We start from the raw sequence: 72,089 nt of genomic DNA, 5'->3' as shown, positions 1-72,089 counted from the left end.
CCCTTTTGGCAGCATTCAACCCTCTCAGTAGGTTGTATTTTCAGAAGAGGAGATCAAGATGAGAACTTGAGAATTTACTTCTGTTAAGCAAGCTACTTTTGCCAGTATCTCATTTGATTCATATTCTTTGTAGCACATATTTTTATTCTTGTTTGAGCTGGCTGTTGCATTTCTTTAGACAGCAGCATTCATCCTTTTGAATATAGATTTCTACAAAGGTTGCATTTGAGCTGATCACCCTGTTCTCTCTTTACAGTCACGGAGAGCAAGATAACCCACAGGCTGTCAGATGGAGTTAGGGATCATCACTTCCAACCTCAGATATCAAATGAATTGCACATCAACAGCGCCTGTTTCTCAATGTTGACTCTGAGGAATGTTGAGGAATCTCAGCTCCAGAGCTGGCTATGGTCAATCCTAATTTGCAAAGTAAATTTTATCCAGTTTCTATTTGGCATAGCCCTGCTAAAGTCTATGAGTCAGTTTAGCACTCTGAAATCCATCAGTGAAACATAAGTACAGTCCAGCAGAGAATTAATTACTGTAATCCCCTGAATAAAATGTGGATGTGAGACAGAAAATAGTAAGCAGAAAACTAATTGTGGTAGAAATATCACATTTTATTGGAACATGTAACTATGACCAGTGTTCAAATTGAGATTATTCATTTGTGTTGTTATATGTGCCTTGTTTGTATTCATCTGTCATCCAATTAAATTAATCTTTAGATAGATGGTTTTAAGGCCATCCACTCTTAGACCAGCTGAAATCTCTGATTTCTCAAATTTAATGACAATTAGGAGTAAGTCATATGCCATAATCACTGTAGGCCCATCAGTTTACTCAATAAACACAAAAATCAAGAGCTACTATTATCATTATCACTTGTGAAAGAAATCTGTCACTACTGAAAAATTATATTAAAATTCATGGTTGATTCTGGATTTTTACAGTACAAATTCTACCATTCCTCTTCCTTATTTCTAAACTAAAACAGTTCTTTGAACAGTAATTGGATTTGCATTTTGAAGACTGTTCTTTCTTCTCAGTAGTGTTCACAAAGTTAGAAATACTTACCCCAACAGAAATTATAATAGGTCCTTTGATTAGCCACCAATAAGGAGAGTCTTGATTAATATCCCAGCATCTGAGAAAATACTAATAAGTTTAGAAAAGACATGTACGTAATCACTGCACTCAAGACCCCACATAACAGTGCCAGTGAAATTCTCAATAGATCTACTTTTTATGGAGGTGTAGGTATACTGCAAGTACTCAGATATGTGTCTGCTTCATACAAGACATGGTTTCTTATAGATTATCCTGTGCTCTTCAAAAAGATACAGAGCTATCATGAAGCATTAAAAGATAGCCAAGAATGTGATAGTTCCAACAAAACACTTGAACAGATGACAGATATAAATATACAGATTTGTTCTTCAAAGACATGTATTTAAAACGTGAAATATTTTGTCTGAACATCAAGGTTCAGAAATTCCAAATGTATTTTGTATAGAAGCTCCAAAAAAACTGCTTTATCATCCTCCTTATCTGATTGGAATCTCTTTTTCTCTTGCAGCCAAATTAAATATATCAACTTCCTGGGAAGGATGCCCTACACAATTACAATGCTGCTGCCAGATTATACTTTAGTAGATGGTGTAATCCCCATTCACCATGTCTATGGGGGAATGGAAACTCAGAACTCCACCACAGGCACTTATCTAAACTGTGATGTAGATAAAGGCCAATAATGTACTGATATTATTTTCCCATATCCATGACTCGAGCCTTCACATTTACCACTGATTTTAAAATATAACTCATCTGGTAATGTAGCAAGCAGTGACTTACGCTGTGTCTTCAAAGTAGAACTTTGCTAATATCCAAATAAAGGTGAAAAGTGTTGGAAAACCTGTCAGACAATTAAACAAAAAACTTTGTTTTTTGGTTTCATCAACTGGTTTCATCAGTTAGTCAAAATCATGTCCGTTGGAACCCTGCTGAGATGCTACTTCTCAGCCATTTTTGGAATTGGAATTATTCTTTGTGGGTCTCTAAATCTCATGGAATGAAATAAGATATAGCACTGACTATTTGGTGATCATGCATCAATGTGAAGATGTAGAGGGATACAGATGCTACTTGCACATAGCATAGTGATGCCAGGGAGGTCTGAGCCTGCAACTTCTTACCTACACGAACACATTTCACATATGTTCTTACCTTGCATGCAGATAGCACATTAAAACCTCAATTAAAACCTATTTCTTTCATAGGGACTTCAATGCTATACTTCTGAAAAGCTCGATTGCTCCTCACTTATGTGTGTGTAAAAATAAAAGCAAACTCAGCAGTTCAGTTTGATTTTCATTATTGACTTCAGTTAGGCAGGCTCAATTACATTTTGTTTGGTTATTTTTTTTAATCAGATGAATAAAGCTTTTTGTAACATCTTGCCTTTCATTAATCTTATGAAAAATCCTTACTTACCCCAACCAAAGAGAACCAGCCACCAGAAATATCTCCTTCCATGAGAGAGGGATGAGAGTAGTAGACAGTTAAGGTAAAGAGCCTCCACCAGCAGCCATATGAAATTGGTCATCATGAAGTAGTGACAGAAAACAACTGAGATCTTGCATTCAGTCTACAGGTAAAAAAAGTCATAATTATGATGTGACGTGGATATGTAAATTATATTTGCAGAAGTGTGGGATCTACAAAGCCTAAGGGTCTAAAGACCTACAAATGTCAAGTGTACTATGGCAGGTCTTAACAGCCCTTACAGTCTGTACTGTATTTTACTTTCTGTCACTGTGCTATAAATATACTTGGGTCTCCCAAGCATGGGATGTGTCCAAGCACATGGACTCCTTTCAATGTAGCTTATACAAGTAGACGGAAATGCTCAGTAGCCCTTGGAAATAAGTATGTTCAAAGACCCTTCAATTTCTCTGTTATCCCCAGTTTTAAATTTTGTGTGGCTAATAAGCTAATTAAGCTCTGTTTGAAAGCAACCTTGCTGCCAATGTTTGTCACTGGTTCAAAGCTAAATTGGTTGTCCAGTATCCTGCATATACAAAGCTTCGGTCAGAACACAAAATCCAAATTTTCCAGAAAAAAGATGTTATGAGATGCTCAAGATATCTTTGATTTTAGTCTGTAGGTCGTAGAAGAGTAACAGAATAATGACACTACTCTTTTCTACAGCACACCCTAGACCTGATTCAGTAGGATCAAAGATTGGCGAATTCAGGACAAGGACAGAATACCCACCCTTATGGAAGTAGAACACCAGAGCACGGTGCCTGAGGGTACTAATTAGTGTTTACCACCAGAAATAATAATAACAAATAAACAAATAAAAGTCAAAAGGAGAAATGGATAGTAAGTCCATACATAGATGGCATGAAAAAATTATCAAGCACCACAGTATCTTGCTTTCCACGTGCTTACTGTAGAGAAGCTGCAATGGTCAATGTCTTCCTCTTGGAAAAGGACAGAATCCTTAATGAAAATGGCAATAGCCTTTAAGATGAAGGTAAAAAAGAGCTGTATGTGGATATAATTTCTGGGGCAGCGTAGCCTCCTGGAAGAAAAGAAAAAAAGTCCTACTAAAGAAGGGTCTTCACTGACATCACTTTGATTACTACCATACCATTCCCAAGAACAGACATGCAGAGATACTCTTGACTAATTAGACAGTTGAACCTCAGTGAAGAGGGTAATGATTATTTAGCAAAGTTTCCTGCATAGCAAAATACTGTGGTTGAGTTAAATTGCATTAAATCTCTGTGTGAATTGCCTTTCCAAGAATTAAAGAATACTTCTTTAGCTCACCAAAAACTAACCATATGAATGAAATTAATGCAGACAATTGCTCTAAAACAATTTGGCACACCTATTTTAAATTCTCACACTGAGCCAATAGAGGTTATTTTTTCTTGTTGTTACTAAATACAGACTTTAAAAGCTGAATTCCCTTCAGATCCATTAATCTCAGTATCACCTACTCTTAAAGATCAGTTAGCGTGTGCAGAATTTTACTACCAAACAGAAATGCCAACCCCATTGTTGGCACTTCACTATAACTCTTTCCTCCCTGTTTCTAAGTCTCTTTCTGTCAATTGTTTCTTTCTTCCCCATTATTTGACTTGGTTTGTTTTCTCAGGGTCAGAATGGATGTCAATACACGTAATTGTTGACGTTCAGACATAGACTAGGAAGCAGAAGAGGTCAAGAAACTTTTCCCAGAGAAAGCTGATTCTCAGAGAAAAGTAAGAGGTAATAAATCTCTACTTTATTGTTTTATTTTGTTATCTTATTTTTCACTCTGCACAAACACGAGAAGTAAGCAAAGATTTGTAAAATAAATCCTATATGGTAGAAAGCATCAAATCTACACTGAATGAGAATACAAGCAATAATTTTTACCCCAAATACTCTAAAACGCATGTTAAAGTATCTAATGTATGGGCTTTCAGTGGGAAAGAAGTGTTACCAAATGTGTTAAATTCAGTCTGAACTTCATAGGAATGTTGTTTGTTCTAAATGTTTCAATTGTGATCTATGAAGTGCCACAGGAACACTGGCTCAGAATTGAGTTCTTTATTTTCCTTGACATAAAATCCGCTGGGCTCATACATACCTTACCAAAGTCTATCTTCATTGCAACTAAAGTAAGCAAACTTATCTTTTGGTTATTATTATCTGAATTACTGACTATTCCTAGCAGACAGTCAGTGATTATTTCCCAGTTCAAATTCTTCTTATTTCTTTGTCTCCCCGATAATCTTTATTTTCTAATCTGAATTTAATATTACTAAACCAGTTTTGTCTGAAAGTCTTAAATTTAATTTTTCTGAGTTACTGTTTCTATTACTTCCCTTTGTCTAATCATGTTGTATATAGACTAAGACACAAAGAACTGTTAATTGAATCAAATTAGAGGATTCACATACCTGAATGCCATAAGAACTGTCGCAGCAATAATGAGTGAGGTAATAGACACACTGTATCCTATAGTATAGATGATCTTTATCGTAGAAAAATAGGATTGCTGTAATAGAACAGAATGATTTGTCACATAAATTGAAGCCAGATGACAGCTGCTGTTCTGATTCTTGCAGTTTTGCTTTATTCGATTCTTCCAATCTGTTCAGAGCCCTGACAGCCTTTTTACCCTAATTCCACAGGAAATTTCAACTGAAATCCATCACTACTGTTTCTTTTATGAAGACCCTTTTTATGGGTATGTGAACATCGCACAGTTTGATAAAGAACTATTTATTAAGTTGGTTTCAAACCCATTCATAAGCCCTGAAAAGACAAAGTGAATGCTTTCAGCTTTTCCTTGTGGTTTCTTCACTTTCCTTTGCTCTATCTCCTTACTTATAATTTTATCATCTATTCCCTTTTCCATTAAAATAAATAAATATATATATAAATTAAAAGTATTATTTTTCTTTTCCTGGGGATGTTTTCTTTCCTTTTCTTTCTTGCTTCCATGTTCAACTTTTTCTCAGAGTGTCAATCAAAATCCATTTCAACCTCAATGGCAACTCTTATCAGACACAGTCTCTGAGGGAGCATTATCAGCTGTCATGCACAGAAACAGAAATCAGAATGAAGAAGCTTCAAGCTGTAGATCTTTCCCTTTTATCTCTTGTCTCTGCCTCTTGGGCCCCCATACAATATTCTTACATCCTAACAACCACGCAGCCGTGCAGTATAACTACCTACAGTTCAAGGTGAAAGATGGCATGTATTTGTTTTGAGCCCTGAGTTTCACCAAAGACATTATAAGCACGCTACTGGGTATGGCTAATTTCATTTATGTTGTGAGCACTTCCTGATACCATAGTAGAATCCAGTTGGCTGGACTTCTATTATTGGTCAGAGCACACTAGGTGCACCTTGCTTTTGTCTTTCAGTTTAGTATTTATTATCCATAGACAAGCACATCAGACTTTCTGAGACCACCTCTCAATGACAACACAGGGGCAATCAGAGGAAGCTTACACTTGATCTTGACCAAAAAGCTGACGTAGATCCACCATGGAGTTGTTAGCTTAGCCTTACACAAAATAGTTTTGTGTGTTCATTTTTAGATAGGAAAAGTTAAATGATCTGGAAACTGCACAAAGTGGCCTTTAATGGGTGGTGGTCTGGAAGGCGCTCCTCCACAAGAAGTGTATGAAAGCTGTGTTGGGCCTGCATTACTTGGCATCTTCCACTTATCAGCCATGGACAAGAAACTCAGCAAGTAACAATCCGAGCCTTAAGTAGATAAACATACAGAGCGGGACTTCACGTAGAGGTAAGTGAGTCAGTACTAAAAAAGAAAGATCTGGGGACTCATTAAGATTGTTTATTTTACACAAGAAATAGCAAGAAAAGAAAGAAAAGGATAGGATTTTTGTGCAAGTGATTTTTATAGAGAGCAGCAGGTACTGTGCCTCAGAGGCTGGGAAGGAAGTCTGAGTTTATCAACATGACAGCAATCAGCATGAAAAGTAATGGGAAGATGAGAGAAATATCTCAATGACAACATAAACTAAATATATGCAGTATTTTTTTAATCTTCATTTGGCACTATATTATTTTTCTTCTGCAGATAAATTCTAAATATCACTGAGTGTGTAAATCTAGCTGAAGCAATGTGTCATACACAGATATAAACTATGAAACATATTTTGTTTTTACTTCCTTGTTGATCTGAATATTTTATGTTACTCAGGGTGAGAAACCCTTTGCTCATCCTGTGCTTAGACATTGCTGAGTTCAGAGTAGTGGTGCTCTAGCAGTGTACTTGCTGTACTGGTGCTGCGATACCACCAAACCATCTTGCTGCTTGGTCTTATTGAAATTGCCCTAATGTATATCATATGAATATTTTGGAAGAGAATCTTAAGTGTTATATCTGTAAGTAAGTTCAACAGAACAGTGTGATTGCATGGAATTTGCAGCTGGGTTTCTTAATATTGCTCTCTTATAGCTGAAAAATAAAGTGTAGTTCCTCAAAATAAGTGTCCAGAGTAAAATTGGAATCATATTCCTTACTTGGTAAGATACTTCAGCTTCAGCTGAGTTTCCTTCCCCAGTGATCTTCAGGAATAGAAAGGAATCCTGTAACGTCACCACATCACTCACATATGTTTATTTAATTCAACTTACTTCTTCAAGTGGAATCCCATCTTCAACTGGGCAAGCAATATGATAGGAAGGGAATGGCTCTGACCAGCCTTTCTTTGTGCAGTTTCTTCTTACTATCCCAACTGAAAGAAAATCACTTATTTTTACCAGTGAAGAGCCACATAACACAGAAAATAAAAACCAGGAGATGTCTTTCTAGTGTGAAAGTTGTACTAAGAGAAGACAACCATGGCCATTGTTATCTCACATTGCTGACAGAACCGTACATCCAGGTAGTCAGGTACAAAAGTTTTTTTTTCTGGAGATAAACAGAAGAAAGTGAGAGAATCAGGGAGTCAGAAGTAGAGGTGAAATGGTAAGGAAGAAATCATAGGAGGGTCAAGAAAGCCCACTGAAGAAGACTGGGAGGCACTGCTACATCAGGCTTCTTCCTCATTCATTTCTCACCCCTCTAATGTACCCTTCCTTGCTCTCACCTTCCTTGGGGCTTACTTTTCTCTGGAGATCAGACACTGGAATAAGCAGTTTGTTCTGTGAGTATAGCACATTTCCATAAAAAGATTTCTGAGTCAGATGAAGGATAAGTGAGAGAATCCCAGAAGAGGAAATGAAAGTATGCAGATGAAAGGGACTTTCTTTATCCCCTGTTCATAGCTAGCAAGTGCTGAATGAGGCTTAGGTTGGGGTTTGAAGACTTTTTTTCTTGTGGAACTGCCAAATCTACATATTTCCTGGATGATCATTTCCTCCTTATGGGATTGCAGGTTGCTTCTGGCCAGCTTTATCCAGAGAGTAAGCATTAACAAAGGCATTAACTTGCATGGCCTTGTGTTTACCCCAGTACAATGCATATGCTATTTTAATGACTAGATACTGCTTTGTATTGCCAACCTTGGTCTTAAGAAACAATCAAATAATTAGTTCCTCAGGCTTACATTTCATCCCAAATTAATCAGAGCATAGATCTCACAAATATTCATGCTTAAGTTCTGACCTAGATGAGTCCTCTACTAGCTCTGTCCAAAATTTACTCAGCAAGATGATCTTGAATCCTGTGGAAACCAATGCAAATCACTTGACTGATTTTAGTGTTCTTTGGATCAGGATCTTATCACAGACTATGGGTTTACATGTGGCTGTATATCACGCATAGGATGTGAGATATCTGCTCAGCACCCTCCAATCTGATTGGAACTTTTGCAGTGATGCTCTGTTCTGAGTACAGGGGTAGTGCTTTGTCTTCATCATTCATTTTCAGATATGCTTGTCCCAGGCATGCAGCCCAATAATACTTATACAACCAAAATAATATATCACCTGGCTCTTCCATGAAGTGAAAGAGGAGGTTTGGGCAAGGTAAGGCAAGAGTCTCTCCAGCATCTGCCTCTGGCCAGCACAGTAATTTGTCCCAGGTTTTCTTGCAACCTCAGACAGAAAGTGAAATACGTTTTTAAGCATGGTTACATCTGAGCAAAATGGAAGATTTTTTTTCTAACTTCAACCCTCTGCCCCTCACATTTCTTATAAAAATTGTTTAAGTTTAGTTTTTGTTCTATAGTGAGAGATAAACAGATCAAGGCAAACATCTACTCTGCTTTAATTAGACCCATGAAGCAACAAACGCAAATTAGGAAAAGGGAGGGTGAGTTCTGCTGGAGGACAGACCAGATCATCTCAAGAGGCTGCGCCGTTGTTAAAGACCAGCATCTCTAGCGTGATACCATGACAGCACTCAGCTAGGGGAAGGAGAAGGACAAAGAAATTTCCATTAGACTGTCCATGTTTGAATGTGAACAAAATATTAAAGAAGAAAAATTGAATGTATGGAAGTAGATGGAAGAGGAGTTGAGCAGTGCCCAGGGATGTGGGACAGTGAATAAAACACTCAAGCATGCATTGACAGTGACTGACTCCTGATTCTGGTAGGGTGTTTATTCTCTATCATTCAATTCATCCTTCTCTAATGGATACCTGACGTTACATTCCCATGCTCCTCTGAGTTCTCCAGGCATTCAGCCTCCTTTTTCTTCAGCTCTTCTATAAAATCACATTCTGGATGGACATTCCCAGCAACCTACAGAAAGAGGAGTTTCAGCTGATTAGGAAGAAAGTTTTAGGAAGGATCTGACAAGACACAACTCATTTGCTGCCTGACTTTAGCCCCTACAAAATCTGGATCCAGGGAGACAGGCCACAGATATGATCAGGGAGCTGGAGCACTTTTCCTATGAAGACAGGATGAGGGAGCTGGGCTTGTTCAGCCTGGAATAGAAAAGGCTGAAGTATTACATCCAGTATTATAGGGGGAGATTATAAGCAGGTGGGAAATCAACTTTGATTTGATGATGTCTCAGCCTGACATCAGCCCAATATGGTCCCCATGGAACCATTTAATCAGTCTGAGCCATGCTTGATCCTGATTTCCCTCACTCATTTTGATACTGACCTCCACAGACTGGTTGTCTCCCCCAGTCTCCCCTGCCTCCATGCTGGAGATGGTGGGTTGGGTTCTGGCTCACAAAACCCACCCTTGTGTGCCAGGTTATCATTTATAAAGTAAATACAGCATAGAAAAAGTGTAAGTGATTTTCTTGTGCTCTTATTTGCATGTACTAAGGATACGGGTATTTCCCCCAAATCCTTTTTGAAGGGTAGAAATCAAAGGAATCATGTAAAAGGAGTGAAACTTTTTTTAAGAAGATCAGAGCTAATATTTCAGGTTGTCCTCCAGAAATCTCTTTGCTGATGTGGAAAACTGAAACTGCAAATAAACGCTGATGTGTTCCAAATAGAAGATAAATTTACAGCTGCTGCGTCCATTAGTTTCTGCATGGAAGTTGTGGCTTCACATAACCATGGAAAATCATGCAAATCTTGGTTGCCAGAAGACCTCGGCTGAAAGTTATGTTAGTGTGACAAAAAAAAAAAACCAAAAAACCCCAAACAGAAAACTAAACACAACAGCAAATCAACAAAAACTTCTTCCAGATCATACTCTAAAGAGAAATGCACGCAGAGCAAAAAAAAAAAGAAGACATTGATTTTAGTTATTCTAGGCGTTTTCATAATATTGTGCAAAGTTTGCCCATTAAATATTGCTTTTCCTCTGTTTTTACACATCAGGATGGCTCAGTATCTCCATTCTTCTCACATTACAGTAAAGATCACGCAAGTGATGACAGCAAAAGAAGCTTTGGTTTATAGAAGGTGAGAGCCAGCCTCTTAAACATTCAAAACCCCTCCAAAAGTTGACTTCATTTCTTCCAAGAAAAGCATGTTATTAGTTTGTGCAAACAATGAAAAGAGGTGGTTGTATGTCAAAACTATTTTGTAGGCAAAATAACAATTGTTTGCCCATCCTCTGTTACAATAAGATATGTAAATGCACAATATGGGATTTATATTATTCACTTACATGTAAACATATGAGTTTTATTCAGTGCATAATCCCAATAACATCACAGCTGTCATGACTATGTAGAAGAAAATGCTATTTCTCTAGTATAAATGGAGAACATTCTTACAGAGACCTTCAGTGATTTTACTGACTATTAACCTGGATCCTGATATTCCACACAGGAGCAATTACAATCTTCAGAACACAGGGAAGCAGAGACCGTCACATGGGCAACACAAATGAAAGCATAACTTCATGTGAATAAAAATATTTGCAGTCATTTTGCAGTGCTTTTTTTTCTCTATATACATGAAAAAAGAACTGCTGTGCCACTCCTCGAGGAACAATAAATCAGGGAAGATGTTTTGTGGGTTCTGATTCTCAAGGGAGAGCAAATGGTGCAGCAGAAGGGTAGCAAAAAGAAGATGCTGGAAACATCATCTCAAAAAAAAAGAAAATATTCTTCCCCCACTTTTCATACTTTTTCTGCTGTGTGTGTGATTCTAAATGCAGGTTTCCTAATCACTGCCAGAAGCAGAATATAAGCAAAACCTCTAAGCTGTCTAATGTCGTTGGATATTTCTAACTCCACCATAAGTATCTCTTCTTATTCAACTCATCTATTACCTTAGGTATCTGAGCTGCTCACGTTAAATAATATTAATACTACCAAAAAGGCAAATGAAACGAGAACTAATAAAGCTGCATATTCTGAAAATCAAGAAAACTGTCAAGGCTCATCTGATGTGACAGCTCTCCCCTATTTTCTTGTTACCATCTTTCAAAGCCTACACACAAAAAGGAGGATTCTGCCAACGATGTTTCTCCTCAGCAAGTGGTAAGAAAGCACCCAAAACACTGATACACAGATCCTACAAATTGAGTCCTTTCTGATGCTGCTCACACTTTTCATAGCTTCTTGCCTTGTTTAACTGCAATTTAAAACAAATAAAAAGAACAAAAATAACTGAACAACACTCATTCAAAGAAGTACAGTTGTATCCAATCTGCTTCAAGGAAAAAACAAGCAATTATTAAAAAACACTGAAGGAAAAGTTAATTTCATGCAATTACTCACAAGCACCGCAAGAGTCAGTGTGTACAGGACGCAGTGGTATAACGTGCTAGGATTCATGTTCCAAAGCAAAGTCAGACTTTAATACTTTTATCTTCCTTAGCATCTTTCACCTTCCTTTTGACTTACCTTTCTCCCATCAGTTGCTGATCTGAAGCATTTATCCCTTTGCACAGAAGTGACGTAGCAGCATGGTGAAGTGGGAATTAAATATTAACAACTCCCTAAGCTGCATTGAACCTGCTTTCCACATTTTAACTTCTCGGTATACACAAGGATTGGATGGATGGATCGAGTGACTGTTCCCAAAATTATCAGAAGATCAGCACCTCCTGGAGAGATGCCACTTAATCTCTCCACAACACAAAATAACTTTAGGAGGGAGTACTTTTCAAGTCATTTTGCCTTGCCCAAATTGGGCCAGCTTTCACAGGGCTGTTGAAAATAAAATTAGACCTCTGTTTCTACCACCATTTATTGTCCAGTTCCAGAGGATGAAGCTCTAGATTTACGGGTGTATAACACCCATCCGTGTTTTTATCATAGTCAAATTCCTTTATTATCTTTAGACTTCATTTCAGAAACTACATAATCTGGAGAACTAAAATATTCCCCTGTGGAGGGCTAGCATAGAAAAAGCAAACTAAACAAAAAATAATAAAGAACTCAGCCCATCGTGTTAAATTCAATTTTTCAGCTGGCAAGTTTATGAAAAAGAGTTGGTAAGAGAACTTAAAACTGCAGTCTTAATTTGTCATGGTACATGATTTTAAAATAACCTCTGGTAGCAGTATGCAGTTCCCACCAATATTTTGCTGATTACCTCAAATTAGCATTTGAGGAGGTACATTGCCTGGTTGTATGACTCTTCAGTAATAAGGCTATAACAAGGAGCTGTAATGCCTTACTTAAATTTAATGTCATTATATTCCCTGAAAATCCTGTAAAACCAATGGCAGTTGCTGTCATCACAGCTCATGCCAGTAGAGGCCTCTCCTTTCTTCTTCACATCCCCTCTTATCTTTTCTTTGTAGAGATTCCAGAGCAGCCATCAGGCTTCTTGTAACATGCTAACGCCATTAAGAATAATTGTCTTCACATTCAAGTGATGTCACAAATGGTCTTGGAGTATTGTGGCCTACAGCCACTTCAACCAGTGTTCGAATAAGACTCATAAGCAGTCCTGTTTCGTGTGAGTTATGCCTCAACATTACACAGGGATGCACTATTTTGGCTCAAGTCTTAGAAAAAGAATCGGTTGCCTACGAGTAACTTTTGGTGTATCAGGAATTTCCATTTCAGCCACAACATCTGTGGTGTTTATTCAGTGCCGTTGAAGTCATGCCTTAAAAAAAAACCCACAGAAGACATTGCTTACCACTTTCCAAAGTACCAAAGTACATAGGAAGCCCAATGGAAAACATCTGTGATGGTGTCCATTTTGCAGGGGCAGGGAGCATTGATACAGTGGGGTCTCGCTCTGACATCCACCACACTGAAACACTCACAGCCACAGTCCATTTTGAAAACCTGACTTTTCCGAATTATCAACGTTATTTTGCCAATCTGCAGCACAGACATTCCATTAAAATGAGTTCCTTCCTACTGTCGCTGTTCTGTGCAAATTCCCAGCTGTTTGTGATTAAGGAGAAGGATACATCTAAAAGAAATGGACTTACATGTCTTCTTTTCCATTAAAAATGACTGTTTTGTCATTGGAAAAAAAAAAAAAAAAAAAGAAAGGAAAAAAAAAATAAATAAAAAACAACAAAGTTTCCTCAGTAACTTACAGAACTTTGAGCTTCTTCATTTTACTGTAAAAGCACATCTGAAGGACTGGTACACCACAGGCACAGACAGAAGTTATCACTTCCAGCCTACTCTGCCCAAGCTTTTTCACTCTTGAATATCACCGCCCCTGCAAGCCCACTCCCACACTTCTCCTGTGCAGAGAAAACTGCTTGAAGCTTCAGTAATTACTCCATTTTCCCCCCACTTATTTTTCTGACGTCCATGATCAGTGTATTCCTGGGCACACCGTGCTTCTCTGTCAAGCTCTTTTGAGAGGTGGCAGATTGCCTTTGGGACAGCAGAGCTGGGGTGGAGATATTGAATGTGTGGTGAATTAAATATGCTTCTCCCCATGGGATCTTCAAAGGTGAAAGTCTGATATTTTCACAGCTCTCCCTAGGATTCTCTTTACAGAATGGCATTAGGCCAGTTTGTTCTACCAGCTTGCTTAGCTTGTAAGCTGCCAACGGCTTTCATAGCAGCTTGTAGCCTCCTCCCAACACTCCTACCTGTTTCTACACTTTTCTCCCTACACATACAGCAGCATCCCCCAATGATTGAAAAACATTTTCCCCACCATTTCTTTCTCTCTCTCTCTCATCTCTATTACAGTGACCTCACTTTCACAGAATATCAGCTCAAAGAAGGTAAAAAGTGGCTGCTTGTTTTATTCAAAACATTGTGTCTATGACTAAAATGGCAAGGAGGACCCAGGGAACTGCAGGCTGGTGAGGTTCACCTCTGTGCCTGGGAAGATCACGGGACAGAGCTTCCTAGAAGATGTGTTAACGTGTATAAAAGGGGATTATAAACAGGAGGGGAATCAACTTTTTACAAGGATAGACAGTGATAGGGCAAAGGGAATTGGTTTTAAGATCAAGGAGGAAAAGTTTAGATTAGATGTCAGGGGAAGTTCTTCACAGAGAGAGTGGTGAAGCTGTCCAGAGAGGCTGTGGATGTTTCATCAATGGAGGTGTTGGATGGACCAGGATGGACCAGGTTGGATGGGGCCCTGGGCAGCCTGGTCCAGTACCAGATCTGCAAGTTGGTGGCCCTGCCTGTGGCAGAGATGTTGGAACTCGATGATCTCTGTGGTCTCTTCTAACCCAAGCCACTCTATGATTCTATGATATGATTCAAACATAAACCACCAGAATACAGCCTAAAGTACATGAAGATTTTTAAAAGAATTAATAACATCTAATTGTCTCATGCCACTGGAAGAGTGGAGGAAACCCTAATAAGCATACAATAAATGAATATGCCAAGACCTTAAATTTTTCCTAAAAAAGACAATAATTGCAGCTTTTTTACTGACATTTACAAAATGAGGAGCTTCCAAAACTAGACATAAACAATTGAAGTTAAATAGACAAGAGTTCTGGGAAGACATTGCTACAGCTGCATATTTCCCATGGCTCACACCCCAAAAAAAGGTACTGGAATTCAGCACTGAGAAAAAAGCTAGAGTAAGCATTTTGCCCTGAACTTGTGGATCCTATCACCATGGCCAAAAGTAAGTGGAAATGGAGTCTGGACTGTTTTTGTGGTCTACCAGGATTAGACCCATGGGGAGATACCATCATGATGAAGTTTGTAATACTGAATTCAAATCTACTGCAGAATAAATTGGAAATTTCAGTCTCTACAGTTGTCTTTCCGCAGGCTTTTATTGCCATGACAATTCTTTCAAACTATTGAAATATAGAGGGAAGGTGTGGGAGGAGGGGAGGGGGGGGAAAGTTGGGTCTAAGTCGTTTAACCACAGCTCCAAGAATAGGCAATTTTGTTGTGCAGACGTGACAGATGAATGTTTAGTTTTTTAACAAAGAAAAAAAAAAAAAAAAGAAAGAAGAAAAGAAATGCTTGAAACAGGGCAACTTTAAACAATCCAGAGCTTCAAAAGCTTTTAGAAACAGGGCCTTGAATTAGCATTTAAATAGTGAAGATAAAAAATGTCCAAAGAGAAAATGACAGAGGAGTTATTTTTTTCTCTTCTAAACAGTGCATGAAAGGATGATCATTGTACTTGCACCATCACAGCAAACAAGTGGATTTTAATAAAACCCCCTATGTGAAATGTAGACCATTAGTTTGCAACCATGTTACATAAACTTTTTAAGCTTTCATATAGCAGGAGTTGATACCAGCGTGTTTGATTGATTTTCTCACATGGCGGTAAGGCTATGGCACAGATACTTGACCACAGTGCTAACTTCAGCACTTCTTCCTTTTTGACTTTCTTTGGGCTGCTTACTCCCTGCCAGAGCCATCTGTGGGCAGAGTAGGCAACCAGCAAGACAAAAATGCTTGCCCCCAGAAGAATCAATTTCCTTGTTCAACTCCCCAAGTCTTGTTAATGCTGTCAGTGTAACCAAGGAGGAAGCCCTTGGAAAAGGAGACAGGGCCAGTTTTAGCAGAGATGATGTTGCTGAAACAAACCTGAATCCACGTCTTGAAGCTACCTAGGGCATGCAGGTGATGCTTTCCCACTTGAGTATTGCCATTTGAGTGCTGTAGTTAAAAAAATGCCTTATGGCAAAATAAAAATAAAATAAAATAACTTTTAAAAGCTAAGATAAACCAATAGTTTCTGCATGCAGAAATAAACTCCTGCACATGACCTGTGTGAATGATCAAAATAGACTACTTACCTCTTTAAGTGGCAACCCACTGCTGAAAAGCTGTAGGTTGAAGTAGATGCATCACATAAATTTATTGACTTTTCTTTATGTTAAATCAGTGATATTCATCTTGATTTTCTTATTTACATGTTAAAAATTTCCCTTCCATATGCCTGTTTAGAAAAGTTGAGGCTGAAATGCAGTGATGGGGCTGTTAGTTTATATGCTGCCAGTTAATCTAAAGAGTCTTCATCAGTACAAATCCATTTTATAAACCTTATATGACATCAGATACTTCTAAAAATATCCAGGCATGGAAAAATTTTCTATATTTTTTTGATTGAGCCAATAGATATTTTGGAGGAATGTAAGATTCTCTTTCATAGAATGGTCAAAATGGAAAGGAAATTAAAAACAGAACAACAAGAAGCTGAAAAGAATACCGAAATAACTTTTTTTGTTACTGTTACCAAAAATCCTTGAGTAAAGTTATAAAATAAATCTATAGAACTGTAGGTTGCTGCAGCGTTTGAGGCACGGACTCAGATGTGAACGATCCAAATCGTTTATTACAAGTTCTCACATCCCTTATATACCTTCACAAGTTGTTATTTTCTAACTTTCCCATCCGCCCTTACAACTTTCCCAAACATCTTACATGTCAACAAAGCATTCTACAAAACACTTTTCAACTGTCCATGCAGGGACGTATCCAATCAGAGTTGTGAGACCCTTCTTCTCCTTGCAGAGATGTCCTTGGTTCTCATGCTGTTTATCTTGCTCCACAGCTGCTGCTCTGAACAGCTTTTCTTGTATTCCCACAGTTTTCTTAAGGATAAGTAAGATAAAAGATAACATGTAGATCCACCACGGTAGGTTTACACTGGATTTTGAGATGGGAATAACATTTTCTAGAAACAGCTTTGAATAATCATTTAATTGACTTGTCCGTTGATTAACAATTGTTTAATGTCCACCACTGACTGTTCTTTGCACCACACAAATTAGACAAATATATATAATATAGATTATCATATTCATACCAGTTGGAATTAATCTAGAAAACAGAGGATTTAAGGAGAGGCCAGGAAACTACAGCATCAGAGGGAAAGGGCAGAAGAAAGTAATTGTTTTGTCTGAAAAAGAGAAGGGGACACATGATGACTCCTGTTTCATAAGAAGTCCTTTGAAAATGCAACAGGAATAATTTTGTCCATGTTCAACAGGACAAAAAGACTCCCTAAATCTTCTAGAGGATTTTCAGGTAAAATTCTGAAGGTAAAATCAATAAATCCATGCATTTACCACCTTAAGAATGAATGGACTCTCCACCGTTGAAGATCTTTTGAAAAGAATCAGATAAACATCCATGGGAATGATGAGTGAGGAGGCCTTGAGGTTATCTTGAAGTCTCTTTGAGCCATGTTACCCTGTGTTTTGAAGGACTTCCAGCAGTGCCAACAAAATTCTCTTCAGGGGTGGGTAAATGGCCTTTGAAACAAATAAGAACCACAGAGGATTCAGGGGCTATAAGTTTATAAATTCATTTGTGGTTAATATTTCCTCTTCCATGCCAAAATTTTCTTTTTTTTTTTTTTTTTTTTTCCTTTCCCTACAGGAAACAAATTAAAACCTGGCATTAGTTACCATGCCACTGAGGTGAACTTCAGTATGAACTTCATCGTGCAAAGGTTACAACTCTTGCAAAATCACAAACTGTGTTAATTGTAGTGAGGACCAAGACAGAAGATGGTGCTGTTCTTAGGGAAATCCTCCTTTTTGGTGATGGTAACATGAGCTTTCTATGTTAACGCATGTAAGTTAATGATTCCTTATATACAGTACCAGTCAAAAATGTGGAAAAGAACACAATAAGACAATTTCCCATAGATTCAAGATAGATTCAGTAAAAATTTTATGACATTAAGCTTTTTGGGCTGATGTTAATACCAGAGAATAGCAGAAGTGTATGTAGCAAAAGCTGTGCTGACTTCTGAATTCTGAAGTCTAATAAACAATAGACAGTTATTGGTACAGTCACTTTCAATACAGGGAATTGTTTACAGCAGCAGGATGTTAATAATTAACTAAAATATCACAGAGAAGCATTCATTAGTTGTCTTTAATTTTCAGTGAATAGGCCAGTAGTGAGTTATGATTCTCCTCACTACACTCTATAAACTAGTGTTGTTATGGTCGGACTCTAAGCAAAAAAATAACAGAGATGAAGGAAGCATTAAGCAAGTAGATAGCTTCGTCATTACTAACTGCTAATCACCATTAATGATTTTTATTCCCCTCATCCAGGAAGCAATTTTGTCCATTAAAGACACACTGAAAAGTGTAACCTGAAGTATGACTCATTCTTTAATAAAGCAATATTTAATACTTTTGAGCCTATTTTTATCTTGGGAACTATGAATATGAAAAGGATTTAGGATCTCAGTATTCTGTCTTGCTTTCTGTCCTGCTCATTAACAAACCTTATTCTCTTTCTTGTTAACACACAGTATTTCTGTCTCATGATCTAGGCAGAACAATTGTGTGGTTGGACCTCTGCCCGTTAGAGATGGATAGCATTTTTTTTTTCTTTCAAATGATGAATTGCCTCCTTACATATTGAAAAGGTCTCTATGGACTTCTGTGCGAATGCTAACATCTGGGGCAGGATTCAGTTACCTGAACACATGCGGCTGTTGATATCTTAGATGTTCTGATTCATCCTATTTACCTTCCAGCTGGTCAGGAATAGTACAGGTGTTCCTAGATGCACTGGTGTGAGTGTCTTCAGTAACCTGGGGTTGCTCAAATGGCAATAAATATCATGTTAGGACAAGAAACAAGTGGCAATAAATATCGTGTTAGGACAAGTAAATAGTGCACCTTGGCCAGAAATTTCATCTCCTGCATATGCATATTTAGATGGAAAAAATAAGGTGCCTTATAAGGTGGATCTTGCCCCCTAATCTATGTCTAACTATAACATATTTTTTTCTAAAAGAAAGTGAATCTCCTCCAGAAGACGTGTCAAAGATGGGGTGAGTTTCTTTATCTGTTCTTCTCGTTATTTGATTTAGGGTCTTGGAAATTCTTACTCATATTTATACAGTATCTACCAGAATGGGAGCTCAAATTAGAAGAGAAACCAGCTCCTATTGCATCCCAGTAGTTCAAGCAGCAAAAGCCAAGTGGTGGTCATGGTGTTGACTATTCAGTTTTAGCACCAGCATAAGATAAGTAAAGTATTCACCATGGTGGTCCTAGGACCACAGATTAGCTCCAAGTCTGTGATTATTCTGCAGATGGCTGAAAGCTTTAAAATGTTTGGTCAAAAAGTAAGGGTTCTGGTTGCATTGGTTACAGTCGTAATGAGAAGAGCAAGAAACATATTATTATTTTGATTCCACAGTAGTAACTGAGGAATTACACAACGTGGTAATTCAGGAATGTCTAAAGAGAAAAGGGAACCATAATTAACTACCCTACCTTGCAACGCAGTCCCTTATTTGAGGAAATGACATAATAACATGGAAGCAATCTCTCCTATAAACCTAAGTACTATTGAAATAGTTCACATCTCAGACAATTTGTTCACCTTAGAGAAGTACTGGCATCGTACCTTTTGAAGGAAAAAAACATGAAATATGTACGGATGAAAGTATTAATGAGTGTTTCAGTGGGCTAAACCATGACGATCGTTAGACATATATATAAGTTTTGGGGGAGAATATATGCTGTGACTTTTTTTTCCAACCAGTCATCTGATTCAACATCTCTTCATTTATAGGTCCAAACTTTCTTTCTAGAAAGCTTGGGATTTGGTTTTAAGTTTGAATCCTAAAGCCATCTTTGGGGTTCAAGAGAAAAACAAAAGATGAAATCAGCCCAATAAGCCAAAACCTCTAAAATAGCAACTCTAACCTCTGTTTATATATGTATTTCTTTATGTCTTTGTGATAAAGCTACCTTTCGTCATGGCAGCTGGTGTGGTGCTATATTTTGGATTTAGAAGGAAGATGATGTTGATAGCACAATGATGTTTTAAATCCCTAGAGTTTAGCTGCAGTGTTGTCTTGTCGGCAGATCCAGAGAGACCTTTTCTAATAGTTCTGAGCAGTGTTGAACAGAGCTCGTGGGTGAGACCTCAGCACATTGCAGTGATTTGTGTTTCTCTGGAAATGCCAGGGTGACTTCACATTTCTTCCAAATATTTCAATAGCTTTCAAGGTTCTGCATTTGTTCACTCAGTCCTGACTGAAACCAGGAGAGTTTCTTAGTTTATTTCTACAACCGTAGGACTGTCACATCAGAGAGTGCAGGATATCTGTAGGCTAATTACTATATTCTCTGCGTAGAGCAATAGTCACTGACAACACTTCATTTTTTAACCAGGACTTTACACAATCTCAGGGGTTTTCTATGTGTGAAATTCTTTTTATTTTTCCTACAATTTCTCTATTTCTCACTCTTGAGCACTGTAGCAAAAAAAAAAAAAAATCAGAACATGTCAACATTGTTCTCTTTGCTCACACCTCAGATGCTGTGAATGCTCTCAGATGTGTTCATGCTTTCTGGTCAAAAGCCCTGAGTAAGAATTATTATATCTGTACTTGCTATACAGAAGGGAAGAGATAACTATCAAACTACTGACACTCATGAAACCAGCTCATGAAGCTTATCAAGAAGCTTGACAAGTTTTGACCCTTGTGACTTTCCAATAAAACTGTCACAATTGCCCAAGAAAACACCTAAGTAAAGCTCTACAAAGAGAAGTTGTCCCACAGCTGATGAATATCTTTGAAGTAGCACATTTCTGTAACAACACTGCACAACCTCATCCACCTAGATATTATATTTGCCATATTTTGATATCTTTCAGTGGGGGATAAATAGGATATAAACAGTAAGAACCTTTTGTTGTACAGTATCTCACAGGCACAGAGCATAACAACAACAAAAATACCCACCAGGTTTCTCTTGGAATACCCAAATGCAAATATCAGTTTAGTAGCGTCAGCTACAGTAACTAAGGTAGCTATTTTAACCCCTCTTTTCTAACCTTACGATGACAGTGATTTAATTCTTGTATGAGAGATGCCTGTTAAACTCCAATGATTTGCACCGACAGTGATTCACATCTCCCCTTGACAGCCAACTCCACAGCCTTCTAGTTCTGATCCTTTTCCTAAAATTTGATGTAATGCCTCCCTGTTGTCTTGTAAACCCATAATGACAACAGGGAATAACTGATGCTTGCCTCTTTGGTAACATTTCTTTTAACCACTCTCAGTTAATCATGGTCTCCCTTTGTCTCCAGAACCACACACCCAGTTCTTTAAACTTTCTCTCTGAAGTTTTCTTTGCACATCTTCTTCATTCCAATAGCTTCCTCTGAGCTTTTTCTAAAAGTAATTTGTGATATTTGTGATATCTGTGATATTTCCTTCTCTTTTTTTTCTCTTTAAAAAATTCTTTTTTTTTTCTTTTTTTTTTCTCTATACCAGAGCCAGGAAAAAGCAGCTCTGTTGGGTCACTCACTCTGGAGACTTCTTTTGAATGCCTTGTCAAACATTGTTCCTCCATTAGCACCTACTTGTGACCAGAGAGGCTATGAAGCTCCATCTGATGATGGCACAGAGTAAGAAACAACTTGGCGCATTTTACACACTATTTCAGAATGTAATCTCAGCTACAGCTCAGCCCAGGAGACACAGAGGAGTTCATGCAAGTGTTCAAGCTGCTCTGCAGGTCAGTGCCTTCATTCCTATTGAGCTTGAATCTGACTTGCTGAGGTGTCTCAAAAACTATAGAGGAAGTAAAGCAAGGTACTTTTATTGTTGTTTATTCTAACATTCCACAGTAGCTCTTCCAGCAGGGATTTAGGTTATATTTTTAACTCCACCTGGATGAAAAGATCATGTTTGGGGAGGACCTGTGTTCTTCTATCTTCCACTTCTGAGAATTTGTTTCACTTTGTCCCTAACACATTTGAATTACTACTCAGTCATACCTTTAAATGTTGACTACAGCTGACTGGTGCCTGGTGCTTCTCTGCGGCTTCCTGCCCTCTCTGCTTGCTGAAGTCACCAATTCTGTAGAACGTTGGGGTTTCCAGGTCACTGAACTATCTAGAAATATTTAACATCATTGTCCAAAAGAAAGTGATTCCGCTATTATGTTCTCCTATCTGACCAGAAGTTTGCAGGAAGTTGGGCAGAATGCATTGTCTTGATTTTGTGGCTTTCCGAGCTTTGTTCCTCATAGAGACAAAAGGAGTCAGTAGAGAATGACTGAGCCCCACTATCAGGAATGGGCAGTGTGACCAACTGACCTTGGAAACAGCAAGTCATAAAACTTCTCGTTTGTTCTCTGGTCGGATGGGGGAAGTGTAGTAATATCCCTCTCTGATTCTCTTCTTGCTCTGTTAGGACACCCACATACCAGCAAACACTTGGTCCATACAAGGGGGGGTGCGGCAGAAACTTGTACAGGAAGAAATAAACTGCATACAAAGCAAAGTTGTAACCTTATCGAAGAAGCCTTGTCGGAGGCAGGAAACCATTTATAACTACAGTCCGCTGCTGGAAAGTCCATGTTGTCAGCTGTAAGTAAGGCAGCACTTGTGGCAGCAGTGATTCTCCTCTGGCAGGTTCCATGAGAATGAGCAAGGAGAGTCAAGCTGCAATTAACATGCAGGCAGGGAGGAACCTGGTTTAAGAGAAAGAGTAGATCCTTGCACCTAGGATGGAATGACCTCATGCATCAATACAGGTTGGGGAATGAGCTTCTGGAGAGGAGCTCTGCGGAGAAGGACCTAAGGGTCCCAGTGTACAACAGGTTGACCATGAGTCACCACTGTGCCCTTGTGGCCAAGAAGGCCAACAGGACCTGAGGTGTATTAAAAAGAGCATGGGCAGCAGGTCAAGGGAGATGATCCTCTCCCTGTACTCTGCCCTGGTGAGGCCACATTTTGACTGCTGTGTCCAGTTCTGGGCTCACAGTTCAAAAAAGGCAGGGACCCCCTAGAAGGATTCCAGTGGAGAAACACAAAGATGATTAAGGACCTGGAGCATCTCTCAAATGAGGAAAGGCTGAGTGACTTGGGTCTGTTTAGACTGGAGAAAAGAAGACTGAAGGGAGACCTGATCAATGTTTATAAATATCTGAAGGGACGTGGGAGGAAAATGGATGAGGCCAGGCTCTTCTCTGCGGTTTGTAGCAATGGGACAATGAGTAATGGCCTAAAACTTGAACATGAGAAGTTCCATACAAATATGCAGAAGGATTTCTTTAAGGTAAGGGTGATGGAGCACTGGAACAGCTGCCCAGAGTGGTGGTGGAGCCTACTTCTATGGAGATACTTAAGATCCACCTGGACACCTACCTGTGTGACTTACTGTAGGGCACCTGCTTTAGCAGGGGGTTGGACTCAATGATCTCTTGAGGTCACCTCCAACCCCTGCAATTCTGTGATCCTGTGATTGTGTGATTTAAGATTCAGCATGAATAACAAACATCATTTCACATGACTGGCAGTTGCAGTGAGATGTGTTGCTTTGCCCCAAAGAGTGCAATGAAATGAACATTTTCTCCCAATATGAGCAGCCAGAAAGAAGAAATCCATCTCACAGACTGATTCACCATTTCTATTAATAAAATTCTACGTATCTCAATTCCTGGGAAGTTCCACACAGTGAAATAATTTTTGATGTCTTGTTCCTGCACAAGAACAGTAGTAATGAGACCGTCTGATGTTTGTATGGGTGCAAGAGAGCAAAGCATCATGAACTGCTTGATTTATGTGATGCACTGCATTGAGTGTCCCCAGAGCTGCAGATTTCAGTGCTGACAGCACACATTTCCCCATAGTTATTAGATCACTCTGTGCCTCTGATCACACATATCCACATGGTGTTATGGAAACACTGAGCATCAGCAGAGAAGGAAGTTGCCTCCAGATGTTAAAGTGCAAAAAGTACATTTTGAAAACCTGCTAGATGAAGGTCCTGACTTTTGGGTTGGGTATTTAGAAGTGGGGTTTGTAAAGTTTTTAAATGTATTTTTCAATATACATATTATCAGTTTCAACTTAGTGATTTTATTTTGAGTGTTTTTTTCCTGTTACCATCACATGCATTGGCCATACTCCCTTACAGACCTTTTCCCACTGACTTTGTGAATAAAATCTCTTGACTTTTCTTCAAGTCTATTTTCCACTTCCTATAGAATGATAATTATTTGCAGTGGGTTTTTTGTTTGTTTGTTTGTTTCTCTTTTGGAATCTCATTGAATTTGTCCGAAGATGCCATAACAGGTTTATCTTTCATCTGCTGCTCTGATAAACTACACAAGTTACAGGAATGTGGTTTCACATTGCCTCCCTAATAGAAATGGGTGAAAACAACTCTCACATCACATCACTTACCCTCCATTCTGTTCAAAGATGATTCCTATTCTTTAAATAGTTTGAGACAGTTGGAAACAGAAACAGTGAGTAATGCTTGTGCCCTGTTGTGGCTCATAATCTCTGCTTCTTAGATTTGTATCATGAATTCAAGGTACTTTAACTAGTTTTGCAATGCAGATTTTCTCCACTGGGTTATCCTGAGAAATACTTTTCCCCTTTTCTCTGCTCCGACTGCACCAGTCAGTATTTTGTGATCTCTCAGCAATGCTTTTCAAGCAGAAGTGATCCTCAGACTTCACTTCATCATGCCAGGCTCCAGCCCACTGAGCAAAAGCTGCCAGTTCTCTTCAGCTTTTCTGCAAGATCCAGCCTGGCAGAGGCATTTTTATCAGCTCTGAGTGTGAGACAGCTCATCCCTCACACCGATCTGATTCACACTAACAAGACATACATGGGCAACTGCCAGTGGTAAATTTGCAGCCCTGCCAGTTTCCCAAGAACGTGTTGGTTTCTGCGTGGCTCCATGAATACTATCTCTCACATTTGAAAAGGTCAGAAGTTCGTTCCCCTTGAGCCAGGCCAAATGAAAGTCTTGCAACCAAAGATGAGACGTTGAGCAATAATTCTCAAAAGGGTAAAGAGAAACAGCTGTGAAAGAGAGAACAGAGCTGTTTATACAAAGTGGTTCATTGTAAACCTTCAGTGAGATCAGAGCAGTGCCAGCCTGGTGGTTAAAGGACACAAGTGAGCTGAGAGCTGCAATTAGAAAGAACTAAACAGCATGAACTGTATCTTTATCTGCTCAAAAGTACTTATAACATTATGAAGGAGAGTGAAAAAAGAAAGGAGATTCAAAAGGCACAAAGAGGGAAGAAATACTGAGTCACAGTGGTATCAGAAACAAGTCAGGTATCTTACACACCCAAATCTATAGATGTATTTGTGTTATATCATGTATATTGCTGTTTATCATATGGTCATCCCTCCTTTGGACAAGGAGATGACAGTGGCTTTGCTGCATACTTCTTCAAAGCAATATTTTATTGTTCCTTTTTTTTCCTTAATACTTCTTCTCAAGGGAAGTGTAGAAACAGAGTTCAGCAGGTAACTTGGCGGGTTTCTTGAACACTCGGATGTTGTGTTGAGGAATACGATTTAGCCAGGAAGTATTGGTAATGGTTGGACTAGATGATCTTCTAGGTCTTTTCCAACCTTAATAATTCTGTGATTCTGTGATTCTGTTAGCATAGAGCTCATTTTCTTTGTAAAGGCTTGTATGGTGCCATGTTCTGGATTTTTGGTGAATACAGTGATGACAACACACTGATGTTTCAGTTGCTGCTGAGCAGAGCTCACACAGAGCCAAGGACTTCTCTGCTTCTGGGCCAGGAGTGTGTAAGGAGCTGGGGGGTTGGATTGACAAAAAGGATGTCCCATCCCATATGGCATCACACTCAGCAATAAAGGCCAGGGGAAAGAAGGAGAAACACATGGAGCTATAGCACTTGTTTTCCCAAGAAGCTATTGGGAAAGAACCAAAACCATGACTCAGAGATTTATAATAAGCTATAAATATTGGCTCTAACATCATCTTGTCAATAACTTAATAGCAAGAATGATCTGAAAACAAAACCTCAGAGTATTTGCAAGTCAGGAAGTAATTAAATGTCACAACATCTTTCTGGGATAATAAAAAATAATATAAATAAATAAAATATAAAATACTCTGGCAGAGCTTTCTGCCAGTGTTCTAATTGCTGCATAAATGCAGGTAATTGGTTTCCTCTGAATTTGGCATAGATATTATCTCCAAGTCAGAGGGAGGGAAGCAGAGGCAGTGACATATCACAGGTCAGATTTGCAGAAGTATATGAATCAATTAGGAGCAGAAGTCCCTGGAAGATGATGTTCAGATCTGAATTCCTTATTGTCTTTGAAAATTCCACCTCAGGGAAAGAAAAGTGAAAGTTGGGTGTTTGTCTTCTATGTCCTTGTTTAGGTGCATATTATGTTTTTACATTAGAGCGCTCTGAAGCTCTCCAAACATTCTCCTATTTCATTTACCACTTTTACATGGACACTAATTTATTCTTCTCCAGCTGGCAAATATTGCCTAATGTGATTTGCCTGAGACCAGAAATGGAATTGGTGACTGACCCAGAAGCAAAATCCAGGGCCCTTCCTCCACTCCTATTTTCTAGACATTATCTCATTTTATTTGAAAACTACATATTGCAAGTTCACTGCTATCACAGCCTGCATTAAGCCTGAATACGGGATGACTTGGCTCCCGTTGTGATTAAATTGAACTCTTATCGTAACCCAAATACAAGTTCTCGTGTGTTTTCCCAGAATACAACAATATTGGCTTAATACCAAGCTGGCACTCCGCACTCTAGATCTTGGATAGGAAATGATATTTATAGATGTGTACACATGCAAGCACTCCTATATACACACGCACGTACATGCACATCCACACACCATTACAAGCACCGGGATGTGACAGTGACACCAGGGACTCAGAAATCTCCAGGAGACCTATGGAAGCTGCAGATTTATTTGAGATGTAAAAAGAAGCATTCATCCAGTTCAAAATATTTAATCACCAGTCCCTTCTCTTACTGGTTCTGAGGCAGTTCCCAGCATTCAGAGGCTGGCATTGAGTCCATGTCTGATGGTTGCTCAAAATCCTTAAATACACTTTAGAAAATGATTCATTTTGCTTTGATTTGTTCACAGCCTTGCTGGTACCCAAGACCCCAACCTTCTTCCCCTGGGGATGTTTATTAAAGGCAGGCTGCCCTTCTTTCTAATGCTTTTGGAAGTAAGGATGGAGAAACCACACTGAACATCCCATCTTTTTGACCACTCTGGCAACTGTCTCCATTTTCTGCTTGTTTGAAGGACCCATTTTTTTTAAGGAACGGAGCCTTTCAGACTGATTTAGCAACACATTGTGTCTCAGGGAGCCAAAGGGACAACAGAGGCACTTTGTATAGGCCCAGACTGTCTGCCTTTTGTGGGCAAGGCCCAGCCTGAGGAGAAGGGTCTAATGTAGAAATGCACTTGGATAGCGCTGAAAGCAGTCTGTCAGGCCATCATGGGGTCTCTGCACCTTGCTGGAGCCAGTCTGGGGGGAGGGAGGAGGGAAATCTCCATCCCAAGACTATCCCTGCCACGCTGAGAGCCTTCAGAATTAGCCTTTGGCCTTGGTAGAAGCTGGGAAGGGGGGGGGCAGCTGCAGGGAGCTCTCTGTGTTCAACACACTTAGGCTGACATCCTGGCAATCTACCCTCATCTTGGCAAACCCTATTTATCTTATATTTCCCAAGCTCTCCAGGCTGCTTTTTGATTGCCTTCAATGGGCATTTCTCCTCTTCTGAGTCACAATGTGCTTTGTTCATCCCTCTTTACCAAACAGTAGAAAGGATGCTTTACAAGAAGCACCCAAAGGAACTAAGTGTAATAAACCGTCTCGGTGCAAGAAAGCAATTGTCTCGGAGGATTCTGACACGCAGCAGTTTGAAGGCTGAATACAAAATGCACTTTCCACTACAGTGAGCCTTTGCTTGGCACAGCCTTTAATGAAATGACTTATCTGTGTGGGCAGCAATGCTTCCCTTTTGGGCTCATTCTTCCAGCCTCCCTCTCCCAACTCAGCCATTGTCAGCCTTCCAGTCACAGCTGCACTGTAGTCTTATAGTCGTCATTTCTTTTGGCCCCGTTTCAAACCACGACTGTGTTTTTAAGTTATCTGACAAATCTCCAGCAGGTTCACAAGGCCCTGAAATGACTTAATCTGTGGAGGAAAGGCTGTAGGTTGCATTTGCTGAAGTAAATACTTGTTTTAAGTTTCCTGCCCTTCACTTAACTCAGATGAGGAGGTGTTTTACCCTGTGCCATAATGCCAGAAAGCAACAAATTGAATCATGTATGGTGTGAACAGACTGAATGATGTAAGGTGTGATTTTCTGCTGTACACATTTGCATTGGTAGTAATCTACAAAGGGCTTACAGGCTTAAGGTCCTGCCCTGACAGACTGGGGCAGTCGTTTTCTCTTTGTATTTCTTTCACCAAAATACTCAGTAGACCTCCAGCAGCAAAGGGATTGCTCATATGTGCTTAATTGTTGTGATTTCAGCAATGCTTTGCCATTAGAATCATAGAATCATAGAATGTCCTGGGTTAAAAGGGACCTCTAAGATCATCTTGTTTCAACCCCCCTGCCATGAGCAGGTTCACCAATCACTAGACCAGGCTGCCCAAAGTTACATTCAGCCTGACCTTGAATGCCTCCATTAGCAGGACAAGATGCAAGCTTTGCCATTAGTACCTAAGTTTGTGCTATGTCATCATTTGCTTAGCAAACCAATTTTCATACTCATTTTAGTTCTTAATTTAATCTTCCCATTCAGTCACCTCTTAATACCCTTTAGCCTGTATCTTACACCTGAATTAAATGGACAGCACTTGTATTTCAGGAAGGAGGTAGAAGGGGAAATTCTCTCACAGAAATATCCATATTATAGCACACCATGACCTCGGGGTCCTAACACATCAGCAAGGCAAAATATAAGGTGAAAACATATTCCCTTTAAATGGTAGCAACCTGTGTGCCTCAAAGTAATGCTCTCTGTGTCAGCCTAACAGGACCAGACTATTTGTATTGCTTTCCATCTCCTTTACTCCCAGATTATGCTCTTTCATATTTCAATAGAGTCCAAATTTAGTCTCAGTCTTTTTTATTTGTTAGGTCCAACCTTTCACTCCCCAGAGACTCCTCAGTCTCCAGTACTGTTTCTTGAAACACCAGAGAAGATGATTAGTGAGAATTTGAAGTGAGGAACGTGGGGGTACATTATATCTGTCAGATGAAGAAACGTTAGAAGAAAGAACTTGGGAAAAGGGGGTAAACATTTCTGTATAACTCTAAAAGATAAATTGTTAACAAACTGCTTAGAAATTACCTTCATCAGGTCAGTCCATAGAGGCCCAAATCTCTCCAAGTACTGATGATCCTTATCCCTCCCTTCTAATCCACTGTCTGACTAGTATATTTTACCTACTCCTAGATGTCTCACTTCTACAGTTTAGGCTTTAATCCAACTCCATGCTCAAATCCATTGCCAAGTAGGGGTATGCTGAAATAACTGGATCATTGATGATCTGAGAGAACAAAAGCTAGAGAGATAAGAGTTCAGGTTCATACAGTGATGGATACAGGATGGAGTAAGTTCAGAGAATATGAGTGTGCCAGGGAGGTACAACATCCTGAAAAATAGAAGGTGCCAGAAGCCCTGTGGGAAGGATGGAATCTGAGCAGCCCAGTTCCTGTTTGTGAGGTATGCTGATGGATGAGGAACATCTGTTCTTAAAGGCAAAGAAGAAAGATGCTGCTGAACAAATGATAGCTGAGAGAACAAATTCCTACAAATGCAGTGGCAAAGCTTTGAAATCAACCTTTGTCAGAGCTTAGCCAAAGTGCTGATCCAACAGTATATTCCAGTACAAAGCAGCAAATAAGAAATTCATACTGAGATAAATGTTAAAGAAAAAGACTTTCAATGAAAGAGGACAGAAGTGTTATAGGGTGAAGAGAGCAGAAGAGATGCAGAAGAGATAAACTGTTTTAACCAGGGATGTTCACTTAGAGCAGCAAACTTAGTCACATCTCTGGTCTGCTCAGCTGAAGGGGAAAAACAGAGCAACTATCTGAAAGTGTATGAAAGAATCAGAAAACAGTTCCCACTGTGGCTCATTTTTCTACCTCCATTTCAAACACACTTGGTCCTGTTTGTTTCCACAGTGCAGGGCTGACCTCAAAATCTTCCACAAGACTTGTAACGTGCACGCCAGCTGGCTGCAGTGATCCTGCCATCTGCTTCTATTTTTAATACCCCAGGTTGCAGACAATTTTATTTAGCCACCACTCTTCTGGGGATTTCCTTAAACAGCACTGTTCAAAGCAGCAAGAGGCCCTCTGTTAACATCCCTGGGAGCCAGTGGTATTACAGGGCATCAGAAAAGGAGGCAGGACTGATCTTGTGCAAGTAAGGGTGTTTAATGGAAGATCAGTTCCCAGGAATCAATTCCTCCTCAACTCTGGAGGAACTGAATGAAGCAATGCTTCCCTGCATAGGCATCAAGCTGCACTTGTGTCAGCTCAATGATCTACCAGCTGAATCTGGGACAGGAAAATATGGGGAAAAAAAATGTTGACTTTTTTTTAATGGATTGTTTGTTTGTTTTTTGAGTGCCACCCTTACAAAAGAATTTCTTGGGTTTAGGTGGTGTAGAAGAACATTAACACAGAGAAAGCTCGCTTGCCTGTCCATTAGGAACATTATTTTATGTACCCAGGTTCAAATATTCTCCTAGAGCCTGGCAGGCTGCTGTTTCCTCTTACTTCTCTGTCAGAGCAGGATTTATCTGCAAGCATTCCCAAGGAATGATCCAATTCTGCCTTTGATGTCTTGTCCTATGTCTCATGAAAGACCAAGATCTTGAAAATCTTAACTTGTCAAACTGCTTCTACCAGCTAAAGGGGCAGATTCATCAGATGAAAGTATACTAAAATGACAGCATTATCCTACTTTTGCGTTATAGTGTAATCATGGAATGACAGCATCATCTAGGTTGGAAAAGACCTTCAAGATCACTAGGTTCAACCTGACCTACCAACTCCCATTACTAAACCATGTCCCTTGGTGACACACAATTTCTACCTAAACCCACATGTGGTAGGAGGTAGTTGACACAACTGAATTGAAAATCCTTTCTCAGATTTGCTTTTTGGACAAGACTACACTGAATACCATTTCAAGTGCTTTAAATTCAACATGATGAGGAATAATGTCTTATTTATGGTTATTATTTGCCCTCGAGGTGATAAACTGACCTGTAAGTTCAAAACTAGAGTGCTACAATCAATTTCAAATATTTTAAATATTCTTACTCCTGTTGAAATTCGTATTTTTAATTTCTGTTTAAAACTTAGGTCCTGTATCGGTGTTCCTTTTCTGTATGTATGAATAGGCACATGCAGGTGAAACAGGGAACTAGACTCCTGTTAATTAAACAAGACCTCTTCAATAACATTAATGAAGCCTCTGGTTAATTCAGCTAACTCTAATTTTGTCATCTGAATAGCTCTTCATGTTTTGCTGGCTGATTTCAATAGAACTCCAATGACTTTTGTGGGAGCTTAGAAAACCACGTGTTAACTCCTAAAATTGGGTGACTTGATCTGTGAGTCAGAATACATTTCTGTAATAATGGAATTGCATTCCATCTAAAATATAAAAAATACATAAATAATAATCTGTTCTGAAACATTTATATGAAAATAAGTTTCCCATACCCTAAAAACATGACATTAAAATTATTAAGACATATCTGTCCAAGTCATACCTGTATATACAGAACCAACTGCAATCTGAAACTCAAAATTCACTCAAGAACTGTGTTAAATCTTTCCTGGAATAACAGGAGTTTGAAAAGTGTGTTCCATACAGACTCATTAGTACTTTTATATAACTCTGCCCCATATATATGGTTTTGCATATGTATGGCCACATGCATTAAAGTTTGTACACCTACACGTACACCCGTTTTACCAAGTCACATGGAAGTCATACACTAGTCTGAGAATCTAGTTTGGCGCAGTGTGCCTACCACAACAGAGTGTGATCCCATGGTGCTTTCTGTGCCTCAGCTATCACTCATCTTAGACTTTTCCAGTTAACAAAGTTTACAGACATCGTATTTCTATTCCACTTTCTTTATGCGTGCAAAACATGCAACTGAATTTATTCAGCTATACTGATAGAATCAGGCACCGTTTAAATCACTTTCTCTGATGCACATTAGGAAAAGAAGTGCCCTAGTGAAACTCCATAGTTTTCTAAGGCCATTATTAAAAATTAACAATGTTTTCAATATTTGAATGGGCTCAGGAAACAGCTATTATTTATAGAGAAGCTAAAGTCAAGGCTTCTTAACAATATTGGACTAGACTGACTAATTGGACAAACAATCCCTTAAGAAAAGAAAGAGGCTATTGTTCATACAGTGAAAAACCTAACATAATAATTAACCACTTTGAGCATTTTGACAGAAGGTCAGATGCAATAGAAGAGAGACCAAAGTGCTTGAAAAGTAATGTGAAAATCCTCATGTGACAAGGGAAAGTATTTGAAAGTGGACATTATCAGTACTCTAACACGTAAAGTCTGGAAGTGCCAAAATCACTTACTTCTTAAGTTGACTTACGATCCTTTAAAGACTAAAGTTTAAGTTCCACAGCTTCACACATTCACTCCTGCCAAAGCTGGAAAATAGATGTTCCCAGACTGCATTTCATCCATGTCCGTCCCTGGAGGTGTTCAAGGCCAGGTTGAATGGAGCTCTGAGCATTATCTGGTGCCTGATTTAGTGACTGGCAACCCTGTCCTTGGCAGGAAGTTGAAACTAGATATCTTTGAGGTCCCTTCCAACCCAATCATTCAATGATTCAATGATTCTATGATGGATTCTGTGATATCATGAGAATTAAGACTTAACAAAGCTGCCAATTACTTCACTTGATTTTAGCTTTCTAAGAGCTAATTCATACATATCCACTGTGCAGAGATAAGTTGGAACTGAAAGCAAATCATTCTGTACTGAAAGTGTCACCAAGGCATACTCATATATTTCACTATACATTTGCAAGAGTAATAAAATTGTCCAGTGCTTGTTTGCAGGTCCGAGAACAAGTTGTACCATACATTTGCAACCATACAGCTAAATTCTCCACTCTCCAGCCCAGGGTGTCTTCATTCAAACTGCAAATGTAGACCAACCCATGCACATGCTACCTCCTAACCTGTACTGTATGAAACAGCCAACTTTTCCTGGTAGTAATTAAAAGGGTCTTAACACTACCAAGACAACAATAGAAAACACGTCCTGGTCTCCATTTATCAATGTAGCTGCAGCCTAAAAAAGCAGCAGTAGATCTCTAGAAGAAAAGGAAAGCTTAGAGCAGTTGTAATTTGGAAATAAAACGTATTGCTGATGGGCAGTGTTTCATATATGGCTTTCTAATTCATTAATGAATTGTATCCTAATCTCTATTTGTAGTATTTTACCAACTGAACAATGAATGACAGGTCCCTTGGGGAGGATTAGTTCAGATGCAGTCATACACACTGGGGATGCCTTCATGTAGACAAACAGAACATCTAAGTATGTAGAAGTCTTTATTAACTCTAATTTTGAGATTTCTTCTCCCGTATTTAAAAAAAAAAAAAAAAAAAAAAAAGGTGTATTTCCTTTTGCATATATAAATGTGTGAGTTCCTAGCTATGGCATTTAGACTTCCTATAGGGAATTTGTTCCAGTCTTCTAGGTTTTGTAACCCAAAATGTCTTTGTTTCACTCAGTCAGAATTTCTGCCTTAACAGATATTTTACACAATACTGAGTTAGATTTTTAAGCGCTAAAAAATTCACCAAATTCAGAGACTATCAAGCTGACTCCTTTTCTTTATGAATCCTTTGAGAAGAGTGGTCTGTATCTGAAGGGAAATAGTGGATCTCATCTAACTGGACTTCCATTATTCTTATTAATTACTTTCTACAGTGCCATTGCATCTCAGCTGTACTGTATCTCAACTCTTCACAATCACTACTACTGACATCAGACTTTTGTGAACTAGGTTAATGTTTGACTTTATGAACAAGGACAAAAAGGTCAAGGATGAGCAAAAAACACGTGACGAACACATCACCAGTTCATGGGAATCACCACTGGGTTTTATGTTCTGCTATGGTGTGGGGTTTTGGTTTGCTTGCTTGTTTTTTTCATTAAGGAACAACTTAGATAAACACTTTCTTAGATAGAAAGCACTATAGTCATTGTTGGCTAACATCCCAGATATGGCATATGGCAAGAATTTTCTTAACATTCACAAGAGAAGGTGAGATTTTCTGGTTGTTTTATTTTTTCAAGTAATGAATTACAAGTTTCACATTCCTTACAGTCTTTTACTTACAAGCTCTGAAAACTGAAATGTGAACCCAGATTCATAAACCATTCCCTCTATAACAGGCAAAGGCTTGTACAAAAAGATGCAAATCTCAGCAGTGACAGGACTGAAAGGATATTTTAACATGAAGTCAAAGTACCCACCTATGGCAAATAAATCCTAGTCTATCAATTCATTTCTCCTTCATCAACAATGAATGTAAAGGACAACTTGTTGAAGTCTAACAGAAATGGACTAACACAGATTTGCAAGCAAGGAGACCTTAAAACCATACTTCTGGGTAAAGAATGCTTCTGGTATGACATTCCAAGCTTCCCCACCAGCAGCACATGTCTTAGGGCTGTTTGGGCACAAAGGTAACATGTCAACCTGAAACACTGGAGATCAGAGCCTTACGCATTACAATAGTGCCTAAGATTCACTCCTCTGCCTGGCTAATGAGCAACCAGAATTAGAATCATAGAGCCATAGAATGACCTGGGTTGGAAGGGACCTCAAGGATCATGAAGTTCCACCCCCCTGCCTGGCAGGGCCACCAAACTTCCACACTGAATTGAGATCAAATCTCCTACAGCAAACACAAAGCACTGGTGTCTGCTACCCCGTGTCATAAAAGACATTGTGTGCTACCCCAACCATTCAAAATTTAAAAGCCATAGTCAGAATGTGATTTAGCTCCTCTTTCACTCCTCAAACAGTGATTAAAGGTTTTGGATTAAATCATGCTTGGCTCCAAAACAGAAGAGTCACACTTACAAGTGACCTCTTCTCCCATTTTATATCAGTAAGATATAAAATCAGACAGGCCCAATGCTTCCTCCTCTTTAATTCATGCTCGGTTCTTTTTAATGAGCACTAATATAAAATGTTGAAAAAAGGAAAATGCTGAAGATCCCCACAGGAAAGCAAATGCGTACTACAGCTTGTTGTTTTTATAGCCACAGCTGTCTTTTTGGTGTATTGCAACCTGTAAGTGCTCCATTTATTTTTCAGGGAAGAAAAAAAATGATGACTGCTTCCAGCAGCAGCCACTTTTTGCCAAGAGCTGTTGTTTGGCTCTCAGGCTTCCAGAAAACATTGTTCTGTTTGTATTCATTCAGTGGCAGAAAAAAAAAAGAAAAGAAAGAAAAAAAGAATTAAAAACGAATGCATAAGTGGTCCCTCAATGTTTTTGTCTTAGGGAAAGGGTAAACCCTTTAGAAAAAGGGAGATTATCACAAGATAAATGGAGAAGCATTTAGACGGAGAGACCACCTCTAACGGTGAGTAGTCCTTCTCAGGGTGCTGAAAATGAAGTGTGTAGGAAAAGAAGCAAAAGGGGAAAGAAACTTATAGAAACAATACAAAAACAGGCAAATATTATCATTACATTGATCGGGTTTTTTTCACAAGCTTCTTAGCTCCTGCCCTAATACAAGAATAGTAACAGAAAGGAGGAAATGGCACAATGAGGGCAATTCCTGGTAAATTTAAGAGCATGACAAATCAGGAAGTTCAGGAGATCATTAAAAGGGGAGTGAGTTGAGTTTCTAAGGTTCTTTTCTTAACCAAAATCTGTACATCTGTTATCAGAAAGATTGAGAATACTGAAAACCATTCATTGAAACAGTTGTGGCTTACAGGCAGTGGGGTGTATACTTCAAGTGGGGTGGAGTGAATCTCTTTGAATACTAATAAAATCCATAGATCGGTTGCCTTTTCTTCAGTCTGTTACTTCCCTCCGTGCACTCTTCAGTGCTGTGTTTATTTTGTGTTCTGTCCTTTTATTTCGAGATACAACAGTTATCACAGGATTACAGGCAATAGGGTTGAGGACTTTTATTAACTGATCTGAAGTGTTTTCATATGCAGAACTGTGTAAGGGTTGCAGCATGGTTATATTCTAGCATATTCTAGTTTATTCTCTTACATGTACATACTGTTTTTCTTCACTGCCAAAGAATCCACAAGGTGTCCAACAGCACTTTATGGTCAGTGACTGCTGTGTTTCATGACACATATTAGGTGGCCTGTAGCAGACCCCCACTACGATGTCTTCTTCCCCTGCATTCCTTTTAACCCTAACCCATAAGCTCTCTGTCAGCTCCTCATCTATCCCCAGGTGGAGCTCCATGGACTCCAGGTGGTCACTGATGTAGAGGGCAACACCCCCTCCCCTTCTCCTCTGCCTGTCTTTCCTACAGACTACACATCTATCCCTACATTCCAATTGTGAGTGCCATCCCACCCCATCTCAGTAATGCCAGTGACATCACAGCCCTATAGGCATGCATATGTCTGCTACTCCTCCTGCTTGTTCCCATGCTCTGTGCATTAATGTACTTGAGCTGAGTTCCCATTGAGGCTGATTTACCAATTACCATTCCCTTACTCTGTACCTTAGGCACTGTATTAATGTCCTATGATCATACTAAAGGCCCAGGCCATCCATAACCACTGTCAGCCTCAATGATTTGAGGATCCCCACCCCCAGCATACGTTCATGGTATTTCTAGTTGCTGATAAATTCTTGCTAGTTGGAATCTCCCAGTACTGAAGTACTCATGACCAAGTATGTCATCTCAATGTCAGTCAGCTGAGAGGTGGATACTGTGTGAGTAACAGATTATTGCTCATACATCAAGAAGGAACATTTCTTAGGCAATTGGTGTTAATAGGAAGCATTGTTGAGTCCTATAATAAGAATATAGGGCCAGTAAGGGTTCAGAAGCACTCTCCAGAGATGAGTTCACTGTGTCAGTTGCACAACCAGCTAAAGGAAAGCCAGGTAGGTAACTAGCTCCATTAACTGCTTTTACCTGCCCGACTTTCCTGTATATGGTTTATACAGGTTGCAGAAGATCAGGAATGGCCAAGGGCAAGGATTTGGCCAAAGCCATTTCTATCACATAAGACAAATTATATGCTAAAAAATAAAAATAAAAATAAAAATAAAAATAAAAATAAAAATAAAAATAAAAATAAAAATAAAAATAAAAATAAAAATAAAAATAAAAATAAAAATANAAATAAAAATAAAAATAAAAATAAAAATAAAAATAAAAATAAAAATAAAAATAAAAATAAAAATAAAAATAAAAATAAAAATAAAAATAAAAAAGAAGGTGTTTTCAATGACATCAGGCTTCAGTCAAATGAAACTCTACTGTTCTTGACACAGATGTTTACTAGAGTCCAGACTGCTACTGAATCATAACATCTGTATTCTTAACGGGATCTTATTGTGTGACTCTTGGCACGTTCCAACTTCAGCTGGGTAAATGGAGAGAGAACACTAAAACACTATGAGAAACTCCTTATTGGTATTATTGTGTTATTTTAAATTTTAAAAACATTAAGCTGTGAATTGTGACTGGTGCAGCTGGTGGATATGGAAAGACAATGGAGGCTTCCTGGCTTATTGGTTGTCATTATGTTATGTTTCAATTGCCTTTCTTTCCTTGCATGTGTTAAAAGCCTATGGAGAGTCAAGCAATGTAAAATCTAAAATTAAATTGCCACAGCTACAATGGGAAGGTAAAGCATGTATTTACTTCTAAAGATAGATGACTAAAGTTAGGATCCATATCTCCTTTGATTGTCTATAGAATTAATGGATTGGCATGAGTACATGCAGGCATGAATTCAAAACACTTTGCTTATGCTTCTTCTAAACTACCTTGTGTTGGTGCTTGCCTAAAACAGATTTGTCAGCACTATAAACCACCAGGTGAGTACATCTCCAGTAATGTTGCTGTCTGTCCAAGGAATGATAGGTGGGATTCAAACAGAAAGAGAGGAGAGTGGATCATCTTCACATTGTTCCTCACTGCCAAGACGTTTGGGAGAGCACAGCTTAGAATGACCTGTGCAGGCACAGACAGCTCTGTTCACATTGTCTGGGAATGGACCCTGTGCTGTTTCATTTACTAGCATTTGTGTAGCCACTATTTGTGAATATTTGATATGCCATGAGATACCCAACAGATTGGATCTGAGACCATGACAGGTGGTCCTCAGCCAAACTATGGAAGCGTCTGCCTTTGTTTTCTCATCTTTTCCTGTCAGGACAAATGATAAATACATCCCTAGGAAACATTAGGGCAGAGACATGGTCTCTTTGTCAAAAGGTCAGGAACCATTAGTGCATAAAACATAGGAGCTCTTTTAAACAGCTCTGTTCCAGACTTCATCTTGATTCCAGGGAGATTTTGCCGGGTTTCTGGGCAACGTCATGTAAATACATTTGACCACTTGACATTTGATAGTGGGTTTCGATACTTGCTGCTTCGTGCTTTTAATACCTTTGCCTGGGTAACCTCCAAATATTTTAATGTGTGCTGATAACTTTTAAGCATGCTTGTCCAACATAAAGCAAAATCATTTGTGCCAGGAGTGGGGAGACCATTCGTAGCTATGGTCTTGCATTGTTTTGAAACTACTGTTATCACATCAGGATCTGAGTGTTAGAAAAGCACTTTGTGCAATCAAGATTTTCCTTCTCTAAAAAGAAGTGGGAGCAGATTTAAGTCTGGAATTTCACTCTAATGTGTTTTACTTCATTTCCAGGAACTTTGGAAACACTTTCAGTCTGAATACACTGACAAATAACACTTCATTTGCTTTGATCTACGTTTTGTTTCTTCACTAGTGAAATAGTTATCATACATCTTTCCATCTATTTTGTTTGTTACAGGAATAATCAGCAGCGACAGCTAGAGCATTAATATGACATAGGTTTATTATAAACATAATAGGAAGTCAGTGTTGCTTTTCTTCAATAATTTGTGCTTTGAAGAGTAGAAAAAAAAGAGATACTATTTTGTGTAAGAAGTAGAACACATTTTGAATCTGCATCACTATCAGTGTGAAGTTACCACAAGCTCGTCAAGGAAAGATATTTATTTTGAATAATTCCTCCAACTGTTCTGTGTGGTCAAGTTTGTAAGGAAAAAAAAAAATAAAGGGCTGATTTGGGGTCAGTGGATGTCCTAGAATGAGGGCAAATTCTGGAATTTTATTCTGGAAAGTCTGGATTCAGCAGGTTCTGGAAAGTAGGCATGCAGTCTTTGTACCCTGCTTCATTTCTAAGTATTTTTTAAATAGAGTTTGATTCTAGGTGAGGGACTATTTTGCCATAAAAAGGAGCTTTCTCGGTCTTACAAATGGGCACCTGAAAATGCTATAGCAGAGGAAATACAGTGTGCTGCAGAGAAACAAAAAGGAACAATGAACATTTCATGTGTTAGCACAAATGATTTTGTTTATTTTTAAACCACCCCAAAATCCAATCATGCTGTATGTACATTGACAATACACAGGATAACTCACCGAAAGTAGACAAGATAGATTCTGGATTAGTCTGCTGGCGTTTCTTTTTTGTTGTTTGTTTTTTTTTTTCTTTTTATCTTGTACATCTGCCCAACTAGATGAAATGATCCAAACTACATGGATTCCTGTGTCAACCCTCTTTCATTTTCACTGCCCACATTGTCTGTCCACCAGGAGACATCTGTCATTCATATTACCTGTGGGGTGCTTGTCTGAGGGGTTAACTGTTAATGTAGGTTTCTGTGGGCCTCATTCCTTACATAAAATGGTTTAGTGCAGAACAAGTATATCAGCACCTGTCTGCTTCAGCTATAGTCTATCGTTAGTATGTGAGACCAGCTACTGTTACGGGTTATTCAGGAAATCAAAGGTAGCACACACACAAAAACAAAAACAGAAAATCATCTTCCATTTTGTTTAGAATGTTAGTTTTCTTCATGTTTCCAGTGTAATTTATTTTGCTAAGCTCTTATGAAATTCTTTCCACTTGTTTTCTGCTCTTATTTTCTTACAAAACAGTATACTAGGCTTTCTGTATAAAACACATATATAAACATTTATATTTATATATATATATATAAAAAAAACAAAACAAAAAAAAAACCAAAAAAAAACCAACAAGGAAATGACCCTCCAAATGGACTTACACATCAGTATGTATTTGTCCCTCATTAGAAAATATACTGCGTGTATATCTATTAATTGTCCCTGAATGTCATAGCACTTGCTATTAAAATGGGGTCAGGAAGAAAGGAGTCTTTATTTTTTTTCCTGGTTTCTTTTCAAATATGGAGTTAATTTACATAAAAGAAGCAAAAGTAGAGCAGTCACAGGAACAATCAGGTCCTGTTTACATATCAGCACCATGTTGCTCTTGTTGCTGTTGTAACTACTGCTCTTCAATCTCACTTCTAGTTATTACTTCCCAGGAATTCATATATCCACACATTTTTGGTTATCCCTTCACAATTGGATGCAGGTTCAGAGAAGATGAAACACTGAAAAATGTAAATAGATCTTGAAAACCTGAAGCTTCTTGTTCTGCTCAACAGTATTTCTGGTCCTCTTTCTTGGAGGTTATCAACAATTTAGGAAATTACGGTTCTTTCTACATAACAATTTTTAGCAGCCTTTGCTTCCAATATTCTATTTCTGGGAAATGCTTAAAGAATTTTTTTCACATGCACCGCTGACATTAAATGCCAGCTTTGCATTTGTGTGCATTTTTCTCTGGTATAAACTCCTATTAATGCTACAGATGAAGTTTAATTTCAGCAAACTACTGCATGATGTGCTGGGAGAGCCAGCCATGCTGAACATAACAGCAAATTTGATACTAGTGAGAGAAGGGTTAAATATCAACCCAATTTGTATAGATCATTCTAATGAATTCTTGGCCTGAAGATGTTGCAATTGAAAGACCCCAGATATAAAAAAGCTATTTAGATTGGGTGCAAAAAAAACGGAAAACCATATTTAATTACAAAACAAAGTACTTCTTGCTGGTTTACAAAGAGTCTGTAACACTGATAAAATCTTCAAAAACCAATGTGTTTCCCCTCCCCCTTGTCCTTCTTTATTTTGGTTTCATTTCAACTCTGGAGTTCATATCATCTCCTTCCAGATCATACTCTTCTACTTGGCCGCTGGTCCACACCTTCACACGATCAGTCAGGTCACTGCTTCTGGGAGCCAGGATGAAGTCATAGATCAGGGCAGCACCTGCTCCTCCAATGATTGGGCCAACCCAGAAGATCTGGAACACAGTTCCAAGCCCAGTTAATACATGAATCATAGAATCATAGAATTACACAGGTTGGAAAAGACCTCGAAGATCATCAGGTCCAAGTAGGCATTATTATCACTCCCTATTTTTCTTTCTCTCTAAAAAAGCAACACATTTTTCCTACACACTTCTGAAAACACTGGCTCCTTGCCTAGATTCGTTATACTAATATCACAATAGAAGTGTGCAAGTGGGAGATATCTGTACAATTTCCACATTGTCCTCATTTTGTATGTGTTACTCTTTAGATTAAAATGGCATTCATATCCAAAATTTCATAGCCCCATTGCACTGTCACTGAACTTCAAAGAAATCTTTTGCAAATAGCTGCCAAAACCAGTGTGAGAGTTAGAAGAAATTACACTGAGTTTTAGTAATATAAGTAAATGTTCATGAAGTTCCTCATTTTAATCACAGATAATAAAGATCTGTAGTGTTCCCAGTGCACTTATCCATGGAAGTGCATAAGCAGATGTTTATAATAAGAAGATATTTATATGCATTTATAATAAGCAGATACTTATTCACTTACTTAAATAATCACAAGGGAATATAACCAGAGAAAATTAGCTGTATTACTTTGAAAATACACAATCATCTTGAGGAATCTGCATCTCCCAAAGATAGTCAGAAGCAAAAAGAGATTACTTTTGTTCAGCAAAGTAGGAACAACAACTCAGCAACAGCTAGTTATTTGGATTTACATATTTCTGATCTTGTAAACTGTGAATAAGCAAAATCTCTTGAAAGTTAAGCGAATTTCTTCAACTTACCCAGTGATTTTCAAAGTTGTTGGCAATCAGTGCTGAGCCAAAAGATCTGGCTGGGTTTATTCCACAGCCAGTGTAATCAATCTAGGAGTCAAAAAGAAAAACAAAAAAAAAATAGTGGTGAGATATCAAAGTACACATCATGGCATCTTGATTACACAGCATTACCACACACAGTGTAGAATTAAAGTCAGTCACTGAGGAGGAGGCAGAAGGATGGAACTCCTGTCTTGACAATTATCTGCTTTTTCTTCAATGGCCCATATTGAGGTAGAGCACTGCACACACCAAAGGTAAGAGCTAAAACTTACTGCAAGAAGATGTCCCAAGGCAACAGAAAGACCAATGGCCAGAGGTGCTGATCCTGTGACATCATTCCTTCTCCGGTCTGTGGTGGCAAGGACACACAAAACCAGCTGGAGAGTAGCAATGATCTCAATTCCTAGTCCTTGGCCTGCATTGATTCCTTTTGCAAGCTGTATGGAGACAGGAAGGAAAGAAAAAAGTCTGATATTTCTATCTGCCTTCACGCAGAACAACAAAGTTTCATGGGATGTGGTATCTCAGTTCAGGCCTCTACCATCATTTATTTACTTGTGATTCCATTTCTTACAACAAAAATAAAGAGAAATCAGTTGAAACACACAGTATTACACTCAGGTTAAGGTATAACCACCTTTTGTTAGCGAGAAAACATGGTGGTTGCATCCAGTGTGTCCAGCCAAAGCAAACATGAACCAGTAGACACAATGAGAATGTAACTGGTGTACATGTGAAAGACAAATCTATTAATGATTTGCCTTTAGTAGAATATATCTGTAAAAATGACATCTGGTGCCATAAGTTATTTATTCATTGCTTGTGAGAATGAGGATGCTGTGGTCAAGTTAAACATTGCTCAACTTGCCACTAGCAACAATTGCCAAACAAACAAGAGCATGAAGAGGAATGGACAATTAGAGTAAGAAGGTAGCATAGCTCTGAGTAGCCTGAAGGTACCCATCTGTCATCAAGTCACATTAATCTTTTCTTCTGCTACCACTAATTATTTTCTATTTTTCAATATGAACTCTTCAAAACAAGGACAATATATCGACATAAATATCGACAATACAGAAATCCTAAAGGCTTGATGGAGGAAGTATTTCAGTTTATCTGTGAGATAAAGTAGGTTCTCCAAAAAAACTCATACTGGCACATGTAGATATTCCTACTGTATTATTAATCATGGAATCAGTTGAGTTTCTTAATAATGTATGTGTTGCAGGACAAATAGAAACAAGTGAAATTTACATAAATGAACATTAAAAAATAATGGCCTTTTCATATTTCTGTAGTACTATTATAAAGTTTTCTTCAACAAGTAACCATGGATCTAAATTAATTATGATATAACAGGTTTTGAATTCTGTTTCTAATCATTGTGTTCACTGGTGTCTTTGTTAAGACAAATCCTTATGAGCTGAATAAATTGTTGTTAAACAGAAGTAACTGCATTGCATAGATGGGATAAAATATGAGCTTGGACACATGCCAACAAAACTGAGAATGCAAATGATTCATTGGAGGAAGAATGAGCTGCAAAACTTACAGTCAGTAACAGAGCTATCAGTAGGCTGTCCCATCTGTCATAGCCTCTATGTTAAAAACAGCAAAGTTGTACATAACAAAAACACAATTTCTTGTTATGGTGATCTGTCAGAAACAATGAAACTATGGGAAATTGTGTATTAAATCTCTTTTCATGGTTTTACATTGCAATTTTCCTAAAATTAATACTTGAAAAACCTTAAAACTTCGTGAGGTTTTGTTAAACTCCTTTGCTTTCCACCTTTGCTATTCAGTTTTCTTGTTTCTTCTCTGTAACACGGAATAATATCATATTTGTAAAAAGAAGAGAATATTGTCTGTCTTCAGCTATCAAAAATCCAATCAGCTACATTAACAAACATTGAAATGTATTAATTTCTAAGAAATGACATCTGAAACATAAATGACATGACTTTGTATCTTGTTCTTTGACGTGCAGAACAGGTAACCCTTGAGTTAGAATTAGTTTATCCATGGATAGAAGGGAATCTTGGTTCAAATGATGGATATTTTGGTTCCTACCGCATCCATACAGTAGAAACCAAAACCATCTTCATGTACTATGTGTGAGAAATATAAATTCTGTACATATGAGTTGGCAGTGAAAATGACACGATCTAGAAATCCATACTGAACAGCTGATATAATACTAAATTAATATTCTATTACTTTTATCCTTTCCTTTTTAAAATAATCACTTCATTTGCTGCAAAGACATTTGGGTTGCAACTCAATAACTTAAATTTCAGGTGCATTCCAGTGATATAAAAGATTCTGTACTAGAGAATCTGGAAGATCTTATCCTACATTTGGAAGGCCAAATGCAAAACAAGGTTATTTCTAAGTGAGTGTATACAGATGTCTAAAAGAGGATATGAAACTAACTTCCCCTCTATCATAATGCAACTTTCAAACCCCAGAGCGTCTAGATCTGAGATCTGAAGCATTCATGTTGAATTATGAAAAAGCCTTGGCATTTGAAATGAATAAATAATAATCTAGCATAGGACTTTTCCTTTGCTTACAAGGTCTTCAAGAAAAACAAACAAACAAACAAACAAAAAGACAAAAAGAGTAAAATTATGCCTTCAAAACCTGTGATAATTCTTATCTTTGAGAAGAGGAAATCATAGTCTTCCTTTCCCGCCAGGAAAACACATCCTAAGGCTGACGTGACTTGAGGTCATTCCCTCTGCTAATCAACACTTATTGATGGGCTGTGTGGAACCAAATAAAACCTGGAAATATCATAGGAAACCTTTTGCTTTCCTCTAGCGTGTAATATTACGTAGATTGCCAGGGATGTTAGATTCTCCACTGTGAGAGCAAGAACTCTGGGCCATGTTCCAACTGCAGACTGAAGCAAGCCTTGGATGTCCCAGTTTGCTGTGTTTATAAGTATATTATCACGTATGCTGATTATTTGCCTACTTGTCAGAGCTATGGTGTCACTACAGCAGTAGGCTGACCCTCCTAAACTATAGCAACATATGGAACACCATGAGTCTTCACCAAAGTTAAGGTCTCTCTGCACAACAGGAGTAGTAGGAAGGTTCATTTCCTAGTATTCCATGTAAAGAGACATCAAATTAAAATGAACAAAGGCATACACATGCATATTTCTGTACTTATATAGTCCTTGGTCATAGTGGAATTCAGTATACACAAAGGTAAATATAAACTGATCTTAACTGATCTTAATACTATTCTGCTACTGAGTATATTCATAATTTAAGATGGCCATATCTTCTTAAAAAGATGGAAAAAATGGTTCTTAAATAGTCATAATAATGCCTTGTGCAAGATGTAGTCACCTCTACTGTAGTGCTGAAGTGAAACTGTCCTGTTCCATTGACGTGTACCACACTGAAATGACTTTCTCTGCTACACTGGTAGGCTGATTGTCATGACCAGTGGTCATGACCAAATATGTGTGCAGGAACGTGGGCTGCTTTTGTCCTTGATGTATCTCTGGGAAAATATCTGGCTTTTTTCCACCTTACTCCAGTAACTCCCACATGCTTGTGCCATTTTAGATGGCACTTTGTGTTCAGATGAATTGTTTCACTGAACCTAATTTCTAAATCCTTGCACTGATTTGATAATAAAAATATCAGAAAAGTACCTAAGAAATGGGTTGCTTTATTGGCAAGATCTGAAGATTGTAGTGGGACATAAAGATAGCTGAATCACTGCCTTGGATGCAGTACTTGGATCTGAATAATTCCCCCTTGACTGTAATAGCATTAATATCATATGCAGGAGCATAGATGCAGACAACCCACATGAGGTACATCCTTCCGTCAGCTGAATCATGCCATCAACATTTTTACCTGAGTTGAGTGTGACACAGAACAAGTTAGTGGGGAATAAAAAAGAAAATGGCTGAAGTTTTCTAAATTAATAAAATTATTAATAAAATTCCTATCTCGGTCAGAAAGCATGTAGCTCCTGAAAAGAAACTGGATGGAAGCTAAGTACTCAGGCATGTTGAATACTGAGTTCTGCATCACTGGAGATATCCAGCCATTACCATAAGGAAACCTGCTTGAGGTGAGCAACTGCATTTTGTTTTTAGGGACTGAGTAGCACTTTCTTCCATCTCTCCACAACATCAAGTAGTTGTGATTTATCTGCAACTGAAACCATGGAAGATTCAGGTAGGTGCCCGTAACTGCCACATTTAGCTGAATGACTTCCTGAGTTTCCAGCAACAGCGTGGGCAAATGGTATGTTTTCTTTTTCTTTATTTTTCCCTCCTCTCTCATTTTTTTGGAACAGGATATTTATTAGATGTCTGCTTTCAAAAGAGAAACAGGGACAGGAAATTAAACTGGCCCAAGGTAAACCCAACTGTGTACTTCTCCAGTGGCTTCACATTTTTCTCATCAGGAATCAAAGTATATCAGGCTCAAAGCTGTTTCCCGTTATATGGATAAGAGAGTTGTTATGCAAGGTGGTTTCATGATGTGATGCCATGCCTGCCTCATATTATCCAAGAAACTCAGCAAAAGGCAGCATCTTCTAGGGTTAACCTTGCTTTCATATACCAGGGATTAGTTTCTCATTATTCTTGAAAAAGATCAGGCCTCTGGAAATGTGGAAATCTATTTTTCAGTATGGGAATGTCAATAGTTATGAAACACTTCACAGCAAGCAACGCAGGCTGATGCTTTTTCAAGTCAGAAAAGTGAAACCACGGAATCTCCTCAGCGTTTACGCATTACCTTTCCTTAATGTATTTTTAATATTCATGCTGGAACAAGAACTGCTGCAACAAATAATATCTTTATGTCAGAGAGTCTTCTTTCTCCGTGTACTGAATTCAAATAAGCTGCTATTTGCAGCAGGTCTGATGTTTTCAGCACTCCAACTTAGGAGCTTTTCTCTTCCGTGGTAGTTTTTTCTTAAGGTAAAATGTCTGGCATTTCTTTTCAACCCAACTGGAGTCTCCCTTCCTGGCTACTTTACTAGTAGTCTATTTAAAAAACAAATCTTTTAATGTTTTCTTTTTACAGCTTAAGCTTTCCCATCTTAGACTTCTGTTGTTTTCCTTGACAAGAAAATCTTTTCACATTGGTTTAAATGGTTTATGCTCTCCTTTTCGTCCTTACACTGGAAATATTAAATACGCTTCTTCATACCAAAGTAACATTTAAGTGTTTCACTGGGCAGAGTTATATGACATGATGTTCTTTGAATGCAATCTCAGAAATTAATCTTCCTACTTCCTTCAAAGCTGCCTGTCATTTTGTTTGCCTCTTCTATTTCTTTCAGCTCCAGGTTCTACCATGATCGTAACTTGATAACTCCCATCCTAATAACATCCCCCTCTCCTGCTGGAATAACTGTAAGCCTCCCTTTAACTCACAGTCCAGATGTATCCTTACCTATTTAACCACAGTTATTCTCTCCTTGCAGTTTAATAACATTACTCTGAAATTGATGTTTCTATACTCATTATTTACTCATTAGGGATTCAGAAAGTAGAAGAGTCGCATTCCTTTAGTAAGTAGAGTGAGGCAGAGATCTGAAGAGTTTCGTTTAAAATTATATGGCAAGAGCACTCAGATGGAGCTGCTTATGAGGCAAAGGATTAGCTTTGGATTGAATCCTAGGTCAACAATAGAAGCATTCAGCAGAACCTAGGGACAAAACATATTGTCCTTTGTTAGATTATCCTTCCTACAAATACAGCCTTAAGAGTTCTAAAGGAGGCACGTTCTGTTCCCCAAGCGCAAATTATGTTTTCCATTCTTTGGTCAGCAGACACCCTGCAGCAACAAGGCTAACCTCCCTCCCACCCCATCCTCCAGCTGATGGGAACCTGGCGTGGGCTTTGTCTTGCAGCAGCCTGGGATGCAATAAAGAGAAGAGTGATGTCCAATGACACGCAGTAAAAGCCAGTAACTGTACGGGACTTCAGTTTAACACAGATAGTTGGAGAAAGGCCATTTGTTGAACAGGCTCATTGGCACTTTAACTTTCTGATATGCCTCTGAGAAACAGATTTTTTTTCTTTTCATTTTTTTCCCCATATGAAATAAACAACTACTATTCAGATGATGTAGAATAGTGATATTTTCCTTTGCCTGACCAAACACAAATAAATTGTTCATTTTCAGTAGAATAGATGAAGCATTCCTTTATACCAGTGCACTGTTTATAGACTCTTGCATTGTCAGCCCAAAAGGAGATAGTGTTTCTTGCACTCAAGAAACCTTTAGATCTTGTACTAAGGGACATAGTTTAGCAGGGAAATATTGGTGGACAGTTGGCCCATACTGTCTTTGAGGTCTTTTCCAACCTTGGTGACTCCATGTTTCTATGACTCTATGATTCAATGGGGAATTGAAGACATATGTGAACCTTGAGTTTTGTGCAATCTACCTTTCAGAATTGCTCCTGGGATCACTGTCTAGATTCAAACAAAAGTCACAATATAGTCAAACTTCCCAGTTATGAGGTAGTTTTAACTGTCAGTCTTGTGCAGAACATTCAATGACTTGACTTATTATTATTCCTCGTTTTTCAAATGCAGTCATCATTAACTCCAAGGGAAACTATGTGAATATATGTAAGGAAACTTGCACCAGGTTTCTGTTTTCAAAGCCTTCATTGACTTCTCCTGGCACAGGAAGTGTGAATAGCATGGAAAAATTGTTTTCTGGTAGTACCTCTCAGTGGTTATTGCTGAAGGGATGCACAGGACTCTGCCTGGAAAGTACAAGGAGGAGTTCTTGGCTGCTTTCCCATCCTCAAACATCAAAAGAAAACCCCCTGCAGAGCTCTCAGCCTACTTTTTTGACCTCCTGCTGTTTATAGAGTTTCCTCCAGGATGCCTGACAGGTCTGTATGTTTGATTTAACAAATTAATGTTGTGCCATAGCTTCAGATATCATGGACTCCAATGGAGTAGCAAGAGGTAAATACCAGCACTAGTTTTGGCTCTGAATGCCAGAAAGTGTAGTGCTTTCCAAACAGGTCATATGTTAAAAATTACACATACACAACATAAGGCTCCCAGACAGGGCAAGAAAACCTGCAGCAGGCATTCGCTTGATCCATGAAATAGGTATTAACTTTATACTGAGGGTTCTGAGGAGCACAGTGAATACACAAAGGCAGGGGAACACAGAAACTGAGAAACAGAGACAAGAACTGTGGAGCTGTGGAACAGTGGAATAGTTTGGTTTCTTTAACTAAGGAACAACAAAAAAAAAATTTCTAAGAACAAAGTTTTTTTGGACATTTTTAAATTACAGTATCAGGTAAAGATCTCTCTTTTATTGAATGCTCTCAATTAAGTTAGAGTATGACAATTAAGCAAGAATGTACTACTGCTCTAAAGAAAACAGGCAATTTCCTCTTGAGACAAACAGGAAATTTTTCAAGGGCTATTTTTTCTTCCTGTAGTACTTGTAATGTGTTTCAGTATCCTTGTTTTAAGAAATGCTTCTCTTAAAGGTAACAATATACAAGCCAGATAGCTGTACTTCTTAAGACTCTCCAACTAAAGAGATGCTGTTCTCAACACGCTCAAAGGTCCAAATTATCTCCTAAGATGCATGAACCCTGCTGCAATGGCTTGCTGTTTTTAACAGTGTACCAAGAGGATATCCATAATATTCACTCTCAGTTTCTTATGGAAATTTCCATTTGTCCTTAGACTGTGATTCTTGCCATAGAATCACAAAATCCTGAGATGGTTTGGGTTGAAAAGGACCTTAAAGTCCATCTAGTTCTAACCCTTGCCATGGGCAAAGGCACCTCCCACCAGACCTAGTCCAAAGCCTTATCAAATCTGCCCTTGAGCACTGCCAATGATGGGGGATCACAGCTTCTCTGGGCAGCCTGTGCTAGGGTCTCATCACCATCACCATGAAAGATTTCTTTCTAATATCTAACCTAAATCTCCCCTCTTTAAAGCCATTCCCCCTTGTCCTGCCATTACAGTCCTAGATAAAGAGTCCCTCCCCAGCTTTCTCCTTGGTCTCTTTCAGGCCATGCCATATCTTGATTTACAATTAATACTCATTAACATATATTGTTAGTGTACAGCGAAATTAAATTAGAGTTAGAATTATCCATATTTGAATTTGGGTTAACCTCATCTGAAAAGTCATTCTATATGTCAGTCTGTCTGTTGGTTGGTCTATCTATCCATGTATCTAACCACATATCTATACAACTATCCAACTATCTATCTCTCTGTCTCTCTGTGTCTCTCTCAATCCTTCTGCCCATCTCTTGTGTGTGAGTGTGTGTGTGGAAATGTGTGTACCCCAAAGCACAAAATACCCCAATATATATGACATAACAAATAGAATGCCAAGGAAAGGAGAAGAAGTTTAACTGTCCATTCACCAGTCAGGAAAGGCAGTGGAAAAGTTATTTTCCTTCTTGACTTCTTTCATACTTATTCCTACTTATTTGGACAGCTGGTAAAACACAGAAATTTATATACATGTTCCAAAAAACCCACAACCATGAACTAATTTGAATTGCTACATTGACCAATCTTACAAATTAATAGTATTTTTAGCTCTGTTGCAACTCATTATTTTAAAAACCTACATGCCCACCTTTCATCAATTTCTATCTGATCTATTCTGGTGTTTGCAGAGTATTTTTCAAACAGTGTACCAGTCATCCTAGGGTCCTCTGGACCCTGACCCTGTTCATGGCTTGAAAACTACTTTGGACCACTCTGTTTTACCATCAGAGGATTTACCTGTAGATGGGTGATCAGTGAGGGCCTCATCATATGTCACTAACATCCACACTACTGCACCTCTGTGTGCTCTCTGCTAACCACCTATGGAGGCATTCCAGAACTGTGGAGATGTGGCACTGAGGGACACGGTCAGTGGGCATGGTGGGAGTGAGCTGGGGTTAGACTTGTGGATCTTAGTGGTCTTTTCCAACCTTAGTGATCCCATAATTCTGTGTAAAGCTTAGGATATGGTTCCCTCATTATGGAGCAGAAGCACTAAGCCAGTTTTTGTAGAAACAAAAATAAAAATAACTTCTGAGTCTTAAAAATAGAATTAGAGCCATAACCCTCGTTATTCTCAAAGGTACTTGGAGGATGGGCGATAACATCAGTTTTCAGTCTCAGCCCAGATATTTCTGCTGTCTCGTGTGAACTCCTTAGAAAGCAGCTGTGGCTGTGGCCATTCCTGAGCAGGTGCCTTTCCTATGTTCCACCTTCCTGACATGCTGTGATTCAATACAATGCTGGCAAGCCATAAAAGACAGCTGCTGCAAGATTGAAATCGAATAAAGAGCTATTGTTGTGCTGCTTTTTGTTAAGAAACAAAAAATTATGGACTAATCTCATGTACAGGAACCATTTTGCTCACTCTGAAAACGCAGCTGCTTCTGATCCTGTGTTGCAGCCCCAGAGCCTAAGCACAGAGATATCCAGGCAATGTTGGCTGGAGGATCCTAAATCTGAACAAAAACAGGGAGGTGATAACAGGGAATGAAGCTGATCGCATAGAAGCTGGAGAAGGGCATAGTACATAATCTGCACTGAAAAATATCAGGAACTTTTTAATAAGCACAAGAGTTCAGGAATGCAACAGCATATCTCATCCATCCAGTGGCACCCTGGCAACCACATTTTCTGTACTGAGTCAGAAAAATAGCGGCATCATATAATTCTTAATCAATCACTGACTCAGTTGTCCACTCATGCTCTCCGTTTATTTTGGAAGCCCTACCAACGCAACCAGACACTGCTTAATTTGAGGCTGAAGGAAAGCAGACTCAGGGTGTGGACAGAAAGAGAGGGAAGTCACAAAGGGAAGCACTGAGTCACCAACACCAAGCATTCAAGTCCTACTCCCATGGTAGGAGGGCCATGGACATTACATTGTGTAGGACTATATGTGGGAATTCTGGAGCTCCCTACAGCCTGTGATGCCCTACAAGGCAGCTAAAGGAGGCAGAGACTCAATCACACTGAAAACCCAAAGGGTGTTCCAGGAGTAAGTGACTTTCCACATTATAGGAGTGGTATCTATCTGGCTATCAATCAGCTTTAAATAAATACTCCAGACCTCCAAATTGTAAAATCACAGAATGGCCTGGGTTGCAAAGGACCACAGCGATCACCTTGTCTCAACCCCCTGCTATGTGCAGGGTCACCAACCAGCAGCCCAGGCTGCCCAGAGCCACATCCAGCCTGGCCTTGAATGCCTGCAGGGATGGGGCATCCACAGCCTCTCTGGACAACCCACTGACCACACCTCCTCTGGATTTTCTGGAAAGTTCCTCAGTTCCACAAAGAACATTTGTCATGAAGCAGTTTTGAAAACAGAATTCTTGTACTTGTTATTCTTGGTTCCTTTCCTTTTCATTGTATCGACCCTGAGTAAAACTACCTGCAGGTCTGTTTTTCTTCCCTACAATTTTTGATCCACTTTGAACATTATATATATATATGTGTATATATATATAGTATTTATAAATGTTGAGGCAGATTTTTCAAAGTATTTCCAGATGGTGGCTTATGGAAGCAGAGTTCCTGGCTTTTAAGTCAGTATATAGAAATGCAGAAACTACTGAAAATTATTAATCTGCAAAGGAGTGTCTGCATTTTTTCAGAAAATGAATATTTTCTCACAAAATGAAGCAAACAAACAACAAAGAAAGAGAGATGAATTTGCTCAGCACGTTTTTAATTGCGTGATGACAGTTCTCATGATAAACATTGCTGAACAGCAAATATTGTGTTACCTTACAGGTCAGACGTCTCCTCTCACCCATCTTTCCTGCTTGAGCTCTTTGTTGGCCATTAATTGCCCATGATGAGTAGTTTCTTCCACTATCCAAACTACAGATCTGTCCTCACTCGACAATAGCCAACTCTGTTGGCAGATGAATGCACTTTGGATTATGTTATCTCTATTCTTTTTTACCTAATGGAGGCTTGTGAAATGAAGTAATGCAGTTGCCAAAAAAGGAAAAAGATACTAGATGATACAAGTATAAATATTCAAATTTTTATAACAACAAACACTGAATACTACTCGCTCTGTTTTTTCAGTGCTCAAAGTTTTTGCTTTGGCTGCTATGCTATTACTGAAATACATGGGAAGTTATGTCTTAGAAGGATTCAGTCATCCAAGTACCTCTCTGAATATTTTCCAGAATTTCTTACTTAGAACCAGCCAAAAGTTAAAAAAATATTCATTGACTACAGTTTAGATTTAAGTCCTCATATGGGACAGTTTTTCTTGTCTCTAATAATAAAACAGACCTCCATATTAAATAAAGTAGCATCCTGGTTTTTCCTGCTCTCTTTCTCTCTTCAGCCCTGTACCTTCCATGCCTGTTTTCTGTGCTCTGTTTTTGCTTGCATTTCCCTTTTCCCTTTGGGCAACAAGAAAGACACAGATAGATCAAGGTTCCCAAGGCTGAAGCCTCATCATACTGAGTTTACTCTACAGTAAAAGAGGAAATCTGGGTCTCTCTATAGGACAACAGAGAGGGTCTAAGAGCTGAAATACCTTTCTTTGTCTCTCCTCTCTATGAGATGGCATGGAACCTAAAGAATTGGTAACAGCTCTATGGCCCCTTGGTGAAGGAGCTGCACTTGAGCAGGATAAACCAGAATTTATCCCACCCATATAACCCAGCATCAGTGAGAGCACTGGGTTGCCACTGTCTCAATTAAATCGTTCCCACTGCAGTTTTCTTGCAAAAGAAAAATAAAACAAAAAAACACCCTTTCAAGTCCACGGCAAGGCCTGAACAGAGGAAGCAGTCGTGCATATCCAAGCCACCTTCCCAAACCTTGCCAAAATGGAGCACTCCCTTTCTTTCTATTCTTTATCTCAGTAGTGAGTCTATACCTCATTTTCTACTGGAAGGACAAGAAGACAGAATAGGCATCAGGAACGCCAGCTCTGCCTCTCCCCTCCTTGTCCTCAGCTTGAAAAGCAAGCATGACATAAAAGCAAGTCTCTGCGGCATCCCCTTATGCTCTGTTTGCTGAAGGAGGCAGTGCAATGTGACTTCAGGATGTGCCCTGTGGGGATCAGCTTTGTGTGAGGACAGCTGTTCTGTTGTCCCCATGCTGGGCTCAGACCCATTGCCCCCTCAGTCCCTCATCTCCCCTCCCCAGCTGGTCCCAGCTGAGTGGGAAAAGAATGGATTTGCTTTCCTCACCAATTCCTTCTTACAGGAGAAAAGAACAGCTGCTGCTCTCCCTATCTCCTGAGATGTCCTCCCCCCGCTCTCTTCTATCCAGAACATTTATTGCTGGATGGGAAATAGAATATAAAAGATCAAAACTCTGAGTGTTTGACAATAACAAGACCAGGGCTTTTCACAGCATTTGGGAATGATTTCATCCACCAATCCACATGCAAAAAGTGTTGCCAGATTTGTAAAATAAGCATGGAGGAGACTTAGAGTATACATTCTCCTACCACTGATTTTATGGTATTAAAAAAGGTGCACTGAATGTATTCCAGAGGGAGGGGCAGGGCTTGCACTCTTGAATGCAGTTTTTGAGATTCACTGCGTGATTTTTCCATCTCTGACTTCTCTCTATTTGGATGCCCTTGTGCAGAGATCTGACTTAAATCTTTGTAACTTGAAGAATTACCAACAGCGGAGCAAGCTTTTGAGGTGGTCCCCTACACCCACTTTGCAAACAACCAGTTTCAGGAGCTTCAGGGCAAGGGAAGGAGCCAGCCACTAGTGCTCTGTGGCAAGCAAAAGGCAAAGACCAAATGGGAATGCTGCTGAAAGCAGACCTCCCGCGTTCCATGGCAGCTGGCAGCCAGACCTCTCGAGGAAACCACCGGGGCGGGTGCCCTGTCCCATGCGGTTGAGCACTTCCCTCTGCCAGTGGTTTCAGAGGAAAGGATCACGTCTCACACACGCAGCCAGAGCCCGCTGGAGTTAATGAAAAGATTCCCTCTTCTTCCCCCAAAAATGTTTTGGATGATCCCACAGGAGTTCCCAGATGGGTGGCAGGGTGAGACCCCTGCAGGGAGGTGAGCAGCCAACACAAAGAGCAGCACAAATGGGTGGCGCTGACCTCCTTAATGTCAGCTTCTGTATTTTCAGAAGCTCCTCTTCCTCGTGCCACAAAATGCTTAAAACTTTTTTCTTTGTCTTTTTCTATTTATTTATTTTTTTCTCCAAAATGATTTCTGAAGTGATATTGTGCTTGGACCTTTGTGCCCCAGTGGGCTTAAGATTTCAAATACATCCAAGTTTCAAACTGTATCAACTATTCTGCAAGAAGGGGGGCATAGAAAAGCTATGAAATAAGCATTCTTAATAGAATCAGGTGAGATAAGTGACCAGAAAGGAATTTCCATTTATAGTACTCCTCTGCATACTGCCTTGCTGACATGCGCTGATACTGGGATGATTTCATGTTGAAAAGGGTGACTGTCCTTTTTGCCCCATTATAGTCCAGTGGCAACAGCAAGAAAGAATAACGTGTGAAAGAGGAGGGGTTGCCACCAGGCAGCTGTTTGTATGCTGTAATGGACAATAGCTGTGAGCACCTGGATGGGAGAGGGCTGAAACCTGCACCTCTCAAAAATGCAGATTCTTCACCTCATCCTCTGACCCACACCTGAGAAATTCATATTTCCCCCCATTTTTGCACAGCAAGAGTAGGAAAAAGAAGAAAAGTGCAGCTAAGATTCTGCATCAGGCAGGATGAGAGCACTGTGCCAAATGCAACAGATGATGCTCACACCTTTGGTGACAGCGTTTCTCCTGCTACCCATCTCTCACTGGTCCTGTAGGTTCTTACACTGCACTTATCAGGTTACACAAACTATTAATGAGGTATTGAAAAAGAGCCACATTCACAGAAGTGAAAACACCAGTTTATACACATTAACCAGCATCACAAGCCAAAGACATGTTACCTGAGACCTTCAGAACCAGGAAAGAGACTCAGCCATGCAAATATCAGTGATTTCAATGTTACATTGGTACCAAAAGTCACTTTTCTGCAGCATGGATATGCAAAACTGAACACGAGCAAAACTGATAATGACCATAAAGCTCTGAAAAAGAACAGAAGGACCATCCCTACAGCATCTCTTACCAAAGAAAAGGATTAAAATAGTGCTTCAGCTGATAGCAGTGAATGCACGCATCCTGGCATCAGTCAGGACAAGCTCTCTGCCTGAGGTTACCACCAACATCACACACATCCTTACAGGTGTTGCCCTCACCTTTCTAGTCTGGGAAAAAGAGTCAAGGGGGGAAAGCAAAGTTTCAGCTTACCGCATTGAGCCCCAGGGAGTTGTAAGGCAGAGAGGAGGTGACTCCGGACAGGATAGCAGTGGCCACCACTGCCCCCAGGCACTGAGCGAGGATGTACATCAGTGCCTTGAAGATGCTGATCTGGCAGCTCAGCAGGAGGCCCAGGGTCACCGCCGGGTTCAGGTGGGCACCACTGATATGGCCCACGCTCTGCGCCATGGTCGCGATGGATAACCCAAAAGCCAGCGAAACCTTCACGTTGTCCTGAGTTGCTGATGTCCCGTTGACTGACACTGGGAAATTAAAACCCAGGGCCGAGCCAATGCTGATAAAAATAAAGAGGATCATGGCAAGGAACTCGGCCACCACTGCCCTCCAGAACATTTTCTTTTTGAATTCACTGGCCATCTCTCCTCTCTCTCTGCCCTCCTCTCTCTCTTCTGTTCCTTTCCCCTGCCTGGTATTTTCCCTTCGAGGTCTGAAGAGAAAGCTGGAGAGAAAATACGGTCCTTGGATTATTTATAGGGCTTTGGGTGGTCTGTAGGAGGGAAGGGGTGTTGCACAAAAGGAGGAAAGAACATCTACATCGATGCTGACTGTTAGATTGATGTAAGACACTGCACGCTTGCCAAAGTTTTTTCTTCCTTTTTTTTTCTCCCTCTCTCTTAACTGCCTTCGATCTCTGCTGCTGTTTTTAAGAGGCTTTTTCAAGCCCTCGGAAGAGCCCTTGGGAGAGCCCCGGGAATGTTACCCTCACTCTATTTAACATCCCTCATCCTTCGGGTCGGAGCAAGGGCTGTCGCGGGGTCTCTGCCTGACAGAGGGCTGAAAGGAGAAGCACTGAGCTGAATTACGGCACACAGCTCTGTGGCAGCTGGGGGACAATGAGCAGTAGTAAACAGAGCTGATAACTAAATCCACGCTCCAGAGATGGAAAGATCCCTGTTTCATTTGAAAACAGACAAGTCTCTCCTGCTGGTTTCCTGGGGACCGAGTACATTTTGGATGCCACCCTGATCGCGGACGGACAGACACAGAGCAACATGCACTGATCTGAGCTGACTGAGGCAGGGATCGCTCCCCACCTCCGTGACCGCGGTGTAAATAGAACCGGACACCACAGCAAGGGGAAGCTTTCCACGGCCGTGATTCCTGTGTGCTGAGGGATAGATTCATTTCTATTAATATTTAATTATTTAATTTACCTAATCTCAGGGTTTCTTGATCAGCTCAAAGCAGCCGCTCAGGGACTCCCCAGCCCACGTCCTACAGTAAAAGTGCAGAGGAACATCAGCTGTCACGGGGGAGACTGAAACGGGGACGTAAGGGGAGCGAGAGGGAGAAGGGGCATTACATGCTTGATTTTGCAGACAAAATGAATCAACAGACAAAGCCAGAATATCCTCGGCAGCAAAAGGTCTCATCGCTCCGGGCTTTATTGCGGCAGGACGTGTGTGCATGCCTCGGATTAACCCTTGTGCTCTCAGAATGCTGCGGGCTGAGAGGCTGCTGATAGCATATTCTGTAAGCCAGGGGGCTTCCTCGGACTTACAGCTGCTCAGCATTCGATCCAGAGGCAGAAACAAAGTCCCCAGACACAAGTCTTGAAAGAAGAGCACTTAAAATCATCCCACTGCTTTGCCTCCTCCTTTTTCTTCTTCTTCCCTTGAAGCACCGCTGCTTCCTAAACTGCATTTAAATTAATTTGAAGGGAATAAAACCAAATACACACCTGAACAGCATTAAATAATTGACAGATGCCTTTTCTTAAGCATATTCCTCTTTCTGAAGATGAATTCAGATTCAAGGCAGAGCTCTGAATAAAAATCTGGACATCCTCAGCCACTGTCCCCATGTCTTCATTCTTTCTAGTCTTCAGATGTTTTTGATTTTATGAATAAGTAGTTTTATTTTGTTCTGCTTTATAATGTGCTTACACAACAGCACTGCACAAATCACACACAAAAAGGGGGGGGGAAAGAAAAGCAATGAAATAGGAACAAATTATTGCCTTCATCCTTCTAATTACAGTGGAACTGCAATGAGGCACAAAGTGACAGACGAATCAAAATTCAAATTTAGACAAATTTCAAGGTGGAATTTTAAGATTAAAATGTCAATGCTGGTTGCATTCCGTTCAGCAGAACTTCTTGTTTACTGTTTAGCAAACAGTTCCTAAGACCTGAAGATCATACGTGACCAGCTCCCCTGGCTCTACCTCCAGATGCCCAAGGCATACATCACAAACCTCCGGGAAAGAAGAGCTCTATGAATAGTTTACAAGAGCAAGTACTTTCCATGTGTCCCAAATTGGCACCTGTGGGATGGAGCTGCCCATCCCATTCACTGTGTCTACAGGAAACTCCCTCTTTACTCACTTCTTCCTACAATTAGGGCCTGGATGACCAAACAACCTCTGTCCCAGTACTGATAAGGTGAGAAGGAATCCCTCAAAGGAAAATTACTAGAAGCCAGGAAAATGAGCTGGGGAAGTGTTGCAGACGCCTGTTTGATTCATTCAGTCTCCCATAGGTATCCCTGGGAGGCCAGTAACAGAGATGGGGTACAAGGCAAGCAAAACCTTTAGTCTTTTGTGAGATAGCTTTGGCCTATGTGGGTAATGCTCAAATTCAATGTTCCTCAAGAGCAATTGGTCACCCTCCTTTAGAGTTAGTTAATTTATTTTCCTCCTGGGACTCCTGATAGAGCTCTCTGTAGCTAATACCCACCCCTTCATATCTTGGAGTGCCACCAGTTAATGATTAAGACAGATTTAGAAACAACATATATATATATGTATATGTATATATACATTCAAGTGAGCTGAAACAAAATAAAGACAGAAACTTTGACATATAAACGTGGAAAATGCACAGCTGGGGAGCTGTTAGCCAGTCTTACCTGACATGGACCATGTCATGATCATCACTTTTGTCTTGTTAACTAATTACTGACATGGTGGTGATAGCAGAACTGTGCAAAGACATGCAACAGACATTGTCTTGTATTTATAGATGAGCCACCAAGGGGAGATGGTGTCCAAAGAACAAATGTTCTGCACATGAAACTGAGGGAGTTGGCAGAGACAATAAGTGAAATCAACGATGTAAGCATAGTAGGAAAGAGAGAAAGCAAGAGTGGAGCAGCAGCGCATCAGTGGAAGATATAACCCAAGTCATGACTGCAATCCAAGGGTGCCATGGCTAATCCCAGGACAATGCCTGTTCAGAAGTGTCTTCTACCACACAGATCTAAGCAGTTCTAAACTCACAATATCCCCTTTGCCATAAAATGATTTCCACTCCATCTTATCCAGGCTAATGGAAAATATCCCAACACTTGGCCAAGGGTCATCTACCCAGTGTCCATAAACAAAGCAAAAAAAGGGCAAAATCCACCGTCCTTAGTATCAGATGATCTGGGGTAAGTGCAGAAAGTTTTTATAGGCACGACTTCAAGCTTATGTGCCAAATTATACACAGAGGTAGAGTCTGAGTTTTCTGGAACTACGTATCTAGAAATAGCGATGATTGCCAACCTTATGCAAGTGTTTAAGATAGGCAGTGAAGAACATATCTGATGGGAACAAGAGGCAGAAAGTAGCTTCTGAGCTGATGAGTGATTCTTCACAGATGATTTAAATCAGTGTCCTCTCAACATTTTTTAGTTACACTAGAGAGAATTTAGCAAAAAAATGAAGCTCACAGAACTGGAAATTTAATCGCCAAGATCCCAGGGCCAACTCATCTGTTGTCTGAAACAAATCAGGTTCTAAAGGGCTGTAGCACAATCCTCACTTAGCATTTCAGCCAGAAAACAAATGTACTTGTTGGTTAAGTGGTAGGATTTGTTCTGTGCTCCCACAAGTCAGATTGTGCAGGATCTCTCTACTATTTGAACAAGAAACAAATGTCAATGACTGCAAATTTGGTCTTGGCTTGAAGGACTTCTCTAGGAATTTTCCACTTAGGTGAAGGAACAGTCAAAGTTGAAGGGCAGAGGGAATGCATGTTGGTCCAGAGGCAAAACAACCAAAGAAACCAGAGGAACTTTAGCAAACTGCCATTACTCTGCCCTTGGGAAGAAAAAATCATATCCTGTACCTCTGCTGGTGTATTAGGAGGCAACCAGCAATTGCTAGGACAGCCGTATTGTTCAAAGTTTTGGAGGCAAAAGCAATTCCTCTCTTCTGCCCATAGATTTTCACCCCCCTGAAGCATCACTGATTTTCTTCCCACTCTGAAGAAAATCAAAGCCAGGCTGGAGCGTCTGTGTGTTTGTGTTTGGATGGGACCTCAAAGATCATCCACTTCCAATCCCCTGCCATGGGTTGGCTGCCTCCCACCAAGTCAGGCTGCCCAGGGCCACATCCATGACCTTGGGCAGCTTTAGGGATGGAGTAGCCATATTTCTTTGAGTAACCTGCTCCACTGCCACAAAAAAAATGAATTAAAAAAAAAATTCCTCCTAACATCTAATCTGTATCTCTTTTTGTTTAAAACCACTCCTCCTTGTCCTGTCTCTATCTGCCCTTGTAAAATGTCAGTCTCCCACATTTCACACACTTGTGGATGGAATGAAAATGTATTCTGTTCAGTGGTCTCCATAGAGAAAGTTGGAATTCAGAAGACAAAGTTTCCTATGAAAATGACACTGACATCAATAGTTTTACACCAATATTCAGGAGCAGCTTGGACTTCACTGGTTAGGAGGAGAACCTGTCCCGATTTCCTAAACCTGGGAAAGAAGAAATATCTCAGACACATCCACCTCCCCATAATGTGCTGTCAGCTGCTCTGAGCACCCACTTGCTCCATGTGCTGACTGCTGGGAATCCCCCTCCCCACTTCTGCGCTGATGGTTCCCTGTGCAGGAAATGGTGAGTTGGCAATATCCTCTTACCAAGCTGGCCACCTCAGCCCCTCTGTGGGGCTGGATCTGAGCTCTCAGGAACTCCTCCGGTAGGACCAGTGGTTATTTATGAACCACATGAATCACCTGGTGTGCCAGGAACTGAGATGGTGCGTCACCCCATAAAGAGGAAAATTCCAAAGCATGAAGTCTATACAATCCATTTTAATATGGGAATTTTATGATTCAGAGAAATCAAAGCAGGTTCTAAAGGCTGGCCATGCTTCTCCCTTTCTTAGGGAAAAAAATCTGTACATTATATTGTGTTAGCTTAGCTATTGTAATGCTCTTTTGACAGATTTGTTGTTGATGTTTTTACATTTATACTGCATGTCAGCATCCTTACTATGAAACTTCCCCATTTCTGCTCTTTTCATTTTTCTTTTCTTTCCTCACTCTGGGGTATAAGAATAAAGAGAAAACATATCATTGAATACAGAAAGGGAAAATGAATAATGGAGGAAATGCAATATGAGAAGAGGTAAACATATTTACATCGATGCCCAATTTAGTGAAGATTTATAGACAGAGATGATGGCAATGAGACAACGGTTTCCTCTTGAAGGCCGTATCCAAGGCACCTCAAGAGAAAATCACTCAAGAGTGTCAACTTTCATTTGAAGTTGTTCTCTCCTCTGAGAGCAGAAGATGGTGTTTGCTTCCCGTTGAAATAAAAAGTGCAACAGTGGATGTGCTGGCACAGCAACTTTTTCACCACGAGTACAAGGAAATCCCAAGGATAGCATTTACCTCCTCTCACTGCGGATATCTGCCGTGATAACATCCCCACCCAAGCTGGCATCCTTTGGCTGCCTCTCAGTGCGTGCAGGGTGCAGGTACAGTCAGGACACAATCACATTGCTTGGCTTTAAATGTCTACACTCGATTGGCTCCATTCACTAAAGTATGTGGGGTTCCCAGGCTGCCTAGCTCCAGAGTAAACATTTACCTTTCTCTGGAAACCCCATCTGCATGGTCATGGGAGCTGTAGAGGTGGTGATTGTGTCAGTGAAATCTGCAACACTTTCTTAACACTTCTGTGACATGAAATAACAAAGATGACTGTCTTCCAACTGGGACCCAAAAGGGAATTTCCCAAACAACCGCTAAACAAGCCTGCACCAGAAGCCAGATTTCCTTTCACCCTGATTTTCTCAACTCCCAGTCCTCCCAAAAGGGGAGGCACTGGATATCACGATCCTTTCACACGACCTGCATAGTGTGTAGCCTTAGAGAAAGGGAATGGCTAAGCTGGCTTTCATCGAGATCATTATTTATCTGGTGGTGACTTCCCAAAACAGGTATTTCTTCTCCCCCAGTTTATGGTAGGGATAGAACCACAAGCTTTGCTCTCAGCATCAAGCAACTTGTTGTAGCATTAACATCTCAGTGTCCCTTTTAGACCACCAAACATTGATGCACTTTAGGAGCAAGACTTTTTTTGCAAGAAAGGAGAGCACGAGTGCTTTGCCCCATTGCAGAATAAAAACTTGTCCTTCTCACCCACGTGCTTTCTTGAAGTATGACCTGTTTCTATGGCACTCTCCTGAGGGTTAAACTCCAAGCATTATTCTTTTCCTAAGCAAACATATTTAGCAACAATTGTGCTGTTGAGTTTCCTGCACCCACTGCATCACTGGGAGGTTGACCAATTTCTTTTTTTTTCTCTTTTTTTCTTTCTTTTTTTTTTCTTGCCCTGCACATTGTGTTACATAAAACAACAAATCTGCCAGGAATACCCAGCATGACACACCAGTGAATGCACTAATGAAAGCCTCGGTAGCTCGTTACAAATACAGGAGGTGAATAAACCATTGTTAATGCAGTAGGAAACTTTTTAGTATGGATCACCGTTCACTTGTTTGTAGTGAAAATCACATCCAATCTTCCATTGACAGGAGCTGCCATTGAGATCGGCAATGGAGCAATGCCGATTAGTTTGTTGTTTGTTAGTAGCTTTGAGGCAGAAGGGTTTTAGGCACATTTTCATGATTTTTTTACCCAGATTTTGCTGTTACTTGCTCCTCTATGGTTGGTTTCACCACAGCTCCGCTGCTCAGGCTCACAGCTTGTCTCTGGCACCATCTGAGATGCTGATTCAGCATCAGAGGCTGCTTTGTGATTGTGCATTTCTTTAGTAACTGCCAAGAGTTATAGGGCACTGTCTGCTGAGATGATGTGAAAATAAAATGGAGACTTTGAGGTGAAATTTCTGACCTAATTCCCAAGCAGGAAAAACCCTTGTGGTGAACTTTGTCAGGATTATCACACAGCAGCAGTTGGTGAAGTGCTTTGAGAGGTGTCAAATCTATGGGATCTCATTGCAGCAGCAGAGCCTTTCACCACCTTAGCACAGGCTGTGGAAATAAAGCAACAAAACACTGTGTCCATAGGCAGAGCACTGGCATGCCTTGCAGAGAGCTGTGTCAGACGCCTTAGCTAATGCAGTGATCTAGGAGAGTATTGAGTTTTTCCTCCATCTCCAATACCACTTACAATGCTCCTCCTGAAGCAATTTGTTTGGGCAACTAATTTGTTTACAAGCTCATGTATTCGGTTATGTATTTTTGTCTTTATCTGTAAACATAGTTCTTCCCTATTGGTTATTCATGTGGTTATAATGCTTGTATTTTCTCTGTAAGAAAGCATCTGTCAGACCAGTTTTACAGTCCAGAAGATTCACTTCATACTCTAATTGTGCACCTCCAGGTTACTACCACATTTTATAACTGAATAATGCTTGCAAATTCAGCACCTGCTCACTGCTCTGCCACTGAAGATACAAAACAACTGAACAACATCACACCAGAATAAGATCCTAGAAGAACAACTACTGCAGTAAACATGACAATCAGTCACTGATATCTGCATCTCAAATACAGTTTTCCAAAAGTTACACACTCATTGCAGTTTCCTAATTTATGTGATGTTTTCCTCACTTGTTTATGGGAGCAGAAAACTCAAAGTTTGATTTACATCAAGAGATGACACATCTATCACAACTTACCTATGCATAAGCCTTAAAACAATAGAAAATCCTTAGCAACTGTGAGATTCATCTGACTTCAGAGAGCTAGCCTTACGTCAGTTGTACGTGTTTCCTGTACACCCAGTGGAAAGAAACACATTTTTTGGCACTTGACTCAATGAACATCTTTATACAACCACTTGGGAAGCATGACACCAGGGGCAACGCTAACTATGTTGACCAGACTTCTTTACTTCAAAAGTCTGTTTGTGTCACAAATTATTATCAAGGTGTACCGTATTGCTCCCGGAACAAGCAAAGAGCAGTGTGGCCTGGGGAAGCAGTAAGATCTGCCAACATGGTCTGTTCTAATGCCATATGTTAGAACTGGAAATGGATTACAAACCTGCAGATGTGAAGTGTTAGAGACTGATTGAGTTTTCTGTTGCTTGTTTTTCAGCAGGAAACAGTACTTTTAGCCATCTGATTAACCAGCACAGACAGTAAGTCCATGGAATCTCAGGGACCTTGTTCTGTAGTTCCTTTATAGATCTATAAGGTCCAAGTAAGGGGGCACATGTATGCAAAGCACTTGGGATAAGCCTTTGGGATAAGATTTGAGGTTTTTCCACACCGAGTCTCAAACTGCTTGCATTCAGTTACATTTGCATAGTCATGGCAAGAGAGGTAATGACCGTTTGTTTGTTATTTAACAGTCATCCCGAAAATCCCCTTGTGATCTGTACATGAAAGGACTGAAAGTTCAATAGGGTGGATTAAGAGGAAATGTAATGACCTCCACCTTCAGGAGGTTACACCTTTCCTCTGCCATATACCAGGATGACACAAATCATTTCCAGAAGGTGCTGATCTTCCTTCACTGGCTGTAGATGGATCACAGATGATCAACTCATACTCAGTGCTAAACTTGGAAGAGGCTTAAATTAGGAAAAAATTAATCTCCCCAGTGAATATTTCAGACTGAGAATCTGCATAACATTAAGTATTTCTTTATTTAGTAGCTGGAGAAGGAGTTGTCTCTGGCACAGATGTCATAGCACAGCTCATGCTTTCAACCCAAACCATTCTATGACTTTATGATTCTATACTTGTTGTGCTCACTGACATCATCTCCTAAGGCACCTTCGGTATTGAAGTTCTTGTATCCACTGCCTTGTCTTTTAACTGAAGGTGCCAATTTCTGAAGTTCCCATTATGGATAGGCAGGAAGAACAGCAGTCGGTGAAACCTGCACACAGCCATTTCCCTTCTCGAGCACATCCCCCTTACTCTTTCACCTTTTGTCCTTTTCTTTTCTTCCTCGTTTTTAACAAACAGATTTGCTCTTTCTTTCCAGGTTTGAAAATCTTGTTCATCTGAAGCCAACTTCATGTGCCAGGAGTGTAATCCTTTGATATGTCTTGTGTTATCTCTAAATGAGAACATGATGACACTAGCAAAGCCATCAACATTGGAGCCAATTAATTAAAAATGAAACAAATATTGTAAGTAACCTTCAACTCTCTCACTACACGATAATGATCATGGCAAATGTCTTACCATCATTAATACTTGGGATCCCATAAAATATGTAGAAAACTAAAACAATTAAAATAGATGCGGAGAAAGAGATGAATTATTTCATGCAGTGGTCATTGCAAAATGCATATAACCTGAATATTTATATGGATCACCACTTTTATTCCCAGAAAAATAAACATCCTTATGCATTCTGCCCACAGCTGGGGTTTGGAACTAGAAGATTTTTACTTTCCTTCCAAACCAATCATTCCATGACTCTCTGGTTCTATGGTTTCGAAAGTCTGCCCAATAAAGAAGACAAGCTAAGTTGCCACAAAAGGAGTTTGAGATGGGAAGGGAAGGGAAGGGAAGGAAGGAAGGAAAAGGAATAAGGAATCGGAAGCGGAAGGAAGGAAGGGAAGGGAAGGGAAGGGAAGGGAAGGGAAGGGAAGGGAAGGGAAGGGAAGGGAAGAGAAAAAGAATCTATCTTTGTAAAGATCATTAAATCACCTTCATAATTCTGGATGCTCTTGACAATAAATTGTAATTGTGTAAAACAGCCATTTCCTTCTCCTCATCTGACACCATGTCAGGGACTGGGACTAACAGAGACCAAGAGTTAAAGAAATTAAAGTAATATTTATAGACAATATCACATTCTGTCTTCCTTCCTCTCACCCTGCACTGCACAAGAAGACTGGAATGGGCCTGTGAGCACACAGTAATGATGCAGATGCACAGTTTAACATCTATTGAGTGCATAATATTGCAGATGATGAGTTTTCCAGTGGATAGGCAGTTTGCATTATTTTGTTCACAATTTATCTCTTCCACTCCTAAAGAGTAATTAGAAAGACTTTGTTAGGAATGCTTTGCGGACACAGAAAGAAGGAATGCAAAGTAGATCTCAAGGAATAATGGACTGCCATCTGGACAGCCTGAACATGCAAAAAGATGCAAGTTTTGGATAGAAAGTTCTGGTGCCCCACCCTATCTCAAAATGTAGTTGAATGTAAATACTTAAGAGTGTTGAATCACAGAATTACCGAGGTTGGAAAATAACTCCAATATCATCTGGTCTAATCCCTTTCATCTACCAGAGAGCTATATATGAAACCTGCTACAAGATTTCTCCATTCTCCTGGAGATGGGAAAGATACGTTGAGGTGGAGCCATTGGGACTGCTACAGGTGGAGAACTAGAAGATTTTTTCATTAGGTAGCATTATGCCTTAGCCTTCCATACATCAGTCTGAAAAAGTTAAACTTCTTAGTCTTCATACTGAGAGATTTTCCTACTGTGGGTTATATTTGCAGCTCTCCATTGAACTATCTCCAGCTGTCATAGGAAACTATATTTTCCCTGAAAGGTGGTCTCCAGTGATAGATATATTATTTTACAAGCATTTCAATTAACGTAGTTTATGGAATCCAGGTCTTCTCCCAGCTTCTACTGCACAAATAAAAGTTACACAGGCCTTTTCTTTTGGAATAGTTTATGGTGGGACAGCTACTGATAATTCACTTGCCATTTGTCAGACAGTTTTCTCTACTTCTACATGTAAAACCTGCAGTCCTTTATTCCAGACATATTGCCTTCCACATAACTTCTAGTATTTCAGCACTCCCTGTTCTGTCCCAATGATTATTTGTTAATCTATCTTTGCTATGGCAACAGCAAACTGACCTCGCAAAGATAGTGTATTCCCATGGAGTTGTTCCTAAACATTAGGCAGCACTGGACCAAGTCATCTGTCACATTATCTATCTCCTAAGTGTCCTCCTGAAGCCCTGGGGACCTGACGGCTGTCTGAGAAAATAGATGATGCTAAATCATTGGTTAAGATGAAAAATCACTTTCTAAGTCGTCTGTTCCATTGGCCATATGATCTTGATTTAGGGTCCTTCATTTTCCTATCAGGGGAAAAGATAACTGTCTTGATTTGGGCTTTATTGTACATTTTTTATTACAGATAATCTGTCTTTCTTACCAAGTTCTGAAGGCATTTATAAATCTGCCTGATACCTACTAAGTACATGCCAACCAATTTAGTGCTCCTTTCTGGTTCTCTGAAGATTCATTTGCATTGATTATTCCAAAACAAAAAAAAAAAAAAGGTGCTCACAATGTCATAAAATCTATGAAAGAAGAGGAGGAAAAACATACAATACCAAGTCCAAACTGAAAAACATCTTTTACTCATATGGGAACTTTTACACATATGGGCATTTAGTCAGCACAGTGAGTGGACACTGGGGAACTGGTATTGGATCAGTACCTGGTGCCATTCCAAGGTATGTGGCACCATTTCATGCACTGTGGTATCTCAGCCTTAGGCAGCTATGCCAGAAATCATAAAATCATAGTATCACCAAGGTTGCAAAAGACCTCCAAGATCATCCAGTCCAACTGTCCACCTACTACCAGTATTTCCCCACTAAATCATGTCCCGATGTACAACACCATGTATGGGTCTCTTGAACCTCTTGCACTGTCCCCATTATATCTTCCAGCCTTCTGTGGGTATCTCAGCTACCCAATGGTATGGTAAATTTTCCAAGCTTAAGTGGCTAGATAATGGGGTGTGGGAAGTTAGAATGCTCTGGTGTTTCTACATCTTAACTCTGCATATTCTCATTTTCCAGCTGCTACCTCTGAGCAGGTGGCACACAGAACAGCATGTATTGGTAACTGCCAGAATCCCAGGGGGTGTGATCTCACACAGTCTTGTTTCACCTGATGTACCTCTCAGATACTACATGAGTTGGTGTTTTAGGAAGAACACAGCAGTGAGGAATTGTGATGGAAATATTCCTTAATTTATTTTCTCTCTGTATTAATTGATCATTCTTATACTGGTAGCCTTAAAATCTCTCTTTGAAAGACTTTTCCAGTGATCATGACAAGATCATTTTATGAATTGAACATCTCAGAAACACTTTCAAAAGAAGAAAATCACTATGTTGAATCACAGAATATCTCCAGATGGAAGCGACCCAAAAGAATCATCAAAAACGTATTGTGTACATCAAAATATTTGCAGTTGCTAAGAATTTCATGAGTTTTAAACTTAATTAACAGCCATTTCTGATGACACTCATCTGAGAAAATCCCAAAATCACAATGTTCAGATCTGCATATAAGCCAGCTGCCTAAAAGCCCCTTACATTCAGTTAACATACTCAGTGACCTTAATATTAGCATCAAGATGGCATATTTTTATTTCATGGACATTTGATATTCCTTCTCTCCTAAGAGAGTTGCCTGACCGTAAATCTGCAGGTTGTCTGTATGGCCATTCTTTCTGAGTAGAACCCTTTCAAATGACACAAGGCCTTATATGCAGGCAACTTGCTAAATAAAACCAATGGAACCTAAGATGTTTTTAAGCCTATGCTGTAGGAAATACATATATTTTTTTATATAAATATATAACCATATATAATAAATTATTCTTTGGTTAGGCTGGCCATTGTAGTGGGAGATGGGACAGTTCCATGTAGACATCTAGATATAAGCATCCAAAGGTGTCTTAAAACAGGAGGTGAAACCTAGCTCATATTCCTAGACAACCTCATTCACATTATACTGCTTGAATTATATTCTATTTTGCTGGTAAGGCATAACTGTAAATAAAAGTTAGAAAAAAAATAAGAACAGGTGTGCAAGAAAAATGTATTATGTTTGTCACCTATTCTTTCACAGGATCATTTATTTATTGTTGGAAGCAGAAGATTTGGAGATCTTCCAAGGCAAGTGTTGCCAGTGCATCTTAGGTTTTGTTCAACAGCCAAACATTATGGACTGTTCCAATTATACACAAAACTAAGAGAGTCACACTGAAAGGGTCAGTTTAATTCACTTCAGACAGTTGTGAGTTTATTCTAAATGCTTGCATTGATTGTGTGCCTTTTTACACTGGTATTTCCTCTGACCAGCCTGGACATAGACCTCTACACTTGAAGTTATTTTAAACAACAGTTAATAAAATTGTTTGAAAACCTGACAGATAGCACTGCTATAAAGCTCTTCAGTGTACTACACTTAAATTAGTTTCTTCTTCCATTCTGTTCCATCTTTCCAATTACTCTCCACTGCATTAATAGTGAAGAATCACTTTTCCTCTGCTGCACATAGCCCCTCTCATTACTTTAATATTGCTCATAGGCCCTTCAACCACTGTTTAAAGTTCTTTATAGAACAGCTTTACTGTAGCCCTTTCATAGTCTTTGCTGCTTCCCCAGATTCATTCCAGTCTATATCCAACAAGATATTTTACATTTAATGTAGTTACTAACAGTTGTTTCAGGCACAATATGTCATATGTGAGTATTAAGAAAAAAAACACCAAACCTGTCTTTCTGTGAACTGTCCGTCTGTATTTTAGGATTATGATATTGCTATTTCCTGCACATTTAGCATCATTTGTTATTTGTCAAACATAATAAGTCTTAGCATCTGAGTTTTAAGTTGCATCAGTTTTCAAGCGTTCTCATTCGTAAGAAGCTGTATCTGCTCTGAAAAGAAATGAGAGGTTCTGCATAACGTTTTCCATCGTGGATTTACAGTGCCATTTGGCAAAGTAATATGCCAGTTATTCATAAGAACAAAAACAGAGGGAACTTAAAATATCCAGTCTACTTTTCTTACCACAGGTTAAAATTAGAATAAAATAATCGGCTAGATACAAACTTGGTGAACTTAGAGTTTCCAGCTGAGTTTTCCTTTAGCATCTGAAAATGTGAAGCTGAAATCCACAGGTCTGATTTTAACCCTATTTACCCAGTTGCAAATCAGCACTGTTGAAATGAGAAAAAAAGCAGAATGTAAGAATAGCGGGTTGAGACCCTTAGGTGTTACTAATTGCCAGCATAGATTTCCCCAGCACAATAAATGGAAGTGATGCAGGTGAAGAAAACAATTAAACTATCTATGGTGGTGTACTGTGAAAGAATAACAAACAGACCAAAAAAAAAACCAACATTGTTGTGTTTTGAAGAGAGCAGCCAGAGTTTTAAGGCTACCCTTCTTGTAATGTGTTTGTGGTCCTGTAAACAATTCTTTGAGAAACAGACATAATGAATGGGTTTTTATGCAGTTACTTACTACAAGGCCCAGTTCTTTTCCAAACCTCTGTGTCCTTCACCTTGCTTGTGGCGTGAACAAGTTGGCCCTGTGCCCTTGTCTGAAGTCTAAATTACTCTTCAAAGATGCTCTTTGCCAGTGCAAGCCTCCCATACACAACAAATTGTGCATTTGGGCCATAGTCTACAGCAAAGCCTGCACACAAAGATATTAAATAACAGATAAGCTTTCTTCACAGCAATATCAAGTGATGAAAATAACATAGACTACATAATATATACTAAGTCCTTCCTCGCTACGCAGCAAGCCTATCATCTGCTTTAAGTCATCTGTCATAGCAGGACAGTGTCTTGACTCTCTTGTGCATGGTCATAAAAAGAGGAGACTGGGAATCAAACCTTCTGTTTTCAAAGATCTCATTTTTTCCCATTTTTATTATCTCTGTGACAAATAGCAAAGGCTGAAAACCAGATTCTTGGATTTTGCTTCACTTCCTAAGATGTGCTCATAAAAAGCATTATAGCAAAATATTCTCAATAGCAATTTCTGTGATGACAATGCATCGAAACAGAATATGAGAAAAGAGAGCAAAAAGGAGTCCTTGAAAATAAGAAGCAGAAATTAATCAGTGATACATGACCTTGTCGAGGATACAGAGTGAAAGCAGATTTCTTGCATTGTTTTGAAGGTTTTAAAGTGGAAAAAAAATATCTCAGGCTGGGCTTTAACTGGTATTTGGAAGACTTCCAGTACTCATGGACTGATCAGCTCTTGTGATTTAGAAGAAAATACAATTGGTTTCACAAACCACTGGGATCCTCTGAAGACCAAGAAAAGGCATATTCCTAGCTCCCACCCAGATGAGATGTTAGAGAATTAAAAGCCTGAAAACTGTTCTTAAGGAGAGAATCC

General features: G+C 39.5%; 2 protein-coding genes across 2 annotated transcripts in view; both read right to left on the bottom strand.

The window, feature by feature from the left end:
* The window catches only part of GHRHR (growth hormone releasing hormone receptor), a 16,729-nt gene extending 4,970 nt beyond the window's left edge, over positions 1-11,759 (bottom strand). The window contains exons 1-9 of the mRNA XM_015852689.2: positions 11,631-11,759; positions 9,127-9,229; positions 8,473-8,580; positions 7,177-7,277; positions 4,962-5,059; positions 3,457-3,589; positions 2,494-2,647; positions 1,855-1,915; positions 1,078-1,147 (exon numbers count right to left, since the gene is read on the bottom strand). Of these exons, the coding sequence (XP_015708175.1) occupies positions 1,078-1,147; positions 1,855-1,915; positions 2,494-2,647; positions 3,457-3,589; positions 4,962-5,059; positions 7,177-7,277; positions 8,473-8,580; positions 9,127-9,229; positions 11,631-11,687 (885 nt within the window). The 5' untranslated portion in view covers positions 11,688-11,759. The remainder of the gene's footprint in view (positions 1-1,077; positions 1,148-1,854; positions 1,916-2,493; positions 2,648-3,456; positions 3,590-4,961; positions 5,060-7,176; positions 7,278-8,472; positions 8,581-9,126; positions 9,230-11,630) is intronic.
* A 27,944-nt stretch (positions 11,760-39,703) lies between these two features.
* Positions 39,704-57,178, bottom strand: AQP1 (aquaporin 1 (Colton blood group)). The gene is made up of 4 exons (XM_015852703.1): positions 56,714-57,178; positions 42,661-42,825; positions 42,353-42,433; positions 39,704-41,549 (listed from the first exon to the last, which is right to left on the bottom strand). The coding sequence occupies exons 1-4, from the start codon at positions 57,098-57,100 to the stop codon at positions 41,370-41,372; spliced, it is 813 nt and encodes a 270-aa protein (XP_015708189.1). The 5' UTR covers positions 57,101-57,178; the 3' UTR covers positions 39,704-41,369.
* Between the last annotated feature and the right edge of the window lie 14,911 nt (positions 57,179-72,089).

This window comes from Coturnix japonica, chromosome 2 (genome assembly GCF_001577835.2).
Source record: "Coturnix japonica isolate 7356 chromosome 2, Coturnix japonica 2.1, whole genome shotgun sequence".
Lineage (NCBI taxonomy): Eukaryota > Metazoa > Chordata > Aves > Galliformes > Phasianidae > Coturnix > Coturnix japonica.
The sequence above is the reverse complement of the archived record's forward strand: the minus strand, read 5'-3'. Positions and strand labels throughout refer to the sequence as shown.

What these genes read in the sequence shown, in the direction of transcription:
- AQP1 (XM_015852703.1), bottom strand. Translation starts at nt 57,100, where the DNA reads ATGGCCAGTGAATTCAAAAAGAAAATGTTCTGGAGGGCAGTGGTGGCC. An exon ending in ACTCCCTGGGGCTCAATGCG is followed by an intron (nt 42,826 to 56,713) that starts GTAAGCTGAAAC and finishes GTCTCCATACAG; the next exon opens with CTTGCAAAAGGAATCAATGC. An exon ending in ACAACTTTGAAAATCACTGG is followed by an intron (nt 41,550 to 42,352) that starts GTAAGTTGAAGA and finishes ACTGTGTTCCAG; the next exon opens with ATCTTCTGGGTTGGCCCAAT.